The sequence below is a fragment of the Aegilops tauschii genome, chromosome 2 (genome assembly GCF_002575655.3).
Source record: "Aegilops tauschii subsp. strangulata cultivar AL8/78 chromosome 2, Aet v6.0, whole genome shotgun sequence".
NCBI classification, from domain to species: domain Eukaryota; kingdom Viridiplantae; phylum Streptophyta; class Magnoliopsida; order Poales; family Poaceae; genus Aegilops; species Aegilops tauschii.
The window spans coordinates 606,697,491-606,759,823 of NC_053036.3; the positions used below are offsets into that span (position 1 = coordinate 606,697,491).

At 44.6% G+C, this 62,333-nt stretch overlaps 1 protein-coding gene and 1 long non-coding RNA gene across 2 annotated transcripts; both read left to right on the forward strand.

Annotated features, from left to right (window-relative positions):
* The first annotated feature begins 54,907 nt into the window (after positions 1 to 54,907).
* On the forward strand, positions 54,908 to 57,896 carry LOC120973811 (delta-1-pyrroline-5-carboxylate synthase 2-like). Its single transcript, XM_045233666.2, has 5 exons — positions 54,908 to 55,340; positions 55,757 to 55,849; positions 55,944 to 56,047; positions 57,555 to 57,626; positions 57,717 to 57,896. Exons 2-5 carry the CDS (start codon positions 55,813 to 55,815, stop codon positions 57,894 to 57,896), a joined length of 393 nt encoding a protein of 130 aa, XP_045089601.1. The 5' UTR covers positions 54,908 to 55,340; positions 55,757 to 55,812.
* A 1,171-nt stretch (positions 57,897 to 59,067) lies between these two features.
* LOC120973812 (uncharacterized) lies at positions 59,068 to 60,693 on the forward strand. The gene is made up of 3 exons (XR_005769278.3): positions 59,068 to 59,177; positions 59,481 to 59,565; positions 60,218 to 60,693. It is a non-coding gene; the product is annotated as an uncharacterized lncRNA (long non-coding RNA).
* Positions 60,694 to 62,333: the final 1,640 nt, after the last annotated feature.

Here is a 62,333-nt window from a genome sequence, read left to right on the forward strand (position 1 = left end):
TCCGGATCCCTAAGCGGCTCGGCTCTATCGTCCGCCATATGTCACTCCTGCATGTAGTAAAAATTCTTTAAGTATAAAGGAATTAAAAAATAAGATTAAGGGGACATAGAGGAGGAGGAATTAAAAAATAAGATTATTGAGCACTAATTTGCATAGAAGTTCTTGTTTAGCACTGCCAAGTATTTTGTTTTTCCTTTTCTTTTTTCTTTTCTTTTTCCTTTTCCTATTTTGTTTTTCCTTTTCTTCTTCCTTCTCTTTTTCCTTTTCTTCTTCCTTTTCTTCTTCCTTTTCTTATTTTGTTTTTCCTTTTCTTCTTCCTTTTCTTATTTTGTTTTTCCTTTTCTTCTTCCTTTTCTTCTTCCTTTTCTTCTTCCTTTTCTTATTTTCTTTTTCCTTTTCTTTTTCCTTTTCTTATTTTCTTTTTCCTTTTCTTCTTCCTTTTCTTTTTCCTTTTCTTTTTCCTTTTCTTATTTTCTTTTTCCTTTTCTTCTTCCTTTTCTTTTTCCTTTTCTTCTTCTTCTTCCTTTTCTTTTTCCTTTTCTTCTTCCTTTTCTTCTTCCTTTTCTTCTTCCTTTTCTTTTTCCTTTTCTTATTTTGTTTTTCTTGGTTTTCATTGGTTTTCTTTGTTTCTTTCTCGATTTTCTTGATTTCATTCCTTTGCATTGGTTTCTTTTGTTTTGTTTTCTTTGTTTTTCTTTTTGGTTTTCATTGGGTTTCTTTGTTATTCCTTATCTTTTGTCGATTTTATTGGTTTCTTTTTGCTTCAACACGTGTTAACTTTTTCAACCTATTTCTTATACATCAGAAAGATTTTTATATATACATTTAACATTTTTTAAACACATGATTAAGTTTTTTTGAAAACTTATTTTTTTGGATGTATGCCTTTTTTTCATACACACTGTACGGCGGCGGGAGGCGGAGGACGGCAGGCGGCGGCGGGAGGCGGAGGACGGCAGGCAGGCGGCGGCGGCGGGCGGCGGGCAGGGCAGGGGCAGGGGCAGCGGGCGGCGGGCAGGGGCAGGGCCAGGGGCGGCGGGCGGCGGGCAGGGGCAGGGCAGGGCAGGGGCGGCGGCGGCGCGCAGGGGCAGGGCAGGGGCGGCGGCGGCGCGCAGGGCAGGGCAGGGGCGGCGGCGGAGCTCACTGGGGGCGGGGGCGGCGGCGCACAGGGCAGGGGAAGTGGGGGGCGGCGGAGCTCACTGGGGGCAGGGCGTCGGCGTCGATCGGCGTCGGGGCAGCAGACTGGCGGCGTCGGCGTCGATCGGCGTCGGGGCAGGGCTTCGGCGTCGAGAGGAGAACGGGAGGTGGCGGAAAATGCTAAGTGTTGTATATATAGACAGAGCATTAGTCCCGGTTGGGGACGCCAACCGCGACTAAAGGGTACCTTTAGTCGCGGTTGGTCTCCCCAACCGGGACTAAAGGTACTTTCGCGCCGCTTTCGTTCCCGCGCGGAAAGAGCCTTTAGTCGCGGTTCGTGTCACGAACCGCGACTAAAGGTCCTTTTTCATATACTTTTCAGAAAATACAAATAATATATCAAAAAATTCAGAAAAATAAAACTAATTCATTTTAAAATCTTAAAAATAGAAATAATATATCAAAAAATTCAGAAAAATAAAACTAATTCATTTTAAAATCTTAAAAATAGAAATAATATATCAAAAAATCCAGAAAAATAAAACTAATTCATTTTAAAATCTTAAAAATAGAAATAATATATCAAAAAATCCAGAAAAATAAACTAATTCATTTTAAAATCTTAAAAATAGAAATAATATATCAAAAAATTCAGAAAAATAAAACTAATTCATTTTAAAATCTTAAAAATAGAAATAGTATATCAAAAAATTCAATAAAATAAAACTAATTCATTTTAATATCTTAAAAATAGAAATAATATATCAAAAAATTCAATAAAATAAAACTAATTCATTTTAAAATCTTAAAAATACAAATAATATATCAAAAAATTCAATAAAATAAAACTAATTCATTTTGAAATCTTAAAAATACAAATAATATATCAAATACAAATCATCCGGATTCGCCATCGTACGTTTTAATTCACATGATCCATTCAACAAAGTTTGGTACAATAAATTATTACACATCAATTCTTCCCTTGTGTCCGTGCTTGCTTACGATTGTGCCGTATCCATGGAGCATCCTCATCATTTAACTTAATGCTTGGGTCAATGTTCACTTTGAAGGGCGGAATTTCACCAAACATATTATAATCTTCTGACATGTCTGTCTTGTCCTCCACTCCCACGATGTTTCTTTTCCCTGAAAGAACAATGTGGCGCTTTGGATCATCGCATGATGTACTGATCGTTTTCTTATCTTTCCGTTTCCTCGGTTTGCTACTCATGTCCTTCAAATAAAAAACCTGAGCGACATCTTTGGCAAGGACGAATGGTTCGTCAAGGTAACCAAGATTGTTGAAATCCACCATTGTCATTCCGTATTGCTCGTCCACCTTTACCCCACCTCCTGTTAGCTTGAACCATTTGCACCGGAACAAAGGGACCTTAAAGGAGGGTCCATAGTCAAGTTCCCATATCTCCTCTATGTAACCATAATATGTGACCTTTTGCCCATTCTCGGTTGCTGCATCAAAGCGGACACCACTATTTTGGTTGGTGCTCTTTTTATCTTGGGCGATGGTGTAAAATGTATTCCCATTTATCTCGTACCCTTGGAAAATCGTTATAGTCGAAGATGGTTTCTTGGCCAACATGTACAGCTGATCTCCAACATCATTGTCATTCATTAAATGTTTTCGCAACCAACTGCCGAAAGTCTCCATGTGGGCCTTTCTAATCCAGGATTCAGGCTTCCCCGGGTTGTCCGAGCGTAAAATATTCTTGTGTTGCTCGAAGAACGGAGCCACCAAGCTGGAATTTTGCAGAACTGTGTGGTGTGCTTCAGTCATAGAATGACCGTCCATACATATCGTTGATTTCCTTCCGATCGTGCCTTTTCCACTTAGTCTCCCCTCGTGCCGCGATTGAGGAATACCAATCGGCTTAAGGTCAGGAACATAGTCAATACAGAACTCAATTACCTCCTCATTTCCATAGCCCTTGACGATGCTTCCTTCTGGCCTAGCACGGTTACGAACATATTTCTTTAATACTCCCATGAACCTCCTCATTTCCATAGCCCTTGACGATGCTTCCTTCTGGCCTAGCACGGTTACGAACATATTTCTTTAATACTCCCATGAACCTCTCAAAGGGGAACATATTGTGTAGAAATACAGGACCGAGAATGGAAATCTCTTCGACTAGGTGGAGCAGGAGGTGCGTCATAATATCGAAGAAGGATGGTGGGAACACCAACTCGAAACTGACAAGGCATTGGACCACATCGTTCTGTAACCGTGGTAGATCTTCTGGATTGATTACCTTCTGAGAGATTGCATTGAGGAATGCACATAGCTTCACAATGGCTACTCGAACATTTTCCGGTAGGAGCCCCCTCAAAGCAATCGGAAGCAATTGCGTCATAATCACGTGGCAGTCGTGAGACTTCAGGTTTTGGAACTTTTTCTTCGCCATGTTTATTATTCCCTTTATATTCGACGAGAAGCCAGACGGGACCTTCATACTGCTCAGGCATTCAAAAAAATGACCTTCTCTTCTTTGGTAAGAGCGTAGCTGGCACGACCTTGAAACCATTCCGGATGCCGGTCATCTGGGTCTTTCAAAAGTTGCTGGTCCTGCCGTGCTTACTTTGTATCATTTGTCTTCCCATACACGCCCAAGAAGCTTAGCAGGTTCACGCAAATATTCTTCGTAACATGCATCACGTCGATTGCAGAGCGGACATCTAGGACTTTCCAATATTCTAGCTCCCAAAATATAGATTTCTTCTTCCACATGGGTGCGTGCCCGTCAACTCCCCGCGGAACTGATTGTCCACCAGGACCCTTTCCAAAGATGACTTTCAAATCCTTGACCATATCAAATATCTCAGCACCAGTACGTTCCGCAGGTTTCGGCCGGTGATCTGCCTTGCCGTTGAAATGCTTGCCTTTCTTTCTTACGTTATGATTTCGGGGAAGAAATCGACGATGACCCAGGTACACGTTCTTCTTACAATTAACCAAACGTACACTTTCAGTCTCATGTAAGCAGTGCGTGCATGCATTGTATCCCTTATTTGTCTGTCCCGAAAGGTTACTGAGAGCAGGCCAATCGTTGATGGTTACAAAAAGCAACGCTCGTAGGTCAAATTCCTCTCCTTTGTGCTCATCCCAGACACGTACACCAGGTCTGGCCCACAACTATAAAAGTTCATCAACTAATGGCCTTAGGTACACATCGATGTCGTTCCCGGGTTGCTTTGGACCTTGGATGAGCACTGGCATCATAATGAACTTCCGCTTCATGCACAACCAAGGAGGAAGGTTGTAGATGCATAGAGTCACGGGCCAGGTGCTATGGCTGGAGCTCTGCTCGCCAAAAGGATTCATGCCATCAGTACTTAGACCAAATCTTATGTTCCTTGCGTCAGCTGCAAAATCTTTGAACACTCTGTCGATCTTTCTCCATTGCGTTCCATCAGCGGTGTGTCTCAACTCCCCGTCGGACTTACGGTCCTCTTTGTGCCATCGCAACGACTTGGCATGCTTTTTGTTCCTGAACAGACGTTTCAACCGTGGTATTATAGGAGCATACCACATCACCTTGGTGGGAACCCTCTTCCTGGGTTTCTCGCCCTCAACATCGTCACCAGGGTCATCGCCTCTGATCTTATAACGCAATGCAGTGCATATAGGGCATTCATTCAAATTCTCGTATTCACCGCGGTAGAGGATGCGGTCGTTAATGCATGCATGTATCTTCAGAACCTCTAAACCTAGAGGGCAGACAACCTTCTTTGCTTCGTACTTATTGGCGGGCAACTCGTTATTCTTTGGAAACATATTCTTCAACATTTTCAGCAAATTTTCAAATGATGAGTCACCTGCACCTTCCAGTGCCTTCCATTTTAGCAAATCCAGTGTGCAGCCCAGCTTTTTCAGACTATTATCGCATCCTGGATACAACGACTTTTTGTGATCCTCTAACATGCGATCCAAATTCTCCCTATCCTTGTCAGTTTCGCAGCGTCTCCGTGCATCAGCAATGGTCCGACCAAGATCATCAGCGGGCTCATCATGTGCCTCTTCTTCACCTTCACCTTCACCTAACCCTTCCCCACCTTCAGCATCATCCTCCATGAAAGTATCACCGAAATGATCATGATAGTTGTCATTGATATCATCCCCTTCTTCATCTTCTTCCATTCTAACCCCTCTTTCTCCATGCTTGGTCCAACAATTATAGCTTCGCATGAAACCGTGCCGAAGCAGGTGCATGTGAACGTCTCTTGAGGAGGAGTAACCCTTCTGATTCTTACAGACAGCACATGGACAGATAATAAAACCTTGCTGCTTGTTCGCATTTGCCACTACGAGGAAATCTTTCAAACCCGTAGTGAACTCGCCGGCGAGTCGGGGACCGTACATCCATTGCCGATTCATCTGCATTATTATTATATAAAGTATATAATTAACCATCATGCATTTGTTAAACTAACTAGCTAGAAATAATACAAATTAAACAATGAACTACACACATGCATATTTTATCAATGACACATGAAAGGTTCAAGTTGCTAACCGCGATCGCGGAGGAAAAATAAATGAGAAAGCTCAAGTGTGGCTCGGACACTTCATATCATGTTTGTTTCAGGCTCTCGGGCATTTCATCGAACACCTTGTGTGCATAGGAGGAACCAAAAGCAAACCCACCACCCCCTTCTGAATATTGTGAAGTGAGCTGAGTGAAGTGAAGTGAGCTGAGTCCTATATATAGGGATGGGCCTTTAGTCCCGGTTGGCCTGGCCAACCGCGACTAAAGGCCTTCGGGGACCTTTAGTCCCGGTTGGCCTGGCCAACCGGGACTAAAGCCCCTCCCGTCCGCCAGCTGTCGACCGAGCGCGCTGGGCCCAGATAGTTGGTCGCGGGTATCCTCCCGAACCGCGACTAAAGACCCCTTTTGTCGCGGTTCGATTATTTTGGGGACTAATGGGGGCGTATGGAAGCCTCTTTTTCTACTAGTGTAATGGTCTACCAGCACCCGGGCCTGGCTCGTGCCACGTGGTGGCACTTTAGCGCCGGTTCGTGCCGAACTGGTAGTAAAGGGGGGGCCTTTAGTCTCCACTCTTTAGTGCCGGTTGCAGAACCGGCACTAAAGGCCCTTACGAACCGGCGCTAAAGCCCGGTTCTGCACTAGTGGAAACTCACAGTACAGCAAGTTAGTTCATAAAAAACCAGGCAGGGCCATACTACTATACATAATAGTAATACGCAATACATGTACGATACACATATCCAGAGCTATTTGTACTGAAGATACATGTAAGAGGGGTGTTGTACTCGCTTTGGTTTGCTCCGGTATCTCATATACAAACCCTATAGAGGTTTTCTTCAAAAGATTCATCTATTTTTCTCATGGCGTGAACCAGAGTAGATTTGGTAGTGACTCGTGACATTATATAGAGGTAGCAAGCGGAAGAAAATTAAGTTAGCCCTCGCTTATGCATACATTGGGTGCCAGCTCCTTCACTCACATCTACTTGTCCGGTCATGATTAATATGTTATCCAGCCTTGATCATACTAAATATGTGCGTTTGTGAATGAGCTACACACCGATGCGTGAAGCATGAGAGGCATAGGTCCCGTGTAATAGATCATGCGTACTGTGTTATCGTCAGCCGTCAGGTGTTATGCTACCAGCAACCACAACAGCAACAGCAACAAATATCTAAGTTTCCTGAATAAAAAAGTACCTGTTTTGCCCTTCGCATTGTGGCAAGTCGGCACGTCCTCATCATCACCAAGTTGTCGGGCCTTGTACTAATCCGCAACGACAACAAAATGGGGAGGTCCATCCCGCTCTTGCTCGCACCCGGGGAAGGCTGCACCCTCACGTACGGCCCCGCCCAGCCCAGCCACCGCCAAAAGCGGAGCCACACCAGCGCGGCAGCGACACGCCATCAGTCGGCATTTGCTTTCTTGCCTCCTCACCTCCTCAGCACCGCAACGCCAGCAGAGGTCGGGGCTCGCGCGGCTGCACAGTCCACGGCACACGGCGGCGGAGTGGAGTCGAGCTAGCTGGTGGCGATGGGGATCCACCTGCTGGCGTTCGCGGGGGCGAGGATCTTCGTGCAGGTGTTCCAGGTCTCGGCCCGCTGCTGTGGGCGCTCAACCTCTGGCTGCCGCTCGCGCGCCGCCTGCCCGAGGCATGCAGTCCCGGTGCCCCCGGTCCGGAGCCACCACGACGACGGGTCTACCGGCGGGCGGTGCTCGACGTCGCCTACTACTGAGATGCTGGAACCGTTCGAGGCTTGGAGGCATTCCACAGTAGGGTTGATTTCAGTTTGTTCTCTTGGTTTCTTTTTCTTGGGCTGGCTAAGCTGCTGTGGGTTGTTATTAACCATCGTTAAGTACAAGTGATTTGTTTATCCGCGCTTCTCACGGGGAACTTTGGTGACGATAAAATACAATGGAATGCTAGCTGCCACCGGCGATTTCCAGATATGATAAAGACTGACATTATAAGCTACTATTTTTTCCAGACCGGTCAAATGCTGGAAAAAAATATTGAAAGGAATTACCACAACTATTATTGTGTTGATTCCTCCCCCGTAAAGAAAGTACACCACGACAAGTTACCGGAATTCAGGCCAATAAGCTTCCTATGGTTCTGTAATATTGTGGTCAAGTGATCAAGGCCGATTTCATTCACGAAAATTAAAATAAAAATGTTAGGGCCAATTTTGTCGGTGAAATCATCTCACATAGCCGAAGTACATTTTCTCCTCGTTGTCTCATTACTGATAATACATTGATCGCCGTTGAATGCTTTCATTATCTAGAGCACTGTACAAGGAAACATTGTGTATATAAGTTACATTTATCCAATGCTAATGATAGTATGGATCTAGCATTTTCTTTGGAGAAAAGAATGTTAATGTTGGGCTTCGCCCGCAAGTAGTTGGATTACGCCATATGTAATAATGGTGATATGCGGTGAAATTTAATGGAGTTCTGCTCAAATCATCTTGTCAATCCACGGCCAAAGATATGGTGGTCGTGCTCTCCGTTTTATTTTCAATTTTATGGTTGACGGGCTTTCACCTATGGTAGTGCAGGCTGATCATATTCTTGGTGAGAAAAAATGTCATCGAGCTTCGGGTAAACCTCATGTCCTTTTTCAAATAATAGTTCTTGCGTCAAGGTTCAATAGTTGTTTGGATAAGAAGAACAAAAGGTGGAACATTCCAGTAGCCAAGTGCGCGGAGTATAGGACAAGAACAAGGAGAAGAACAAAGATAAAGACACCAAGGAGGATCTAAAGGAGAGGATTTATTCATATCTGGAAATGAACATGAAGCCACCAAGGGCGAAAGTGACTGACGAGATATGTGCTTTGGTGGAGGCTAATATTTGATAGTCCAAAGGCTGCACACGGATGCATTTCTAGTTGCAAGGGTTTTTATGATATTGGAGATATCGTCTTTGTTCAGAACGAGGCACATCTGATGGCGCGGGCCTAGGCGCCTCTGTCTTCGACTAAGATGATGTGCCTTTGGTAGCTGTTAGTGTGGTTTTGCCGGTTATTTCATAATTAACTAAGCTTATATGGTTTTGAATCCAATTTTCTCATTAACAATATTAGTTCTATTTTTTGTGGTGGTTAAAGAAACCCTACCCTGAGGTTACTAAAAGAAACATATGTGACACGTGACTTTTTTTAGGCCCCCTTGTATTTGGGTCCAAATTTGACTCTATATTTAACTAAAAACATATAAGGTACTCCCTCTATAAAGAAATATAAGAGCGTTTAGATTACTACTTTAGTTATCTAAACGCTCTTATATTTCTGTACAAAGGGAGTATATGCTACACAAAGTATATTACTGGATTTGTATTTGAAAGAGGTTTTCTATGATATAGTTTTCTTAATATATATAGTTTATATTTTATTGTTAAAATAATGATCAAATTTTTACTCAGAATAAAAGGGGCCCTAATAAACCCGAACGGAGGGAGTAAGAAAGAAGGCCTACACCGGGCGTTGAATTAATGACACCTGCTTGTAGCACTCTCTCTAATCATCCCTCTTGCCACTTGTTGCCTCGGAAATATATATTTTTTGCCTCGGAAATATGATCATTTGTATGCTAGTTTAACTATGTTTTTTTGGGGGTAGTCTAAATATGTTGCTGTTGGAAAAAAGTGTGGAGCTTTCTTTTTTGCGTGAAGGAAATAGTACCATATATATATATATATATATCCCCGATTCAGCCCTTGGGATAACGCAAGTCGAGACGTCATGTTGCTCATAAGTCATCACCATGTCTATCCAGGTTCTCCGTCACCCCGCGCGCAACTAGAATAAAAGGTCGTTCCAGGGGAAGGCCGCAACCTCCTCTCTCACCCGCCAGCCACCGGCAAAAGCATAACCACACAACACCATTCCGACTTCCGAACCAACCCAACACATTTATTGCTAGCTCGCCGTCGCCACAGCGCCGCGCAAACGCAGGGAGATAGTCAGCGTCTCAGGGCTCCCGGCGATGGGAATCCACCTCCTGGCGGTCGCCTTCGTGCAGGTGTTCCAGGCCTCGGCGCCACAGCTGTGGCCGCTCAACCTCTGGCTGCCCCGCCACCTCCCCCAGCTCTGCGCCGTCGTCTCCGGCGAGGTCGCCTCCCACGTCGCCTGGCTGCGCCGTGCCCACGCGAGGCGCCGCGACGACCACGAGGGGGAGGCCAGCCGCCAGGGGCTGCTCTACGCCGTGTACTGAGATATTCAGACCGGACGTTTAGATTATTTTTCGAGCGCTAGCTGCGGAATGTCGATGTAGGTTTTTTTGGATTTGAATATGTATGTAAGTTACTAGCATCGATTTGTGAATATGAGCAAATTCTGCTAGGACCGGCTGATTCTGTCGAGATTGATAGCTTTGTTTTGCTCCAGGGGTAGTCCCAGTTTTTTTATGAAGCTTTTCAAGGATGCTTCAAAAAAACTCTAGAAGCTAGAGTTGGGGGAAAATTGCCTACCACTGCCACTAGTAAGTGGATCCTTTCCACCAAATTTCCCATTCCTGAAGCTGGAATTAGATGGAAGCCAAACATATTCTCTTTGGTAGTGCGACAACTTCTTTATGAAACTGCTCCAAAATAAATTTGACGGAGTGAAACTGATTTTGATTAAGCGGAGCAGTTCCAAACAAGCCATACATTAACAGATATCTGAAATTACAACCGGGGTCCTAAAAAAATGGCAAAATGTATTGAGCAACTTATAGTTCATAGGTGAATTACAATGTCTTACCTGGCATGGTGAAGGCTGCTAAAAGATTCAAGGGTTTTGCTCTTGTTGACTGTGGCGCGGGTTCCTCCTACTGTTCAGCGCAATTTGTCCGCTGAATGAAATAACACAGTGTTCATTTTTTTTTTATAACAAGATGGCCTAACTTCTTAGCATTCGTAGCAGACTTCACCTTCTTCTCAACCGCTCGAACTTATGAGCGAACCATGTATTTCTAATTACATAAAATACAATTGCTCTACCGCACACACACTGTTGTTGTTGTTGTTGTTGTTGTTGTTGTTGTTGTTCCTTTCAATGGACCGGTGTAATTTCAATCAATGAGGGTAAGAAAAATGTGACAGCCGAGCTTGTTACATTTGTTAGTCCGGGCAGGCCAGTAGGCTACATGTTAACCAACATATCACGTTGCTTTGATCTGACAACTTCATGCTTGTCCTTATTTGGTTATTCAACATATCTCTGAACCTAAACTACATCATGGACAGACAGCCCGATGCGTAAAAGCCTAGCAAATCATATTACCCTACGGAACTACATCAACATACAAGTAAAGTGGAGTCCAGTAGCACGGAGACGCATCGTCCTCTACTTGTTGCCTGCACGCAATGCCAACTGATCCAACCTCAATGTCGGTAGTCTCAAATCATTTCGGCCAACCTTCCTCTGTCTTCCGAATTGCATCTTATGTGTCAAACAATGCGGTTATTTCTTTGCTTTGGTTTGCTCCAACGTCTCAAATACAATAGTAGAGTTCTTGAAGTTCAGTTCACTTCCTATGGCACCATGGCAAGAACCAAACCAGCTTTCTTCTTAGATTATATAGATGGGGCAAGTGTAAAACAAAAGAAGTTGAATTTATATTCATGTATACATTGTGTTAGCTCATTCACTCGCGTCTACTTGTCAGTTCATCCGACTGTTTTGAGTTACTACTGTGCAGTCTTGATCATACTAAATATATATGGGCATTGGTTAGTCGGCTACACACACACATGCTTGAAGCATGCGAACAGAATACCTCGGGGATAGGAAGATCGATGCATGAAAACCTGGCGGAATCCCATTCTTTCCAACACTGGGTACGGCTACATCCCCAGAAGCATACAAGTAGCATGGAGTTCACCTCATTCATGTATAAGTGGAGGGAGGGAGCAAGCATATAAAAAGAAGTTAACTGCTTCCATTCATCACTAGTAGAAAACAGGGCTTTGGTCACAGGGCAATATTCACATTAGTCCCGGTTTAATCACGAACCGGGACTAATGTGAGCATTGGTCCCGGTTCGTGCGGCTAAGGCATTAGTCCCGGTTCACCTGAGCCCTTTAGTCCCGGTTTGAGACACGAACCGGGACTAAAGGGTGCGATGCCCATTAGTACCGGTTCGTGGCACCAACCGGTACTAATGGGGTTTGAGGCATTAGTAACGGTTCATGGCACGAACCGGTACTAAAGGTCCCATTTTCGAACTCTACCCCCCCCCCCCTCGTGGATCGCCTTTTCAGTTTTGTATAAAGCAAAAGAAAATGATAAAAACTTCAAAAATTAAAATCCTTCCATATGTAGTTATGTTACTACATGTACTAGTTAGGAAAATTTAAAAACTTAAATTTGGACATGTTTTGCAAAAAGTGTAGGGAAAATGTAAAACGGCTATAACTTTTGCATACGATGTCAGAAAAAACGTATAATATATCAAAATGTTCAGCACGAAAATCCGCATCTGATTTTGACCGCCTACGGCCTGTTTGCAAATTTTTAGAATCCTCAAATTCTAAAAGGAAAAAAGTTATGCTCAAATTTCAGTTTTTTTTGAATTTTTGTTAAATCTGGTCAAACTATGGTCAAACTACTTATTCAAGAAGTATTAGTGTTACTAAATAATTATTCAAGAATATTAGTGTTACTAAATAATTATTTCAGTTTTTTTGAATTTTGGTCAAATTTGGTCAAACTGTGGTCAAACAATGGTCAAACTAATTATTCAAGAATATTAGTGTTACTAAATAATTATTTCAGTTTTTTTGAATTTTGGTCAAATCTGGTCAAACTGTGGTCAAGCTGTGGTCAAACTATGGTCAAACTACTTATTCAAGAAATATTAGTGTTAGTAAATAATTATTTCAGTTTTTTTTGAATTTTGGTCAAATCTGGTCAAACTGTGGTCAAACTAATTATTAGTGTTACTAAATAATTATTTCAGTTTTTTTGAATTTTGGTTAAATCTGATCAAACTGTGGTCAAACTATGGTCAAACTACTTATTCAAGAAATATTAGTGTTACTAAATAATTATTGTTTTTTAAAACAATAGTTTCAAACTCAAACAGTGAAATGTGTGACTTCATGCTCAAGCTAAATTCCTGAGGGTTAATAGGATTGACATCTTACTATTGTCAGGAAAACAAGAAGTGCAGACTTGGAAACGAGGGAGAATAGAACCCGGAAGTTAAGCGTGCTCAGGCTGGAGTAGTGAGAGGATGGGTGACCGTCCGAAAAGTTAGATGATTTGAAATGATGAGGGGTGATTAGAGATTAGAGGTTAAATTGAGCAGTGATGAGGGGTGGTGATTAGAGATTAGAGGTTAAAATAATTCAGAAATTTGAAAATAAAAAAATTCAAATTTTTTTTGAAAAAAAACCATAAAATTTCATTTAGTTCCGGTTGGTGTTACCAACCGGGACTAAAGGTGGAGCTCCAGGCTGCGGCCACGTGGACGGCCTTTAGTCCCGGTTCGTGTAAGAACCGAGACTAAGGGGGGGGGGGGGCTTTAGTAACGACCCTTTAGTCCCGGTTCTAAACCGGGATAAAAGACCCTTTTTCTACTATTGCATGTATACAATGTGCCAGCTCCTTCACGCTCAATCTACTTGTCGATTCATCCCACTGTCGTGATTAACTAGTATTCAGTCAATTGAAAGAAAGAAAAACTACTGCTCAGTCGAGATCATCTAAAGTATGTGCGTAGCTGAGTCAGCTACACCGCCATGCTTGAACATAAAGCATGACCGGCATTCATATGTTTTATGATGGTTCTAGTAATACTAATTTGGTATCGTAGATTTCGATACATTTTAATATAAATTTTGTGAGGCAAATTAGAAAAGTTTGGCTTCCAAAGAAAAATTCAGCGAGCCTTACAAGAAAAGAAACGGTGAGGGTTTGTTCTGATAAATTTCTGCCATGTTCATTCTTCATGATTATTTTGTCGACTGGATTTGTTTTAAGTCTTGAGTCGAGCGAGAGGTCCTAGTAGGACCCACTATTTTTGTCTTATCTCTTGTGTTTATGTTTCGAGTGCGCATGTCTCTTTAACAACGAAACTGAAATATTTCCTAGATCCTGCGTTCACTGTACCGTGAAGTACATCATTGGATCCTTGTAGCAAACAAATCAAAATATCTAGGTTCGATCGTGAATTCGTGATTTTAGAGTATAACAAATTGACCGGCTGTCCGAGTCTGCTCGCGAGGACGATTTAGTCATCCGTTGGCGCTCGCACCCGGGGAAGGCCACAACCTCCCGCCCGGCCGCCGGCGAAAACCAAAACCATATCTGCAGAACAGCAGCAACAAGCCGGTCACCCTTCCGAGCAACAGATTTGTCCGTTTCTTGCTTGCCGGTTGCAGTAGCACTGGCCGGTAAAGCAACGAGGCGTCTAGAGCCGGCACGGGGCCGGGTGGCCGGGGATCGATAGCGAGCCGTCACCTGCCATCATGGACGTCGACATGGAGCTGTGGTCCGTCGAGAGTCGAGACGTGTGTGTGCCAAGTAGATTTTTTTTTTAGTTGTGTGCCAAGTAGATTTTTTTTTTTAGTTGTGTGCCAAGTAGATGAGCCGGTTCTTTGTTCTTGCGATGCCCGGGCAACATGCTGGTTGAGAACGTAATCACCTCCAGTGCACCAGCAGCCTAATATTTGTATCTATATATATATTTCAAAATTTACTTTACTTTAATTCTAAAAGACGTTTACCTAGTTAATGAAATTTATAAGTGCGTTCGTGTAATTTTTCAAAATTGTTCATAGTATTCAAAAAAAATGTTGTGATATTTAAAATAATGTACAAATGTTTAAAAATATGTTCACCAACAGTAAAAAAAAGTGTTAGTGCAATCTGTAAATAAAATGTCATACCATTCAAATGTTTTACTCCTCCGATCCGTATTATTGCCGCTGATATTAAATCAGGGACAAGTAATATGGATTCGAGGGAGTATCAGATTTAAAAAGATATTTGGGACTTTAAAAAAATGTGTTTGATGACATTTAAAGAAATTTCCATGCAATGTAAAATTGTGTTGCCGCAATTTTAGAAACAAATTTAGAACATATAAAAAGTTTGTGACATTTAGAAGATCTTCTAACACTCATCCAATGTTTGCACTTCTTCTTTAAAACTGCTCATGACATTTTTGAAAAATGTTCAAACGTGTGTTTAGAAATTTCCACTATATTGAAAAAATATTCAATGTGCATTTTAAGAACGTTCAACATGCATTTATAAATATGTTGAATGTTGTGTACAATTTTTTTTGAAATGTGTATTTACGAAATAAAAAAAAATGAAAAATCCCGATGAAAATTGTTAGAGGAAACACACAAAAAACAAAAAGGGAAAAGCCACACATAAACTTCTATAACCAATCCTAGAAACTCCCAAAACTGAGGGATGCACTGAATGCGTCAGGGCTATTTTGACGCATTGGGTAGGAAACTGTGGTATATTAAATTCAAGCCTCCTACTATATTAAATTCAAGCCTCCACACTCTCACATTATTAAATCCATGTTTTGTCAAGAAGTTTGAAATAAGATTAACGTTGAATATTATTTTGAAAAAATAATCATTTTAACTTGATCAAACCATTTAGAAGTTTTGTACTGAACCCATATTTGTTTTGTAAGTTTGTGACTCTACCTCTCCCACCACATGCACGTCCCATATACACATGCTTTTACTCAAATAAATCAAGTTTCGAGTCAAGTTTCAATGTAAAAAAGAAATCTAAAAATATATTCAACATTGATCTTGTTTCAAAGATCTCCTCAAGACAAAGACGATAGTAAAAAACAGATATGAAATCGAACATTTGGTTCAAAATATATTATCACTTTTGTATTTGGGCTAAAGAAAAACACATGGATTTTTTATGAAAGAATGTGATATAGAGGGTAGGTTGATTTTTATAAATTATAGTGTTGCTTTTGAAAAATGTTGTAGCGCAACTTATGACCAAAATCTGGTTGTTTCCTTTTCATCCAATGACCCAAAAGCTATAGGTGTACCCAATGCACAGATTCAGCCGGTGCACTGGATACGTTCTCCATGCTCGTATGATTTGCATGTGAGCAGAAACTTGTCTTCTCCCCCAAAAAAGAGAATTTTGTTCTATAGAGAATATGATAAAGATGTTGGCTTGCATATCTCTCTCTCTCTCTCTCTCTCTCTCTCTCTCTCTCTCAATGCTTTGATTGGATTAAATCAGAAGGTGTGGTGTGTGACACGTAAATCATTAATTAATCTAATTAATTTTTATATGTGAACTACTTAGTTTACATCGTATCCATTTTTTACCACCTCATAGTTCACAGGTCCCAGGCAGATTGGTCATTCTACACATTTCCACCATCTCTCTCTCTCTCTCTCTCTCTCTCTCTCTCTCTCTCTCTCTCTCTCTCTCCCTCCCTCCCTCCCTCTACCAATTTTTTCATCTCACCATCAGCAATCTTTTCTTCCAAATTACTCATGTCTACCGAAACTTCCAGATGTTACCCATGGTGAAATCTTTTTTTTGTGGGTACCCCTAGTGAAATCTGGTGCACTGAAGTAGAGATCCAAAGGCCTACAATCTCCGGGTGTACCATCTTTCTACCGTTGGATAGAGTTCATCTGAAGGTTAATACTCGATATTGTTGAAGTATATTGCCCGCCTCTCTTCATCAGTTCGAACTTTTGGATAAATTCCCTGAAGCATGAATTCAATATGGTATCAGTGTTAGGAGGTCTTGAATTCAAGACTCTGCCAACGCAATATTAAAAATAAAGATTATGTGACCTACATAAATCCCACGTCTAAGGACTAAATAAGCCTAGACGCAGGGGGGTTGAAGTATATTGCCCGCCTCTCTCAATCAGTTTAGACTTTTGGATGAGTGGACTTAAGCACGAATTCAATATATATAATTCGTACAATATATATAAAAGTATGGGGACTGCTAAGGATCGGCCGGCGAATCTTTTAAAAAGATCCACCGCCTCGTGAGCCGTCCGATTCGATGAACCTTGTATTTCTGCAACAAGACTATTGTTGCAAAATCTCCACTTCTATAATTTTCTGTAACAAGACGCTTGTTGCAAAACCTTCTCTTCTCTAATTTCTTGCAACAAGACCCATGTTGCAAAACCCTTTCTTCCCTAATTTTCTGCAACAAGACCCTTGTTACAAAAATTGCAATAGCACCTATTGACGCGGCTAATTTTCTGCAATAAGACCCATGTTGCAAAAATTGCAACAACATCTCCAAGCGCGTTCCGCACTTGCACAGTCATTATTCCCCGCCGTTCCGCAACAACGCGGTTGTTGTAGAAACTTGTCTTAGGACATCGGCGAGGTTGATGGCGCTCCACGCCGGCATGGCGGATCTCGCCGGATCCGGTCGGCGAGGAAGCATTTGGCTGCGGAGATCCGGCATGGATGCCCTCGGCAACGACGACCTGGGCGGGAAATTCTTCTTCGCACACGATGGGAAACATATGCTTTGCCTCGGGCTTATCGTGCACGCGTGTTGCAAGAGGCGCAGCTACCGTCTCGTCCTCGACGCTCCGGCCACCGGTGCCCGTGTGTGAGCCGAGGCCATCCCGATGCTAGGTGACGCTGCTGCTAGAAGCTGACTTGGGGAGAGAGAGAGGGGGCTTGATTTTGGGAAGGAATATGTGTGCGGAGGAGAACGATGCTGGAAAAGATAAGGTTGGCAGGGAGATGAGGTTGGTTATTTTAATTGATCCAACGGCGCATCAAGCGGCGGATGCAGTGCCTCGATCAGTCGGTTGATGCTAATCTTTTCCCTAAAAGTATATAAAAATTGAATCTCGGTTCTATTAAAACTTTCTTACAACTGCAATGCACGGGAAGATTCTCAATTCCTTGTACTACTGTGTAGATTACTGGTTTTTTCAAAAGAATAATGTGTGTGTAATTGAGCGAATGAATTACAATGTATAGTAGGACGGGAAACTCACTGTACAGCAAGTTAGTTCATCAAAAACCAGGAAGGGCACATACTATACGTAATAGTAATACACAATACATGTACGGTACACGTATCCGGAGCTATTTGTACTGAAGATACATGTAAGAGGGGTGTTGTACTCGCTTTGGTTTGCTCCAATATCTCATATACAAACCCTATAGAGGTTTTCTTCAAAAGATTCATCCATTTTTCCCATGGTAAGAACCAGAGTGTGGACTTCGCAGTGACTCGTGACATTATATAGAGGGAGAGCAAGCCGAAGAAAATTAATCTAGAACTCGTTTATGCATACATTGGGTGCCTTTATGCATACATTGGGTGCCAACTCCTTCACTCACATCTACTTGTCCGGTCATGACTAACATGTTATCCAGCCTTGGTCATACTAAATATGTGCGTTGGTGAATCAGCTACACGCCGATGCATGAAGCATGAGTGGCATAGCTCCGGTGTAATAGATCATGCTTACTGTATTATCTTCAGGTGTTATACTACCAGCAACAGCAACAACAACAAATATCTCAGATTTTCTTTTTTACAAAATGCCCTTTTTGCCCTTTGCATGGTGGCAAGTCGGCACGTCCTCATCGCCATGTTATCCAATCTGACCAAGTTATCGGGCCTTGTACTAAGGACAACGCTAACGCCCACACGTGTGGTGGGAGCCAAACCCGCCCACACGCCCTATAACACATAGATTACGCCATGTCACCGCATGCATGTATGTGGGAATCTTTTTCAATTTTCAGTTTACAAAATGTTTTATCTCTTAAATGAAAAATCCGATTGAAGATCCGTTTCTGAAACGGGGATGGGCTCTTCCAATCCTTCTTCGGCACATTTCTCTTCTCACGTTGGGTTGTCTGAGTTGGTGGAGGTCCGTCGGGATCATCGTACTCCTCCTCATCGTCCTCTTCCTCTTCGTCCTCTTCCTCTTCTTCACCATGTTCTTCTGCTCCCTCTTCCTCGCCTTCCTCTTCATCTTCCTCTTCATCATCATCGTCCTCACCCTCCTCCTCTTCATCTTGAACCGCCATAGACGTTGAGGCGGCCTGGCTCAATGAAGCGAGGCTACACATCGGTGCTGCATGAGCAATCACATCAGCGGAGGAGGTGGCACACCCAAGCAGGCCCACAAGCTTGCGATATATTTTGAGGAACTTCTGCAATGAGAACGAAACAATAAGCACAATATGGATCAGCTTCATGATGAGCATAAGCAAATGAACTCCATGTTACCTTCACCGTTCCCCTCAACTTGGTCTCACTAGCTCGAGTCCCGGGGATAGAACTAAGCGCATCAGAGGCATCAAAAATGCTTTTGTTCAGCTCCGAAGACTGCAATGGAATAAAATGAGTCAGTAGGACAAGTTGATTTCATCCAAACGTCGGTTGAAAACAGATAAAAATAACTTACCACTATGTTCATGATGGGTCCGTACTCCCTAAATCCGCCCTGTAGCTCTCTGATGCTGTCATTGTAGGCTTCATTCTCGGAGTCGTCGTCGTACAGACTTTCGGCGTCTGCCGTCGTCCATAGTGGCCTTAGGCGCAGACGATGCTTGATGCCATCGTCGAACCACAGCAGGTGATCCGAGTACTCCTCCCAGTCAATCACTCTTCTCTCCACATCTTTGTGAGTTTTCCACTGGTTCCATTCATGCACGTATTTGCCATGTTGCTCTCCCCAATCGGTGATAGACTGATTCTTCTTCCTGCTCAGCCTGCAAAGCACAAGAAAGATTGTAAAACACCATTAGGAAAAATATGAAACATCAAAACGAAAGTTGGTAACGATGAGAACGGGCGGTGGTACTCACAAGTGCAGGTCGTAGCCACCGGTATCTTTGACGATGCCGGCTGGTGGTGTATGTTGCGCCTTACCAAATTGCGCGGCAACGCGCTGTGGCAAGTGGTACTCGACGGCATAGACACAAATCATGGGCACGATGCACCGCCAGAGAAGCCGGTCCTACTTGCACATCAAGTTCAGCTCGAACCCCCACTCTCGGTCGTCAGTATATGGCCGCCAGATAACCTAGCACCAAAAGTGGTAAGCTCAAGTGAAAGTGTTGTCGACCACTGATGTCTACTACGCAACCTTTTCCTTGTAGACGTTGTTGGGCCTCCAAGTGCAGAGGTTTGTAGGACAGTAGCAAATTTCCCTCAAGTGGATGACCTAAGGTTTATCAATCCGTGGGAGGCGTAGGATGAAGATGGTCTCTCTCAAGAAACCCTGCAACCAAATAACAAAGAGTCTCTTGTGTCCCCAACACACCCAATACAATGGTAAATTGTATAGGTGCACTAGTTCGGCGAAGAGATGGTGATACAAGTGCAATATGGATTGTAGATATAGGTTTTTGTAATCTGAAAACATAAAAACAGCAAGGTAACTAATGATAAAAGTGAGCACAAACGTTATTGCAATGCTAGGAAACAAGGCCTAGCTTTCATACTTTCACTAGTGCAAGTTCTCTCAATAATAATAACATAATTGGATCATATAACTATCCCTCAACATGCAACAAAGAGTCACTCCAAAGTCACTAATAGCGGAGAACAAACGAAGAGATTATTGTAGGGTACGAAACCACCTCAAAGTTATTCTTTCGGATCGATCTATTCAAGAGTTCGTACTAGAATAACACCTTAAGACACATATCAACCAAAACCCTAATGTCACCTAGATACTCCAATGTCACCTCAAGTATCCGTGGGTATGATTATACGATATGCATCACACAATCTCAGATTCATCTATTCAAACCAACACAAAGTACTTCCAAGAGTGCCCCAAAGTTTCTACCGGAGAGTCAAGACGAAAACGGGTGCCAACCCCTATGCATAAGTTCACGAGGTCACGAAACCCGCAAGTTGATCACCAAAACATACATCAAGTGAATCACGTGAATATCCCATTGTCACCACAGATAAGCACATGCAAGACATACATCAAGTGTTCTCAAATCCTTAGAGACTCAATCCGATAAGATAACTTCAAAGGGAAAACTCAATCCATTACAAGAGAGTAGAGGGGGAGAAACATCATCAGATCCAACTATAATAGCAAAGCTCGCGATACATCAAGATCGTGCCATATCAAGAATACGAGAGAGAGAGAGAGAGAGAGATCAAACACATAGCTACTGGTATATACCCTCAGCCCCGAGGGTGAACTACTCCCTCCTCGTCATGAAGAGCGCCGGGATGATGAAGATGCCACCGGTGATGGATCCCCCCTCCGGCAGGGTGCCGGAACAGGGTCCCGATTGTTTTTTGGTGGCTACAGAGGCTTGCGGCGGCGGAACTCCCGATCTATTCTGTTCCCCGATGTTTTTAGGGTATATGGACATATATAGGCGAAAGAAGTCGTTCAGGGGAGCCACGAGGGGCCCACGAGGGTGGGGGGCGCACCCAGGGGGCAGGCGCGCCTCCCTGCCTCGTGGCCACCTCGAAGCTTCCCTGGCGTCTACTCCAAGTCTCCTGGATTGCTTCCGTTCCAAAAATAACTCTCCCGAAGGTTTCATTCCGTTTGGACTCCGTTTGATATTCCTTTTCTTCGAAACACTGAAATAGGCAAGAAAACAGCAATTTGGGCTGGGCCTCCGGTTAATAGGTTAGTCTCAAAAATAGTATAAAAGTGTATAATAAAGCCATAAACATCCAAAATAGATAATATAATAGCATGGAACAATCAAAAATTATAGATACGTTGGAGACGTATCAGCATCCCCAAGCTTAATTCCTGCTCGTCCTCGAGTAGGTAAATGATAAAAACAGAATTTTTGATGTGGAATGCTACCTAACATAATTATCAATATAACTTACTTTATTGTGGCTAGAATATTCAGATCCATAAGATTCAAAACAAAAGTTTAATATTGACATGAAAACAATAATACTTCAAGCATACTAACAAAGCAATCGTGTCTTCTCAAAATAACATGGCCAAAGAAAGTTATCCCTACAAAATCATATAGTCTGGCTATGCTCTATCTTCACCACACAAAGTATTTAAATCATGCACAACCCCGATGACAAGCCAATCAATTGTTTCATACTTTTGATGTTCTCAATTTTTTTCAATTTTCACGCAATACATGAGCGTGAGCCATGGATATAGCACTATAGGTGGAATAGAATGGTGGTTGTGGAGAAGACAAAAAGGAGAAGATAGTCTCACATCAACTAGGCGTATCAACGGGCTATGGAGATGCCCATCAATAGATATCAATGTGAGTGAGTAGGGATTGCCATGCAACGGATGCACTAGAGTTATAAGTGTATGAAAGCTCAACAAGATAAACTAAGTGGGTGTGCATCCAACTTGCTTGCTCACGAAGACCTAGGGCAATTTCAGGAAGCCCATCATTGGAATATACAAGCCAAGTTCTATAATGAAAGATTCCCACTAGTATATGAAAGTGGCATCATAGGAGACTCTCTATCATGAAGATCATGGTGCTACTTTGAAACACAAGTGTGGTAAAAGGATAGTAGCATTGCCTCTTCTCTCTTTTTCTCTCAATTGTTTTTGTTTTTTTGGGCCTTCTCTTTTTTTATGGCCTCTTTTTTCTTTTTTTTTATTTGGGCTTCTTTTGCCTATTTTATTTATTTATTTTCATCTAGAGTATCATCCCGACTTATGGGGGAATCATAGTCTCCATCATCCTTTCCTCACTGGGACAATGCTCTAATAATGATGATCATCACACTTTTATTTACTTACAACTCAAGAATTACAACTCAATACTTAGAACAAAATATGACTCTATGTGAATGCCTCCCGCAGTGTACCGGGATGTGCAATGAATCAAGAGTGACATGTATGAAAGAATTATGAATGGTGGCTTTGCCACAAATACAATGTCAACTACATGATCATGCAAAGCAATATGACAATGATGGAGCGTGTCATAATAAACGGAATGGTGAAAAGTTGCATGGCAATATATCTCGGAATGGCTATGGAAATGCCATAATAGGTAGGTATGGTGGCTGTTTTGAGGAAGGTATATGGTGGGTGTATGATACCGGCGAAAGGTGCGCGGTATTAGAGAGGCCAGCAATGGTGGAAGGGTGAGAGTGCGTATAATCCATGGACTCAACATTAGTCATAAAGAACTCATATACTTGTTGCAAAAATCTACAAGTTATCAAAGCAAAGTATTACACGCATGCTCCTAGGGGGATACATTGGTCGGAAAAGACCATCGCTCGTCCCCGACCGCCACTCATAAGGAAGACAATCAATAAATAAATCATGCTCCGACTTCATCACATAACAGTTCACCATACGTGCATGCCACGGGAATCACAAACTTTAACACAAGTATTTCTCAAATTCACAACTACTCCACTAGCATGACTCTACTATCAACATCCTCATATCTCAAAACAATCATAAGGAATCAAACTTCACATAGTATTCAATGCACTTTATATGAGAGTTTTTATTATACCCATCTTGGATGCCCATCATATTAGGACTAAATTCATAATCAAAGCAAATTACCATGCTGTTCTAAAGACTCTCGAAATAGTATAAGTGAAGCGTGAGAGTTCAATAATTTCTTCAAAATAAAACTACCATCATGCTCTAAAAGATATAAGTGAAGCACTAGAGCAAATGACAAACTACTCCAAAAGATATAAGTGAAGATCAGTGAGTAGTCGAATAATTATGTAACTATGTGAAGATTCTCTAACATTTAAGAATTTCAGATCTTGGTATTATATTCAAACATCAAGCAAAACAAAATAAAATAAAATGACGCTCCAAGCAAAACACATATCATGTGGTGAATAAAAATATAGCTCCAAGTAAAGTTATCGATGAACGAAGACGAAAGAGGGGATGCCATCCGGGACATCCCCAAGCTTAGGCTCTTGGTTGTCCTTGAATATTACCTTGGGGTGCCTTGGTCATCCCCAAGCTTAGGCTCTTGCCACTCCTTATTCCATAGTCCATCGAATCTTTACCCAAAACTTGAAAACTTCACAACACAAAACTTAACAGAAAACTCGTAAGCTCCGTTAGTATAAGAAAACAAATCACCACTTAGGTACTGTTGTGAACTCATTCTAAATTCATATTGGTGTAATATCTACTGTATTACAACTTCTCTATGGTTCATACCCTCCGATACTACTCATAGATTCATCAAAATAAGCAAACAACACATAAAAAACAGAATCTGTCAAAAACAGAACAGTCTGTAGTAATCTGTATCAAACGTATACTTCTGGAACTCCAAAAATTCTAAAAAAAATTGGTGGACCTGAGGAATTTATCTATTAATCATCTGCAAAAAGAATAAACTTAAAAGCACTCTCCAGTAAAACACGGCAGCTAATCTCGTGAGCGCTAAAGTTTCTGTTTTTAACAGCAAGATCATAAAGACTTCACCCAAGTCTTCCCAAAGGTTCTACTTGGCACAAACACTAATTAAAACATAAAACCACATCTAAACAGAAGATAGATGGATTATTTATTCCTAAACAGGAGCAAAAGGCAAAGAACAAAAATTGGGTTGTCTCCCAACAAGCGCTAACATTTAACGCCCCTAGCTAGGCATGATGATTTCAATGATGCTCACATAAAAGATAAGAATTGAAACATAAAGAGAGCATCATAAAGAATATGACTAGCACATTTAAGTCTAATCCACTACATATGCATAGGGATTTTGTGAGCAAACAACTTATGGGAACAATAATCATCTAGCATAGGAAGGCAAAACAAGCATAACTTCAAAACTTTAAGCACATAGAGAGGAAACTTGATATTATTGCAATTCCTACAAGCAAATGTTCCTCCCTCATAATAATTTTCAGTAGCATCATGAATGAATTCAACAATATAACCAGCATCTAAAGCATTCTTTTCATGATCTACAAGCATATAAATTTTATTACTCTCCACATAAGCAAGATTCTTCTCTTTCGGGATAGTGGGAGTATCGTAAGAGACTCGAATACTATAAATTGTTTCCACATTAAAAGAGTAATGTTCAGAGAAAGGGTACTCATAATCATGACAAGTTTTATAAATATAATCATCACTACTCTTTATAGCATAAGTTTCGTCACAATAATCATCATAAGTAGCAACTTTGTTCTCATCATAATCAATTGAAACCTCTTCCGAAATAGTGGATACATCACTAAATAAAGTCATGACCTCTCCAAATCCACTTTCATAAATATTATAAGATTCAACATCCTCCAAAATAATGGGATCATTACTTCCTAAAGTTGACACTCTTCCAAACCCACTTTCAACAATATAATCATCATAAGTAGGAGGCATGCTATCATCATAACAATTTGCATATCAAAACTTGGGAGGCTAAAAATATCATCTTCATTAAACATAGCATCCCCAAGCTTGGGACAAACATTAATTGCAGCAAATATATTCTCAAACATGTCATTCTCATCAAACATAGCATCCCCAAGCTTGGGCCTTTTCATATCATAAGCATAATCACTCTCATCATTAATAGTATGGATAGCACCAATAGTATATCAATTATCATCATCACAATGAGTAATAGGAGCAACATCATTTGGGAGGGATACCTTTCTATCTTTGCTTCTCCGTCTTTTCTTTTTCTTCTTCATGTCATGTGTGGGTTTAACCCTCTTTTTTGAGCTCCTTATTGATGAGATTGGTTGAATAAAAGGCTCTAGATCAATATAAGGATTGGGAGGATATTGGGAGGTCTCTTCCCTTTCATTAGTATTCTCTTCATCTTCTATTTGCTCTCTTTTGTTTATGTAATTGGCAATATAAGGATTTTCAATGCAATTCACCGCACAATACATATAAATTTCCTCTAGATCAATATCAAGGAATTTCTCAAGGTTAAATTTTGGAATACCCTCAGTTGCACGTTTCATTTGTTCATAACCCAAAAGCAAACTAAGTTCATTATGATGTGCAAGGGAAATCAAATCATCACAATTTTTGGACACGATTCGATCATGAAACAATATGCATCGGAGATTTAAATGACCATGTTCATTGCAAAGTTCACAAGCACGGTGAAGATATTTTAAATTTTCAGCACTAACATCTAGCCTTTTTGTAACCATTTAGTTTCTAAATACTTATGCCTCTTGCAAAATCTATCTTCCCTGTTTGGTATGTACTTGCAAACTCTATGCACTCCACAAAAATCGACATGCTTATAAGAGATATTTTCATCATGACTAGTGCAATCATCATTAGTACTATGGATATTCAGAGAGTTCATACTAACAATATTGCAATAATGCTCATCATTCAAAGATTTAGTGCAAAACATTTTATAGATTTCTTCTCATAGCACTTGAGCACAATTTTCCTTTCCATCATTGTCACGAAAGATATTAAAAAGATGAAGCGTATGAGACAAACTCAATTCCTTTTTTTAGTTTTCTTTTATAAACTAAACTAGTGATAAAAAAAGAAACAAAAAGATTCGATTGCAAGATCTAAAGATATACCTTCAAGCACTCACCTCCCCGGCAACGGCGCCAGAAAAGAGCTTGATGTCTACTACACAACCTTCTCCTTGTAGATGTTGTTGGGCCTCCAAGTGCAGAGGTTTGTAGGACAATAGCAAATTTCCCTCAAGTGGATGACCTAAGGTTTATCAATCCGTGGGAGGCGTAGGATGAAGATGGTCTCTCTCAAGCAACCCTGCAACCAAATAACAAAGAGTCTCTTGTGTCCCCAACACACCCAATACAATGGTAAATTGTATAGGTGCACTAGTTCGGCGAAGAGATGGTGATACAAGTGAAATATGGATTGTAGATATGGGTTTTTGTAATCTGAAAATATAGAAACAGCAAGGTAACTAATGATAAAAGTGAGCACAAACGTTATTGCAATGCTAGGAAACAATGCCTAGGGTTCATATTTTCACTAGTGCAAGTTCTCTCAACAATAATAACATAATTGGATCATATAACTATCCCTCAACATGCAACAAAGAGTCACTCCAAAGTCACTAATAGCGGAGAACAAACGAAGAGATTATTGTAGGGTACGAAACCACCTCAAAGTTATTCTTTCGGATCGATCTATTCAAGAGTTCGTACTAGAATAACACCTTAAGACACATATCAACCAAAACCCTAATGTCACCTAGATACTCCAATGTCACCTCAAGTATCCGTGGGTATGATTATACGATATGCATCACACAATCTCAGATTCATCTATTCAAACCAACACAAAGTACTTCCAAGAGTGCCCCAAAGTTTCTACCGGAGAGTCAAGACGAAAACGGGTGCCAACCCCTATGCATAAGTTCACGAGGTCACGAAACCCGCAAGTTGATCACCAAAACATACATCAAGTGAATCACGTGAATATCCCATTGTCACCACAGATAAGCACATGCAAGACATACATCAAGTGTTCTCAAATCCTTAGAGACTCAATCCGTTAAGATAACTTCAAAGGAAAAACTCAATCCATTACAAGAGAGTAGAGGGGGAGAAACATCATAAGATCCAACTATAATAGCAAAGCTCGCGATACATCAAGATCGTGCCATATCAAGAACACGAGAGAGAGATCAAACACATAGCTACTGGTACATACCCTCAGCCCCGAGGGTGAACTACTCCCTCCTCATCATGGAGAGCGCCGGGATGATGAAGATGGCCACCGGTGATGGATCCCCCATCCGGCAGGGTGCCGGAATAGGGTCCCGATTGGTTTTTGGTGGCTATAGAGGCTTGCGGCGGCGGAACTCCCGATCTATTCTGTTCCCCGATGTTTTTAGGGTATATGGACATATATAGGCGAAAGAAGTCGGTCAGGGGAGCCACGAGGGGCCCACGAGGGTGGGGGGCGCGCCCAGGGGGGCAGGCGCGCCTCCCTGCCTCGTGGCCACCTCGAAGCTTCCCTAACGTCTACTCCAAGTCTCCTGGATTGCTTCCGTTCCAAAAATAACTCTCCCGAAGGTTTCATTCCGTTTGGACTTCGTTTGATATTCCTTTTCTTCGAAACACTGAAATAGGCAAGAAAACAGCAATTTGGGCTGGGCCTCCGGTTAATAGGTTAGTCCCAAAAATAATATAAAAGTGTATAATAAAGCCCATAAACATCCAAAACAGATAATATAATAGCATGGAACAATCAAAAATTATAGATACGTTGGAGATGTATCAACCACATTCGAAATCTTGGTCTTATACCTGGAGAGGCGTCAGAGCATCAAGCTCGTTGATGAAGATGTTGTACAAGGCCTTGGATTCACCCGAGATTGTACCGACCACGTCACAAGCATATGCAGCGGTCGGGCATCGAGCATCGTCACCATCTTCGCCATAGTCAGTCCATGGACGCGCTCTAAGCTTCTCCGGACGACCCACCGGGATTCGCTCCCACATCCAAATGGAGAGGCCCCACACACATCCACACATACCGGACGTAGCTTCCATCCTCCGGGTTGCATCGTCAAGCTACAAAACAAGTGTAGATGATAAGATGGCAAAATCCAAAGCAGCGCACGTCCATGATATTTGAAACAATGATGTGATATTCAGTTACCGAACGGTATAGGTAGGCGAGGCCGGCGGCCCCCCAGCTGTACCCCGCATCCCAGTCCACCAGGAAGTCGAGATACATCCAGAGGGCAGTGTCCCCAGAGCAGTCTGGAAACACTACCTCTGTGAGAAGATACCACAGGTATGCCCTGGCGTACTGCTCCACCACCCGGGGTTCAGCCCCTTCCGGGCAATTGCCCTGGTACTTCAGGAGCCAGGGCAGCGGGACGCCGGAAGTCCAGTTCTTCTTATCTGGGGGGCAGTCGCCGATGAGGGCGACAACCCTGTCATGCCAGTTCTTCCTCTCCACTCGTCCTGTCAGAGCATGACCCTCGAGCGGTAGGCCCGTAATCATCCCCCAATCCTCGAGTGTAACCGTCATCTCCCCACATGGAAGATGGAAGCTGTGCATCTCTGGCCGCCACCGATCGATCAAAGCCGTGAGAGCTGAGTGAACGAGCGTCGGCGGCTTGCGCTTGAACTGCAGGACGAAACCCAGCAGTCGGGCTCTCCTGTAGAACGACGCGTACTGCTCGTCGTACTCCATCTTCACGGTCGTCCCGTGACCCCTCATCCGCAGTGGCGGGAGCACCTGTCGAAATGAAGACCCAAACAATTAGTAATTTTTTTTTCACCGATTCGAAATATTTGTTTAAAGAAAGTTACTTACCACTCCGTTCTCAATAAAACGGGCACGATGGCCCTTGTCGAACGTAGGGTCAAGCATAGTATACTTGATGCCAATGTCATCCGCAAGAGGTGGCCTCCTAAAAAAATTGCATAAACATAAGCATAAGCATAACAAAGGCTCATCAAGGTTCAAATGCATTATATCACATATTTCTCCAAGAACATCCAACATGCGTCATCTCATATTTTCTTAAAAAACAAAAAACATGAACTAGGGTTCATCTTGAGGGGTTCACCATTTTTACCCCGACAAAATCCAGTATTTGCATCATCTAACATACACTACATGCAACAAATATCTCCAATATTCATCATATAATAAATTTTTTGATAACAAAAAAATATGAACTAGGTTCATCTTGAGGATTCATACCCTACATATAACAAATATCTCCAATATTCATCATACACTACATCCAATACTTGCATCATAGCATAGGAACATGCATCATCTATCACAACAAATGCCTCCAACATGCATCATATCAAAAAAAACATTCAAATCAAATATGAACTAGGGTTCATCTTAACACAACCATACCAACTAGAATAGAGTTCATATCTAACACAATATAACATCTAGAATCAACCTAAATCAATCCTAGGGTTAAAAAAATATTCAATCTAGTTCAAAAAAGGAGTGGTTTGAATCGAATAATGCGACGAATCGAAAGGTGTTTGATTAAAACCAATTGGAGGGATTGAAAGAGCTTACTTTTCTCTCTTCGGGGCCATCTCGATCCGCAAAATCTGTGAAGAAACGAAGAAGATCGGAGGGGGGAGTGGAGGGGATGAGAGAGGGCGAGTTGGAGAACTGCTCTGTTCTTCGTGGTGGGGGGGGGGGGGGTGTGTGTGTGGGAGGGCTGGGTGGGGGCGGCCGGCCCGCGGTTTATATATGTCCGCACCCTACCTCCAAAGACCTCGGCGGTAGGTTCAGACATCCTACCGCCAGGAGGAGCGGCGGTAGGGTGTGACGGAGGGGCACGGAGGCCATTATCGCTGCTGACGTTGATAAGTTTGCTATTGCCGCGGAAGCTGGTGGTAGGCTATAGGATCCTACCGCCGGGCCTCGTGGCGGTAGCAGAAAGCGTCAAATCACGAAAAAAAATCATATAGGGTCAGATCTCGATTTTATATTAGGATCAAAACACGAAATTTTGCTACTAATTGGCAACGACAACTGAGAGGAGGGAGGTCGTTTCGCGCTCGTATCCCCCGGAAGGCCCATGTATGCCCCGCCCAGCCAAGCCACCGGCAAAAGCGGAGCCACACCAGCGCGGCAGCGGCACACCACCAGTCCCCATTTGTTTTCTTGCCACAGCACCGCAACAGTGCAGGCCGGCCGGGGCTCCCACTGCACCACAGCACACGGCGGCGGAGGGGAGTTGAGGAGAGGCGATGGGGATCCACCTGTTGGCGTTCGCCGGGGCGAGGATCATCGTGCAGGTGTTCCAGGTCTCGGCGCCGCTGCTGTGGCCGCTCAAGCCTCTGGCTACCGCTCGTGCGCCGCTTGCCCGAGGCCTGCGCCGTCGCCCGCGCCGCACTTGCCATCCCGGCACCCCCGTCTGGAGCCGCCACGACGACGGGGTCTACCGCCGGCGGTGCTCGACGTCGCCTACTACTGAGACGCTGGAACCGTTCGAGACTTGGAGGCAGTAGCAGTGTTAATAATTTTCTCAAGTAGAGCAGAGGTGGTCAGTGGCGGAGCCAGGAATTAAGGATCAGGGGGCCAAATAACTGAAACTTTTGATAACAGGGATCAAACAATACTAATACATGTATTTTTTATAAATTATACACTGTTCATCTGCTAATTAGCAGCATTAGTGTCTTAGGGGGGCCAGGGCCCTGCCCCCCGTCGCCGCCACTGAAGGTAGTGGTTAATTTCAGTTTGTTCTTTTGGTTTCTTTTTCTTGGACTAGATAAATTAGCTGCATGCTTGTGTCTTCCTAGCAATGCCTGGTCTGAGTGTGGGCTGTAATTAACCAGGATTCACAAGTAGTACGAGTGATTTGTTCATCCACGCTTCTTTTTTGGCGACGATGAATACAGTGGAATGCTAGCTGCCACCGGCGATTTCCAGATTAGTCCATTGAAAGCTCTAGACTACGATGCTTCCCGGCGCATTTTTATCCACACAGTTGGGATATGATGAAGACTGAAATTATAAAGGCGGTAAGACTTTTTTTAGACCGATAAACTTCATCTCCCGTGTCTACGATAGTTCTTGGGTGAAGGCACAACAGCCGTTTGGATAATAAGAACAAAAAGTACAATATTCCAATGGTCAAGTGTGCGGAGCATAGGACAAGGACAGGGACAAGAACAGGACCAAAGAGAAAGGCACCGAGAAGTATATACATGAGATGATGCGGTCATATCTGAAAATGTACAATAAGTCACTCACGCCGAAAGTGGTTGAGGGGATATGCGTCTTTGGTGGAGGTTAATATTCGATCACATTTCCTGAAAGTTGTGCACCGATACATCTCTAGATGCAAGAGTTTTCATGATGTTGAAGATATCGTCTTTGTTCAGAACAAGGCGTATCCCATGGATTTGGGCCTAGGCGCCCTTGTCCTTGACTCAGACGTGCCTTGATAACTATCTTTGTGGTTTTTGCCAGTTATTTCCCGATTAACCAAGCTTATAGGATTTTGGATTCGGTTTACCTTGTTAATAGTATTAACTCTATTTTTTCTATGGTGGTGAAGCAACCCCTACCCTACGCTGAGGTGTTAGTAACAAAAAACAGTGACCGCAACCCCTTCCTGTGAATTAGGGTGAGCTTAAAGTTGGAAATGATGACCATTGGGCATGTATGACCTGGTCCCCCCCCCCCCCCCCCCCCCCCCTCCTCCCTTCCTATTGCCACTTGTTGCCTCACGAAATATGATGAGTGTGTACTCGTCTAAATATGTTGGTGTTTTCATGGTTAATTTTCTCGAGTAAAGTAGAGTAATGGATTAATGGTTAATTTCAGCAAAAATGCTAGACGTACAAACAAATACGTAATTTCAGTTTTTCTTTGGTTTCTTTTTCTTGGGCTAGCTAAGCTGCTGCATGCTTGTGGCTTCCGAGCAATGCCTGGTCTGAGTGTGGGTTGTAATTAACCATGATTTATAAGTAATACAAGTGATTTGATTTGTTAATCCATGCTTCTCATGGGGAATTTTGATGATGATGAAATACAATGGAATGCTAGCTGTGCCAGCTGCCACCGTCGTTTTCCAAATTGGTCCACTGAAAGTGCTGGACTATGATGCTTTCCGTCGCATTTTTATCCACATAATTGGAATATGGTGAAGACCGACATTAAAGTGCATCCTAGGTGGTGTAGGCTGATCATATTTTCCCGGTGAAAAAATGTTGTTGAGCTTCGGGTCAATCTCATCTTCTGTTCGTGACGGATGTTATTGTGTTAAGGCGCAACGGCTATTTGGATAAGATGAACAAAAGGTGAAATGTTTCAATGGTCAAGTGTGCGGAGCACACGACAAGAAGGAAGAGAAAGACACCGAGCATGATATGAAGTAGAGAATGCATTCATATTTGGAAATGTACAAGAAGTCACCCAGGCCAAAAAGTGATTGAGGACATTGTTAGGATGATCTCCACCGTGTGGGCCCAACGGCCCACCGGGCCCTTAAATCCGCGCCCTGATCGGGGGCGCTCATGACGGGCCCCTATCACCTGCACTACATAAAGAGGTGAGGGCCGGCGGCTCGCACCACGAGGTTCGTCACGACGCCATACCCCACCTACATCCCCTACCGATTTAGGGTTAGTGCAGTGTTGACGGGAAGCACCGCCATCACTACTCTCTGCCATCACCGGCACCATGGCCGGCACCGGGAGCTCCTCCAGCCACAAGGAGAAGGTAGGACTACCGGATTGATCTAGCCTAGTGATCCAAGAGTCTATCAATGGTATCAGACTGGCTAGGATCTAGATTGATTTCGGTACAAAGGAACAACAGAGAAAGAAAAAAGAAATTCCCTCCCCCCAAGAACCCTAGACAGGGCAAAGAATGAATCCTCAACGGAAAAAGTAGCGCCGCCGCAAGGCCGCGCTGTTCCTCTCGATTCCGACGTGCATCGGCAAGCCGAGGCGTCCGGAAGAAGAACCACCGGAGCTAGCAATTGCTCGCCGGAAAAGGAAGGAAAAAGACGCACAAAAAAAAAGGTTAGCACCGCGGCCAAATCCCTCGACGGCGGCGCGCTCACCGCTAGGGAGGACGCGCGACCGACGAGGAGGATAGCCACAACGCGATCTGGCCGCGCTCCTCTTCCTCTCGCTGAAAAGAAAAAGGGGTAGCCTCCCTGTCTTCCTCTCTCTCATGGAAACGGAGTGGGGAGGGGGAAGGGGCTGCTGGCTCGCCGCTCCGCCCTGGCTCGCGGCACCGGCGTGTCTCGCGCAGCCGTAATCGAGCAAGCGGGCGAGAGAGGAGCGAGCGGGCAAGAGCGGGCGCGAAGGGTAGCAGAGGGCTTCGCCGCGCCTCTCTCTCGCTCTCTCTGTCACAGGAAAGAGGAAAGAGGAGGGGAGGGAAAAGGTAGCCGCGGCGCGGCGCAGCGCGGTGGCTGTCGACGCCGTTGCCGGCGACCTACGCGACCGGACCGGCGGACAGAGAGACGAGCGGCGCGTGCGAGGGGGGGGAGGGACGAGCCCCGATGGCTCTGGAGCCTCGTTTTGATCGGGCTAGATGCGCGCTGGACCGTCGGATTGAATCCGACGGCCAAGACGCAAACCCTAGCTCAGCACGGGCCGGACTGGGCTGAAAGTGGAGGAACAACTGAGCAGGCTGCAGCTGCAGAAGGGACTGAGGTCGGCTCGCGCGGAGCGATGAGCAGGCCGTGGGCCGGGGTTTTCCCTCGCGCGTCAGGCCGAGGTTGTAGCTGCGCTGCAGATTTCCCTTTTTGTTTTAATAGTCCTTTGTCCAGTTTTCTGGGCAAATTTTTTATACAGTTTTTCTATTCAAATTATTTAGAGAAATTTTTTGTTTAGAAAATAGAAAAGCAAAAGTAATGCCTCTAAAAAAAAGTTCATGAATTTTTTATTCATGTTTTCCGCTGCAAATAAAAATAAAAGTGTGCTTTTTAAAGTGAATAGAACTAAAGTAAAAGATTAAATTGTTGCTTTTCTAATGCAATTTTGAACAAACCGGTTAAAATTGCTTAGAGAGTAAAAGAGTACAGAATTGTTTCTGAATAGAATATTGTAAAGTTTCCGCTGCAAAGAAAAAGTTTTATCCTCCGATTATATTGGAACCAACGGGAAAATTTAATTGGAAGAACTGTTCTTAGCAATGTTTTTCCCCTGTGGGTGAAATAAGATGCAGATAGTTTCCGCTATGACAAAAGAAAGATATCTTTTTAAGTTAAAATATGGTATTGTTATTTTCTGACCAACGTTGATGATAACAGTACTATAATTCTATGTGTCTTATATTCAAAGCTTAAATCTCTAATAAAATTTGTATTAAAGTGATTAATTTTCAGAGAACAGATAAAGATCAAGAAATGCTCTTGAACTGGAGAAATGTATATTTCTTGTCCCGTTGCAATAAAGTTGATGATGATTATTATTTCTTAGCAAAGCTGTTTAATAGACATACTATCATCACATTGTTTATGAGTTATATGTATTATTTCCATTTCCGCCCAACGGTGATATGGAATTAATGTAGAAGGATGATGTTTTATTCTAATTCTGCCCAACGGTGATTTAGAATATAAAAGAAAGTTTTAAAAGTTTAATGTGCATAATTTTTAACCAGATCAACATAGGGTTATTTTTTATGCTCATTATTGTTGATTATTGGCTATTTTTTCTCAGGCTAAAAGTTTTTCATGCTTTCATTCGTGAAAGCGAATGGTTGGGTACTTGTAACCCAAAAGATGACCAAGAAAGGTCATAACGTGAGGGAGTATGTTCTCTCTAAAGAATCGGTTCAAAAGAAATTAGATAGATCATTGAGAAGTCTTGGTTGACGAATGTCTTTCATGTACTCTCTATGAGGAAGATTTTTCAGTCAACATGATTTGAAATGAAACAAGCAACATGCATGTTTAATTTAACCAACGTCGGATCAAGCATGTGTGTCAAAGAACATTCAAATTTATTTCTGAATTTGATGATTGAATATGCAGTCAAAAGAGCCACTTTTGGCATTTATGTCCCTTACAGGGAATTACCTGCATAGCAGGAAAAGATGATTATGATAAAAACCGCATGGCGGGAAAAGTCTGGGAAAATACCTGCATAACTGGGTAAAGTTGACATAGTATTATGTCAAAAATCCTGTATGGCGGGAGAAATTTAGGCAAAGGACTTATCCTGTATGACAGGAGAAAGATCTGATGACTCATGTGCGTTTAATGTGTCCCACTCTGGGAGAAAAGTATGGAGTAGCTATTATGCTTTCCTAGTATCGACCGTACACCTTATGTGTAATGGTCATTAAGCACTCAATAAATCCAAAAAAATAAAAATTACAGACGAACCTAAAGATAAGAATGATATGCAAGTGTGACTTGCAAAAGTACCAATGATAAATAACTCTGTTGAGTTTCTAAAATGGAACGAGGAAAAAGTACTCCCATACCAGTTAACGGATAACTTCATTTCGTATGAAGCAATCAGATAAATGAAGTAGATTATCGAAGTTTCTTCAATTCACAAGAGTTATGAATGGTTTTTCGAAATTGTAGAAGAAAAGTTCTTGCCACATTTCGAGGGGGAGAAAGAAATATGAGATATCCATTAATGAAGAATGTGATCATCTGGGGGAGTATGACGGTCATAATAATACCCCTAAAGAAAATAAATAGTTGTATTCCTAGATCTTTTACAGTTTCTAAAATAGACTAAGGAATACCAAGACGGTGCTTAAAGTGCCATAAAGAAGAAAGTTTTTAACAGAATAAACTCAAATAATAAAGTTCAAAGATACGCCATTTTTAATGAAGAGGGAGTAATCTGGGGGAGCATGTTGTATGACCTATACAACACACGTTGTTAACTCTATAAAGGAGGAATGAGTAAACATGGATCTTGTGATAAAGATCCCTGTAAAACCTATTGCCTCTTGGAAATGAAAGACTATACAATTAATTTGCCTCTTGGCAATGATAGAGCAACAACAGCCTCATATGAAAGAAGTGCCAGTACCTGAGACACAGATGGTCTCAAGGAATGAGAAAATTAGATACTTCTGATTACTATAAACTCTATGTTAGTGAAATTCAAATGAAGGTTGATCCCACCTCATTTAAAGCACTCAATCGAGCTTTGAGAAGTGTCTGTTTTGTCTAAATGATAAGAGACTATATGAGATGAAATAAAATTGGTGAATCCCGACGATGTTTGGGACTCATAAGTAATTTCCAATGGAGCCACAACAGTAGGCTGTAAAGGGTCTACAAGGTCAATGTGACTCCAAAGGAAATATGTAAAGGTGTAAAGCGCAACTTAAATCAAAAGATTTTGTGCAAAGAGAATGAATAGATTACAATGAGTGTTAGTTGCACATCATGATCGACAACATGATCTGAGTTACATCAGATGAAAGTAAAGAACACAAGGGATACTGCTTCAAGAAGTCTTTTATGGACTAGAGCAAGTCTCTAGATAGTGGCATTTAAAGTTAGAAGAATCAGATGTTATTTTGGGTTAAAGAAAATGAGAGGACAATTGTATTCATGCAAAGTTATTGAATGGTAAATTCATTTTCTAATCCTGTTCATGTGGATGACGTCCTACTTGCTAGTGGTCATGTCGATCTACTGCAGGAGAAGAAAAGAAGTTGTTCTCGAAGTTCAAAAGAATGTTCTCGGTAGAGTGTCTCTCGTTATAATTATCGAGATTCACCAAGAAAAGAATAAAAGGGGTATTAGGAATGTCGCATGGACATGCTAAGAAAGGTCTCTAAAGTATGCATGCGAGAAAACCTACGCCTATTCTTATGGTCAAGGATAATGGAATCGGAAACTGTGGTGTTCCAAAAGTTGATGAGAAAAGATTGAAAACGGATATGGTGCCATATGCTTCAGCTGTTGGAAGCTCAATATATTATCCTGACACAGTCCACGTATCCGGGTTGTTTTGGCAATGTCCAGTCCATATATAGACCACCGGAATGGATTCAAAGATATCGGCCTGAAAGAAATAAGTGCTCTCAAAAGATTGTGAGTACAAAGACAGGACTTGTGAAATGTATAGCGGAATCCACAATTATTGCTAACTTTCACACTTGGAGTTTTTGTGTGGAAAAGCTCCAAAGAATGAAACAATTATCATCAATGTGATGCAAAGATATGTTATAGCTTGATATGAGGCCGAGGGACAGCAAAATTGTTAAGAAGACCTGTACCCGGAGTTGATAATGGTTGACAACAGCGATAACCATTTTAAGTTTTCCTCTCCTATGACAACGAGTCAAGTGCTGATGCCAAACACACTGACACAGAGTTATGCATTGTAAAGGAGAAAGTCCGAAATTATGTAGAAATGCTTGAAGCATAAAAGCAACAGACAAGTGTTTGCAGATCTGCTTATTAAAGGCTTACCGTCCAATGTGTTCGGAGAACACACAGTCGACATTGGTTTTATTTTATAGTCTAAGATTTCCGGACAATAAAGGGCCCAAGGTTAAAGAATTTGTTTCAAAACAGAGAGGTACGTTGTGGCTGTCTGATTCTATCGGCAATTAAGCTGTGACGATGAAACATGTTCTATGTATTGATCTGTTATGAAACAAGTAAAGTAAAAGTATGAGGTCAAAAGTAAAAGTTAAGATCAAGGGAGAGAATGTTAGGATGATCTCCACCGTGTGGGCCCAACGGCCGACCGGGCCCTTAGATCCGCGCCCTGATCAGGGGCGCTCAGCCCACTTGGTTGACGGACCCTTGTCACCTGCACTATATAAAGAGCTGGGGGTCGGCGGCTCGCACCACGAGGTTCGTCGCGACGCCATATCCCACCTACATCCCCTACCGATTTAGGGTTAGTGCAGTGCTGACGGGAAGCACCGCCACCACTACTCTCTGCCATCACCGGCACCATGGCCGGCACCGGGAGCCCCTCCAGCCACAAAGAGAAGGTAGGACTACCGGATTGATCTAGTGATCGAAGAGTCTATCAGAGATATGTGCCTGGGGCCCTGGACAGAGGCCAATATTTGATCGCATTTCTCGAAAGGCTGTGCACCGGTGCATCTCCGGTTGCAAGAGTTTACATGATGTTGAAGTTATCGTCTTTGCTCAAAACGAGGCACATCCGATGGTTTTGGGCCTAGGCGCCCTTGTCTCTTACTTAGACGGCGTGCCTTCATAGCTATCCATGTGTTTTTTTTTTTTGCCATTTTCCCCCTAATTAACCAAGCTTATAGGATCTTGGACTTGGTTTTCCTTGTTAACAAGATTAACCCAGTTTTTTTAAGGCGGTGAAGCAATCCCTACGCTGAGGTGTTAGTAAAAGAAACAATGGTGATGACACGTGTTCTTTGCAGCATTCACTCTAAGAAAATTGTATACTAGTCTGAACAATGGTGATGACATGTAATAGTAAAATCCTTCCCTCTTGCCACAAAAGAGAAGTCTTATGCGACCCGGTCATATGCACCTAACCTGAAGGCCCACATCCACATGCAGACACCTGGCAAATCAAATCTTAGCGCAGCAATCATCGTTTTCCTTTGCCAAATCCCAATTTATGTAGCCCAGGTTCGATGTTCAATCTTTTAAGTAATAAAGCGCCCCTTTCCGGAAAAAAAAAGGTTCGATGTTCAATATATCCTGCTTCAGTTGCCTCTGTGACCAACATCCACTGTTGTCGCACTATTGCCAGTGCAATTCCCTAGCTCGGCTCGCTCCATCCCCGCCAACAACTACCACGGTCATTGGCGGCCCAGCTCACGGTCCCGCTCTATATAGTCGCCACACCTGCCCACACGCATGCTCCTTGAAGCCGGGGGTACTCCCTCCCTTGCTCGTGGTGCTCCATCCTCACTGGAAACAACCACTTCTGTTGGCAGATGAGCCCGTGGAACCGCCCGAGATGCTTGTCCCCGTCGGCGAGTAGAAGTACAAGTTGTGGGAAGGGGAGGTTCCAGTTGAGAGAGGTTGCCATGTATGTTCCTTGCTCTGGTGCCTTTCGCTGCCGCCGTTGGGCCGCATCATATTCTGTACCGTAGATGTCGAGATGGGAAAAGATGGCTATGGTTTTTTCTGGACAGCTGAAATCAGCGTGAGCTGAAAGTTGGAAACGATGACCACTTTGAGATTCGGTTGGCCTGGTGTCGCTCACGGAGGAGGGTCTTCCGTTTGGGCACGTACAACCTGGTTGTATAAGATTTCCCCCCTATTGCCACCTGTTGCCTCGGAAATATGATCATTGTATACTCACATCTAAATATGTTGCTGCTTCCAAAAAAAAGAGAAACTGTTGCTGTTGGAAACAGCATGGAACTTTCTTTTTAGCGTGAAGGAAATAGTATGTTGCCGACTACTCTAGTCGATTGGCCGACTCACCTCCAATTAGGCCAGGCCGACCCAACAGCTGTAGCAGGAGCCGTCACATCTTTCCGCGACTCAACCCTTGGGATAACGGACGTCATGTTGCTCGTCACCATGAATATCCGGCTTCCCCGTCTCAGCGCGCGCCAACGACATTAAAAGGTCGTTCCCGGGGAAGGCCGCAACCTCCCCGGCAAAAGCATAACCACACCAGCGCAGCAGCCACACACCACCATTCCGACTTCCGAACCAACCAAACACATTTGTTGCTAGCTCGCCGTCGCCGCAGCACCGCGGAAACGCAGGGAGTCGGGCAGCGCCCCAGGGCTCTCAGCGATGGGGATCCACCTCCTGGCGTTCGCCTTCGTGCAGGTGTTCCAGGCCTCGGCGCCGCTGCTGTGGCCGCTCAACCTCTGGCTGCCCCGCCACCTCCCCCAGCTCTGCGCCGTCGTCTCCGGCGAGGTCGCCGCCCACGTCGCCCGGCTGCGCCGCGCGTACGCGAGGCGCCGTGACGACGACGACCGCCAGGGGCTGCTCTACACCGCGTACTGACATGGTCGGACCGGACAGTTTCTTCATTTTCGACCTTTAGTTGATTCTTGGATTGCTAGCTGCGGAATATGTGTGTATGTCGGTTGGTTGTAGCATCGATCTGTAAATACACGAGTATTTTCTGCTAGGACCGGCTGATTCTTTCGGGATTGCTCGCTCTGTTTTGCCTCGGCATCTCAAATACAAGTGTACAGTTGTTCTTCAGGAGATTTGTTTGTTTTCCATGGCAAGAACCGGCCAGAAGTGAATTATGGAGGGAGGGAGCAAGCCCACAAAAAGGAAGTTAACTTCCATTCATTAACGTATACAATGTGCCAACTCCTTCACGCTCATCTACTTTGTCGGTTCACCCGACTGTCGTGATTAACTAGTGTTCAGTCAATTCGAGAAGAGAAGGTAGTGTTCAGTCGAGATCATACTAAGTACTGTGCGTTGCCGAGTCAGCTGCACCAGCACCACCATGCTTGATCTTGAAGCATGAGAGGCATTAATTATTCGAGCCGGTCACGCACACTACATTAACAGATATCTGAAATTACAACCGAGGTCCTAAGAAAATGGCAAAATGTACTGAGCAACTGTGTCTTATCTCACATGGTGAAGGCGGCTAAAAGTTTAAGCATTTTGCTCTTGTTGACTGTCCCGCGGGTCTCCTCCTAGGCTCCTACTATTCAGCGCAATTGGTCCGCTGAATGAAACGAAGACAGTCTTCATTTTTCTACACCAAGATGACGTGACCTCTTAGCATTCGTAACGGATTTCCTTCTTCTCAACCGCTCGAACTTTTGGGCGAACCCTGCGTGTCTAATAACAGAAATAAAATTGTTCTCTACAGCACATGCCGTTTTTTTTCTCTCTCAATCGGCCAGAGTAATTTCTACCAAGGAGGGTAAAAGGATGTTACATTACATGCAGATGCTTGTTACATTCGTTAGTCACTGCAGCCTGACCTATGACATATATCACGCTGCTTGATCTAAAAACCTCTTAAGTTCCTGTCCTTATTCCACATATATCTGAACGGAAACTACATCATGGAAAGTCCCATTGTCTTCCAGAACTAAATCAGTATACAAGTAAGATGCGGCCCAGCGGTTTGGAGCCGCATCGTCCTCTACTTCTCGCTTATACGCAATGCCGATGGCTCGAGCGTCCTCGTTGGCAATCTCCAAAGCTCGCAGAGGACGTTCTTGTGGCACGTTGTTTTCAGTTGCAGCAATTGGGGTCTCTGTCTCGTCTGTTGGAACCTATGGGTTAAACAACGTACAGTTTTCTTCCCTTTGGTTTGCTCCAACGTCTCAAATACTACAACAGTACAGTTTTGTCTTGGGAGTTCAGTTCACTTGCTATGGCAGGAAACAAAACAACTTTCTTCTTAGATTATATAGACGGAGCAAGTGTAGGACAGAAGAAATTGAACTTCAATTCATGTGTACAGTGTGTTAGCTCCTTCACTCGCTTCTACTTGTCTGTTCATCATACTGTCGTGAGTAACTAGTGTGCGGTCTCGATCATACTAGATATGTGCATTGTTTAATCACCCACAGACACATGCTTGAAGCATGCCAACAGTATGACCTCAAGGATAGGAAGATCGATGCGTGAAAACCTGGCGAAATCCCATTGTCTAACAGTGGATACTACTACATTTACCAGAAGCATACAGGCCGGTAACGTGGAGTACAGCTCCTTCATGTATACGTGGAGGGAGGGAGCAAGAATACAATATATGAGTAGAAGTTAACTTCCATATTTCCATTCATGTATACAATGTGCCAGCTCCTGCACCATTTTCTACTTATTATGGGTTCATCCTACTTTAGTGATTAAATACTGTTCACTACAGATCGTCATACTGAATATGTGCATTCCTCAGTCAGCTACACCACCATGTCGGATGGATGAGAGGCATTCATCAGCGGGGAAGACCACAGACGTCATACTCACAGCAACACATACCTGCAGTTACACCGGGAGTCCTTACAAAATATGGACAAATTAAGGCGTCTCGATCATACTAAATATGTGCATTGGTTGTCCAGCTGCACCTCAATGACTGAAGCATGTCAAATATCAATTTTCGTAGTAGATCATGTTTAATGTGTTATCGACAAATTTTACACTCCGAGTAACGAAATAAAAGATGTTCTCAAATTTTACCATTTCCACACTTCGGATACGCCTCAATAGAAAAGAACTCCTTTGTGTTAGGCCGCATAGTTGAAAAGATCGATATAGTTGACTAGAGGGGAGGGGGGGGGGGGTGTTGAATAGGCAACTAACATTTTTTAGTTTTTCTTTACCAATTTAAACTTTGCATCAAAGTAGGTTGTCTAGATATGCAACTAAGTGAGCAACCTATATGATGCAATGACAAAAAGCACACAAGCAAGCAAGGGATTTAACACAAGTAAGCTTGCGAAAGTAAAGAGACGAAATAACCAAGAGTGTTGCCGGTGAAGACGAGGATGTGTTACCGAAGTTCCTTCCTTTTGAGGGGAAGTACGTCTCCGTTGGAGCGGTGTGGAGGCACAATGCTCCCCAAGAAGCCACTAGGGCCACCGTATTCTCCTCACGCCCTCACACAATGCGAGATGCCGTGATTCCACTATTGGTGCCCTTGAAGGCGGCGACCGGACCTTTACAAACAAGGTTGGGGCAATCTTCACAACTTAATTGGAGGCTCCCAACGACACCACAAAGCTCCACCACAATGGACTATGGCTCCGCGGTGACCTCAACCGTCTAGGGTGCTCAAACACCCAAGAGTAACAAGATCTGCTAGGGATAAGTGGGGGGAATCAAATTTCTCTTGGTGAAGTGTAGATCGGGGCCTTCTCAACCAATCCCGAGCAAATCAACAAGTTTGATTGGCTAGGTAGAGAGATCGGGCGAAAATGGAGCTTGGAGCAACAATGGAGCTTTTGGGGGAAGAGGTAAGTCAACTTTGAGGAAGAAGACCTCCTTATATAGTGGGGGGAACAATCCAACCGTTACCCCCCAAAACAGCCCCGCAGAGGGCGGTACTACCGCAGGAGGCAGCGGCACTACCGCTAAGAACAGCGGTACTACCGCTTCCTCGGCCGGTACTACCGTGGAGTTTGGAGGGCAGGAGAGAGACGGACCCGAGCGGTACTGCCGCGGTGGTAGGGCGGTACTACCGCTCATGAGCAGCACTGCCGCTCTACTGCCGCTGCAAAGTACCGCACAATCCGACACGAAAAATGACCCCTCGAGTCGACGCGGTAGGGGCCTGGTACCGCAGCAGTACTACTGCAGAGGACCCACCGGCGATACTACCGCTGCGGAGCGGTACTGCCGCCTGTGACCCCTAAGCGGTACTACCGCTGGGTACCGCGATACTACCGCTGGGTACCGCAGTACTACCGCTGGGACCAGACACAGCCCAAAGAAAGGGGAAAGAGATCTCCAATGAAGCGGAAAGGCTCAGAGGGTGTAAAGAGGATGTGTACGTGTTGATTCCACCCTAGCCTTACCAAAGCGGACCCCCTCTTGATAGTGTGGTGACTCCTACGAAATTAGTCCACCAAAAGAAGCGAAAGAGCTACACCGTCTTGAATGACACTCCGAGGGGAAAGAAATCGTCTCGTGCCAAAGGATGAATCTCTGAAATGCTCAAAGCACACGATTAGTCCGCAAACATGTTGTCATCAATCACCAAAATTACATCTAGAGAGATATGCCTTAACAATCTCCCCCTTTTTGGTGGATTAATTGATGACAACCAGGGATTTGCACGAGGATATATCATGAAAGTAAAGATACTTAGAACTACAAAATATAGACGGGCTCCCCCTGAATGTGTGCACCTAGTTAGTAGTGCCTTTGGAATGTAGGACACACACATTAGGATCAACACTCCCCCAATATTTTATAGTCCAACAACCTAAGCATAGGAAACATGAGAGCAGGTAGTATAACAGGATAGACAAGCAACTCATAAGATACCAGAGTACTAGAAAGACATAGATAAATATAAGGTAGCATATGTCTTACACCATATGTCTGGAACTTACGTCTCACTGGCACACAACCAAACAAAGCAAATGGCGAGAAAACACAACGACACTACAAAGAAAACAACGAAACGACGACACCATAAAGCACAAATCCCTAAGCTCTCTCCCCCTTTGGCATCGAGACACCAAAAGGGCAAAGAGCGACGCTACGGCTCCAGGTGAAATCAAACTGAGGAGCTCTCTCATCACATCCTGGCAGGGTCATCTGCACTGCCATCCTCAGTCGGAAACTACTCGGTGTCGGAATCGGTCCACGGACAGTGCTGCTGAATCCACTCCTCTTCCTCAGTGATCTGGCCCTCAGACCCACTGAAAACGGTCGCACCCAGCTGACGCATGAGCTCCTTGTGACGCCCCCTGGACTTCTTCTCAGCCACATGAGTCATGTACTGACCACGAGACTCCATGCAGAAGAGCTTCTTCATCTTGCGCTTGATGTTCTTTGCCCAAGAGGGCTCTGTCCTAGAAGGCTCATAATCCTCATCGTCATCATCGGCCTCAGCCCCGTCCTCGGTCTCCATGTCAGCAGCAGTAGATGGAACCCCGGATTTAGGGGCTGGGGTGCCCCAACTGTCCTTCTTCCTCAGACGCTTGATCTCATGAGAAACCAATTCTCCAGTTTCCAGCATCACTTGGGGATAGACACGTGCCCAGGCCTTCTCAATGAGCAGCATGATGAATGGACCATAGATCGGGCACTTGCGCTTAGAAATGGCAGTGAGAAGTTCAGACCACATAACATGAGAAATATCCGGGGACTCGCCAGTGTTTGCTTCCTTCTCATGCTGGCAGAAGAGAAGCATATCCATGAGATAGGAGTGGACCATATCCAGATTCCCTATGCGAGGAAAGAGGGTCTCTCGAAAGACACGATGAAGGATGTCCAGGTAGGTAGACAGCTCATAGGTTTCCTTCTTAGTCACAGGGTGAACCTTCATAGTGCAGTAGGGCCAGAGGGCTTGCTTGTGAGTGGAGTTGACATCGCGGTGAGGGCGAAAGCCGACAGGAGTCTCAAGCCCGTGATCTTCCACCTCAAGTAACTCCATGAAGGCCTTCCACTTGACAGACAGTAACTTGCCATTTGTCATCCAGGTCAGAGTCCTTTCTTCATCAGTGCCAAGATGGACAGTAGCGTAGAATTGAGCCACCAAATCTACATCAAAGTCCTTGTTGAACTGCATGATTCTGAGAATGTTGAGCTGAGCACACATCTGAAGAGCTTCACCAAAGTACTCAGGATCCTTTTCCATGGCATCCGTGTCGATGGAGCGAACATCAACATAAAGATTCTTCTTGGCCTTGATCACATCAAAGTAGATGGCAAACTGAAAGCGGTTCCAGAACGGGCGGTTGACCAAATTGGGTTCTTGGTCTTCCGCATAGGGGTTGCGGCGACGCCTTTCCCAGAACTCCTTGGCAGACAACTCAGTCACAGTCTTGCCCCTTGGCTTCGGCCTGTTGGCAGGTTTCTTCTGGAGTTGAGGCGGAGGTGCCGCACTTGAGGACGCACCTACTGACTCAGAGGTGCGGTAGCGCTTTGATGTTGCACGACCGGGGTTGGCACGGCGGACTTGCTGCTCAAGACGTTCATCACCTGGAACCAAACACACGAACAGAAGAGCCAACATGAAAGAAAGAGCATAAGCCTCCAAACGAAACAACATGGATCAAACAGTGGTAGCAAAATGATGGAATCAGGCAAGCAGCGGTAGTACCGCTGGCCATAGGCGGCAGTACCGCACGAGCGGTAGTACTGCTCCAGTGGGAGCGGTAGTACCGCTCAAGGCTGGGAAGCGGCGGTTCCTACTGCCGAGGTCAGATCCGGCACTACCGGACTGCCAAATTCAAAAATACTCCTACCAAAACTTAATCCACACAGTCTAGACGCCTTCTCCAAACTACTCAAGCCGGGATTTAGCCAAAAATCGCGAGATGCAACCACTATTGCCCCAAAAACGCTAGATCTGAGAACTAGACAAAAAGAGAGAAGGAACGAGGGCAATACCAGCATCCATGGCAAGAGGACGAGGTGGGGATCGACTCCACCAAAGGGAATGGAGAGGGATGGCCCGGAGACGGCGGCCCGCCGGAGCCCTCCCGCGGCGAGGCAACGCTGGAGAGAGGAAGAGGGACGAGGGGGCGGTGCGAATGGGTATGGGAGAGGAGAAACCTCCCCCTGCCCCGACATAACCCCCTGGTCCCGCCCCCCAACGGTAGTACCGCTCGGGTGGGCGGTAGTACCGCGCACCACCAGCGGTAGTACCGCCCAGCAAGACCCAAAGACTAGACACCAAATGGCTAGCTCAAAAAGAAGGGAAAAACAAAAAGGCAAGAAGAGGAGACTAAGACAAGGCCGAGAGAAAGAAAGGCAAGAGACAACGAGGACCAACCACAAGACACAGCCTCTCCAAGGAGAGGGCGGTGGCCGGAGCCACCTATGTTTGAGTCAATTGGTATGGCACCGCGAAGAATTATCCTTGGGCCCATGACCAAAACTCCTCTTTGAAGCACAAGTACCATAAAAAATGGCTAATGTGAAAGAGTTGATCAATTTATGCATAATAAGGGGAGGGAGAGTTCATTAAGAGAACAACACTCCCCCTATGTCCATGCCTACACCTAAACAAGATACCAAGTTGAGTATGATGGGGAGTGCAAGTGTTCAAGCAACATTGCTCGAATCAATGATATTTAGCTCATGCCTTAACTCGCGAAATCTTGCTTCATCCAACGGCTTCGTGAAAATATCTGCAAGGTTATCATGAGTGTTGACATAGTTGAGCTTGATCTCCCCTCGCCTAATATGATCCCGGATGAAGTGATACCGAATCTCAATATGCTTCGTCTTGAAGTGTTGCACCGGGTTGAGAGAAATCTTGATGGCACTTTCATTGTCACACCAAAGAGGCACTTTGTCACAAATGACACCGTAATCCTTTGAAGTTTGCCTCATCCATAAGAGTTGTGCACAACAACTGTCGGCCGCCACATACTCCACTTCGGTGGACGAGAGAGACACACAACTTTGCTTTTTAGAAGACCAACTTACCAAAGAGCAACCAAGGAATTGGCACCCTCCGGAAGTGGACTTCCTATCCACTTTGTCTCCCGCCCAATCGGAGTCCGAATACCCTACAAGCTTGAAGTTTGCTCCTCTTGGGTACCATAAGCCAAAGTTTGGGGTATGAGCCAAATATCGAAAGATTCGCTTGACCGCCACAAAGTGGCTTTCCTTAGGTGCGGCTTGAAAACATGCACAAATTCCCACACTCAACATGATATCCGGTCTAGATGCACAAAGGTAAAGTAAGGAACCAATCATGGAGCGATATACCTTTTGATCCACCGCTTTACCATTGGGATCGATGTCAATTTGGCACTTGATGGGCATTGGAGTGGACGCCGGCTTGACATCACTTAGCTTGAATCTCTTGAGCATGTCTTGAGTGTATTTGGCTTGGTTGATGAAGGTTCCTTCTCTTCTTTGCTTTACTTTGAAACCGAGAAAGAACTTCAACTCTCCCATGGAAGACATCTTGAACTTTGAGGTCATGAGTGTGGCAAATTCCTCATTGAAAGCTTTGTTAGGGGAACCAAAGATAATGTCATCAACATATAGTTGGCACACAAACAACTCCCCTTTGACCTTCTTAGTAAAAAGAGTGGGGTCGATTAGCCCAACTTCAAACCCATGATCTTGTAACAACTCGGTAAGGTGGTCATACCACGCACGTGGGGCTTGTTTAAGGCCATAGAGTGCCCTATTGAGTTGATACACATGATCGGGAAAGTAGGGATCCTCGAACCCGGGGGGTTGCTTGACATAAACCAACTCATTAATAGGACCATTAAGAAAAGCACACTTCACATCCATTTGTTGCAACTTAAAGTTGTGATGAGAAGCATAAGCAATCAACAAACAAATAGATTCAAGGCGAGCAACGGGAGCAAAGGTTTCACCGTAGTCGATACCCTCGACTTGGGAGTAGCCTTGTGCCACCAATCGTGCCTTGTTGCGGATGATGGTCCCATGAGCATCTTGCTTGTTCTTGAATATCCACTTGGTTCCAATGACATTGTGGTTCCCCGTTGGCCTTGGCACTAATCTCCACACCTTGTTGTACTCGAAGTTGTTGAGTTCTTCATGCATGGCATTAAGCCAATCTGGATCTTCAAGTGCTTCATATACCTTTTGGGGTTCCACACAAGAGACAAACGCGTGATGTTCACAATAGTTTGCCAATTGTCTACGAGTGCTTACCCCCTTTTGAATGCTTCCAAGCACATTCTTCATGAGATGACCCTTTGTGGAGAGCTTGGAAGCAATCTTGGCGGCACGACGCTCCAATTCCTCCTCGGTGGTGAGTTGAGGAGCGGTCACTTAATCATCTTGAGCGCCGTCTTGAGCTTGTTCTTGATCTTGAACTTGCTCGGAGGAGAGAACTTGACCTTGGGCATCACTTGGTGTGTCACCACCGTCTTGAGCATGATCTTGCCCTTGGTCTTGTTCATGAGGTTGAGGGCCTTCACTTTGTTCTTCGGAAGCGTGTGGGCCTTGGGTTGGTGATGGCTCCACTTGAGTGGAGCATTGTCCTTCTCCTCCGGCCACAAGGGGTTCCTCAATGGGTAGGATAAAACCAACACCCATTCTTCTTATGGCTTGAGGAGGAATTTCATCACCTACATCACAAGTGCCACTTTGCTCCACTTGGGAGCCGTTATTCTCATCAAACTCCATGTTACACGTCTCCTCAATAAGTCCCGTGGATTTATTGAGGACACGGTAAGCATGAGAGTTTGTAACATAACCAACAAATATGCCCTCATAAGCTCTAGCCTCAAATTTAGACAACCGAACACCTTTCTTGAGAATGAAACACTTACACCCGAACACCCGAAAGTACTTGAGGTTGGGCTTGTTACCGGTGAGTATCTCATATGGAGTCTTGTTCAAGCCCTTGCGGAGGTAGAGCCGATTGGATGCATGACACGCGGTGTTGATGGCTTCGTCCCAAAAGTTGTATGGAGACTTGAACTCTGCCATCATGGTCCTTGCGGCATCCATCAACGTCCGGTTCTTCCTCTCCGCAACACCGTTTTGTTGAGGGGTGTAAGGTGCAGAATATTGATGCTTGATCCCCTCATCACTAAGAAACTCATCCAAGGTGTAGTTCTTGAACTCGGTGCCGTTGTCACTTCTTATTGTCAAGATCTCTGCATTGTGTTGACGTTGGGCTTCATTTGCAAAGTCAATGATGGTTTGTTGGGTCTCACTCTTCCTCTTGAAGAAATACACCCAAGTGTATCTTGAATAGTCATCCACAATCACCAAGCAATACTTTCTACCCCCAAGACTATCAAAGGATGGAGGCCCAAAGAGATCCAAATGAAGGAGCTCCAAAGGCCTCTTCGAGTAAATGAGAGTCGTGGGAGGGTGAGCCTTCTCATGAAGCTTTCCTTCGATACAAGCACTGCAAGCACGATCTTTAGCAAAACTAACGTTCGTTAGTCCACGGACATGGTCCCCCTTGAGAAGACTTTGCAAATATCTCATATTGACATGGGCTAAACGGCGATACCAAAGCCATCCCACGTCAACTTTAGCCATTAGGCATGTCGCGGTCTTAGTGGGTCGCTCCGAAAAGTTAATCACATAGAGACCGCTCTCGACATGCCCAACAAGGGCTATTTTAAGAGTCTTGCTCCACAAGAGGGCCGCGATATCAATATCAAAGAAGGTGGCAAAACCCATGATTGCAGTTGACGAACGGAAAGTAAATTGTATGCAAGGGACTCAACAAGCATGATTTTCTCGATCGTGAGATCATGAGAAATGAAAACTTTGCCGAGTCCCAATACCTTAGAAGACGAGGCATCACCCCACTCGACATTGGTGGGCATAGATGGAATCTTGTGCACGTCCACCACCAAGTCCTTGCTTCCGGTCATATGATTTGTAGCTCCACTATCGAGCAACCATGATCCCCTGCCGGAAGCAAACACCTACAAGAGATCAATGCTTGGTTTTAGGTACCCATTTTGTAATGGGTCCTTTGATGTTAGTAACAAGGGTCTTAGGAACCCAAATAGACCATTCAATATACTCATGAGGAGAACCAACAAATTTGGCATAAACATGCCCATCACTAGCACGTCATAGCACATAAGAAGGATTAAAGTCGTCGGCTTTGTTGGAAGGGGTGGCATTGCCCTTCTTGAGACCGCCACCTTCGCATTGTTCTTCTTCTCCTTGGAAGCACCCTCTCCCTCCTTCACAAAAGTTTGCTTGAGAGGAGGAGGTCATTTGGTCTTATCATTCTTCTTCTTGTTCTTGGGCTTGGGTGCGAACCCAATCCCCTCCTTGGCCACAACTTCCTTTTGATTGCTCAAAAGGTCGTTGAGGTTCTTCTCACCTTGTATGCATGACACAAGGCCTTTCTCAAGTTGCTCCTTCAACTTAGCATTCTCCTCAACAAGATGCACATGCTCACAACAAGGGTTAGTAGCATTTTCATTATCAATTAACACCATATGAGGAAAGGTGGCTTTCTCCTTAGTTAGCTTCACTTGGAGTTGATCATGAGACTCCTTGAGGCTAGCATGAACACCCTTCAAGACTTTGTGAGCCTTGTCGAGAATGTCAAACTCCTCTTTGAGTCTAGCAATATCAACCCCAAGCTTTGCCTTCTCGGAGTTTAGCACACGAGACACAACAAGAGCGCATGATCAAGATCTTTCTTTAACTTAGCATGATCATCGTTGTATGACTCCTCAAGAGCCAAACGAAGACCACGCTCTTCATCAAGAGCATTGGAAAGATCCGAAATCTCATCGGCATAGTCACGACTATGCCCCTCCATCTTAGAGATGGTATCTTCGTGAGCCTCGATCATGTCATTGGCTTCACCAAGTTGTTCCAAGAGAGCAACGAAGTGCTTCTTGGATTTACCCTTGAGTTTACCCATAAAGGTCTCAAACTCATTTTCCTCCACATTTGTCCCCTCATGTTCATCAATGCTATCCATCGAAGAAGGATGATTAATGATGGTAGTTTTGATGTTGGGGGTTACCTTGTTGGTGGCTTTAGCCATGAGGCACTTGGCGGTGATGTTCTCATTGGGTGAGTCGAAGAGAGACATCCGTGGAGTCATCGCAATGGCAACGGAGGCCATGGCAACCGACTCACCATCTTCATCATCGTCATCATCCTCATTGTACTCTTCTTGTACCAGCAATGCCTTGGGAGGAGTCTTCTTGGTGAAGTTTCTCTCGTTGGGGAACGACTTGGCCTTGTCCTTTCGGATGAGCTTGCCACCATTGTCTTCCCTCTTCTCGTAAGGGCACTCCGCAACAAAGTGGCTCACATTGCCACAATTGAAGCAAGTCCTCACTTGTTGCTTGCCCTTTGCGCCACTTGAAATGTTCTTGTTGAAGTTTGGCCTTGTGTTCTTCTTGCTCCAGAATTGCCTTGAAGCAAGAGCCATGTGTTCATGATAGGCATACTTCGTATCTTCGAGGTTGCTCTCCTCTTCTTCCTCTTCATCCTCTTCCTCCATACTAACCTTGGCCTTTAGAGCAAGGTTGGGCTTCTTTACTCTTTGAGAGCGAAGAACCGCATTGTCGGCGGTCTTGTCCAAGATGCTCATAGCAACGAACTCATCCAACACTTCACTTGAGGACAAGGTGTGGAAGTCCGGCCTTTGACGAATGACGGAGGACATGGCTTTGTGGTAGGGCATCATTGCCTTGAGGAATTTGCGCTTGATCCAATTGTCATCCGTGTCCTTACTTCCATGATCTCGGAGAGAGACCGCGAGTTTGGTTACCCTCCGAAAAAGCTCACGAGGTTCTTCATCTTCTTTCATTGCAAACTCATCGGCTTCATCTTCCACCACTTCATAGTTGGAGCGTTGAATGCTTGCGCTTCCCCGATAGAGGGAAACAACTTGGAGCCAAGCATCTTTGGCCACGGTGTAGGGCCGGAGATGAGGAAGATCTTCGGGTGGGATTGCTTCTTGGATGATGAAGAGAGCATTCTCATTGAATTGATGATCCACGACTTCTCTAGGAGTGAAGTTACTTCGGTCATGCGGATAGAAACCTTCTTCAATGATTCTCCAAAGGTTAGTGTTCACATGATTTAAATGACGCTTAAAACGATAGACCGAAAAATCAAAATCTACATTCTTCTCAATCTTAGGGGCCGGGCCGGCATGATTCAAATGAGTGGAAGGGAGCGGTCCACCATAGACAAGTGGAGGTTCCACATGGGCAAAGATGCCGGTGCCATTTTTACCACTAGAAGAAGGAGCTTTCTCGCTAGTAGCTTCCCCCTTGTCGGAGGTAGCATCCGTCACCTTGTTGGCGGGATCACCCACTTTCAACGATGCGGTGGAAAGTTTAAGCCCTTCTAAGAATTTATTAAACATGCTTTCGACCTCGGTAGTCATGGAGGTTTTCAATGTGTCCAACGCCACATTGAATTCCTCACGAGAGACCGCGGTTCCCCCATCTCCCGTAGACGAGACCGGGTTCACACCGGAGTGCTCCTCCACACCGTCTACGACGTCAACCATACTCTTCGGACGGTAAAGTCCTTAATAAAGAGACGAGGCTCTGATACCAATTGAAAGGATCGATATAGTTGACTAGAGGGGGGTGAATAGGCAACTAACAATTTTTAGCTTTTCTTTACCAATTTAAACTTTGCATCAAAGTAGGTTGTCTAGATATGCAACTAAGTGAGCAACCTATATGATGCAATGACAACAAGCACACAAGCAAGCAAGGGATTTAACACAAGTAAGCTTGCGAAAGTAAAGGGACGAAATAACCAAGAGTGTTGCCGGTGAAGACGAGGATGTGTTACCGAAGTTCCTTCCTTTTGAGGGGAAGTACGTCTCCGTTGGAGCGGTGTGGAGGCACAATGCTCCCCAAGAAGCCACTAGGGTCACCGTATTCTCCTCACGCCCTCACACAATGCGAGATGCCGTGATTCCACTATTGGTGCCCTTGAAGGCGGCGACCGGACCTTTACAAACAAGGTTGGGGCAATCTCCACAACTTAATTGGAGGCTCCCAACGACACCACAAAGCTTCACCACAATGGACTATGGCTCCGCGGTGACCTCAACCATCTAGGGTGCTCAAACACCCAAGAGTAACAAGATCCGCTAGGGATAAGTGGGGGGAATCAAATTTCTCTTGGTGGAAGTGTAGATTGGGGCCTTCTCAACCAATCCCGAGCAAATCAACAAGTTTGATTGGCTAGGGAGAGAGATCGGGCGAAAATGGAGCTTGGAGCAACAATGGAGCTTTTGGGGGAAGAGGTAAGTCAACTTTGGGAAAGAAGACCTCCTTACATAGTGGGGGGAACAATCCAACCGTTACCCCCCAAAACAACCCCGTAGAGGGCGGTACTACCGCAGGAGGCAGCGGCACTACCACTGAGAACAGCGGTACTACCACTCCCCCGGCCGGTACTGCCGTGGAGTTTGGAGGGCAGGAGAGAGACGGACCCGAGCGGTACTGCCGCGGTGGTAGGGCGGTACTACCGCTCATGAGCGGCACTGCCGCTCTACTGCCGCTGCAAAGTACCGCACAATCCAACACGAAAAATGACCCCTCGAGTCGACGTGGTAGGGCCTGGTACCGCAGCGGTACTACTGCTGAGGACCCACCGGTGGTACTATCGCTGTGGAGCAGTACTACCGCCTGTGACCCCTAAGCAGTACTACCGCTGGGTACCGCGGTACTACCGCTGGGACCAGACACAGCCCAAAGAAAGGGGAAAGAGATCTCCAATGAAGCGGAAAGGCTCAGAGGGTGTAAAGAGGATGTGTACGTGTTGATTCCACCCTATCCTTACCAAAGCGGACCCCCTCTTGATAGTACGGTGACTCCTACAAAACTAGTCCACCAAAAGAAGCGAAAGAGCTACACCGTCTTGAATGACACTCCGAGGGGAAAGAAATCGTCTCGTGCCAAATGATGAATCTCTGAAATGCTCAAAGCACACGATTAGTCCGCAAACATGTTGTCATCAATCACCAAAACTACATCTAGAGAGATATGCCTTAACAATAGTAATACTCTTGCAGAAAGGGAAATGAAAAAGAAAGGCACACCAAGCTTTAGGTTCTTGACTCACCTTTACCGACACACATAGAGATGATTAGGGCTGCGAAGATTGAAAGCGAGGGCCTGGTCGCCCAATGGTACGGACCGCTGGCACGCCCGTTTTTGGTCACCGTGGCCCACCAAAAAACTCTCTCCCGTCTCTCCAACGCTTTCCGTCCAACACCAGCGCCGCTTGGCGCGCCGTATTCATACCGGCCCGGATCATGCAGTGGCCGACATTGATACCGAGCGACATGACCGGACATGAGGGGGGCGCTAATGGGCATCGTACTACTTATAATGAATGTGGTTTGGTTTTGAGAAATAAGTCTATTACTAATGAGATTTTTTTTACCGTTCCATTCACCACGCCTGGTATGCTGCCGCAACTCCCTGGCATTTTTTTATTGTTTCTTTTGTACGGTATGGATGGGTGTGCAGTTCCTAAGTACTACTAATTTAACTTATAAACCTTGAAGAACCGCTAGGCAGGATGAAGCCAGCCACGTCGCCTTTAAATACTCGTGCCACCGCCTGTAAATTCCTTGTCCCGCCAAGGGCATTTTAGTCACTTCACCTTTGGGTATAAATCCCAGCAGCTCCCGTGCAATGTAGAACCCTAGCCGCCTCCCCATATGCCGCCCTGCCCGACCCACTCACCCGCCGCTCCGCCCGTCCCGCTCGCCCCCTTCCCAGCCGCTCGCCCCGCCCGTCCCGCTCGCCTCCCCCTCCTCGTCGCCCCCTCCTTCTCCTCCCATCGCCGCCCTCCTCCTCCGCCCCTCCCCCACCCCCTCCCCCCTCCCCAGCATCTCGTCCGCCCCGTGTGCGGGGGCGAGCTGTTGCACCCACTCCCCTCCTCCAACTCCCCCACCCCTCCTCCAATGGAGAGAGGCGTCGTGCCTATTGCCAGGACAGGACATGGGGGTGGAGGCGAGGGAGAGAGCGGGTGTTGCTGAAGAAGCTGGGGAGGCAAGACGAGGGCGGCGTGGCGTTCCGTGGCCGCGGTGGCCGGAGGGGCGGCTCCACGTCGCGGTGTATGAGGTGCCTAGAGGAGGATGCCGCGGCAGGTTAAACTCCTCTCCCGTTGTAGAGCAGTCCGCAGTGTCGTCACCGTCGTCCTTGCCTTCGAGCCATCCGTGACGCCGTCGCCGTCGCCTAGAGGACACCGGTAGGAAGCAGCAGCTCGCCGTTTCCTTGGTCCCCGCCGACGCCAAGCGAGAAGAGAAGGTGAGATCGAATTCGTCTGATCTTTCTTTTTCCCTGTCCCTCCCATGGATTTTCCCGGATCTTGGTGAGCTCCTCAACCACCAGATTTTGCGTGTTCTGTAAATCCAATCCTTCCGCCTGCAGGGGGTGCTTTGGGGTTTCTGTAGGGACGAGGAGAGGATTTGTGATGCGCATCGCCGCCCCTCACTCTTTCTCTCGACTCAATCTCATTTTTTTCTTCTAAACAGTCAAATTACCAGTTAGTTTAGCTGTACTGAGCGACAAAGAAAAATGTGCAGGCTTCTCTTTGTATCCCATGCACGTGTGCTGTAGTTGTAGCAAGAAAATTCTTCGGATATCCCTGGCAATCTGTCAGTTTAGCTTCAGGCATTCCTTTGTATCATTCAGACTTATAGTAATTTTCTTACTTTCTGTAGGCACATGTGCTGTAGGTGTAGCAAATTGGACAAGCTACACCGCTAATGCCGGGTGTATGGAGCTCAGGAAGGCTATCTGCAACAAGCTTCAGGGTACGTGCACACGGATGCATTTCTTATTTTCAGAATATCCATATTGAATAAGTAGTCTAATTGACTTCCTTGTTGCTCGGTTGTCGATATGCAGAGGATAATGGTCTAACCTATAGCCCAGATCATGTGCTAGCGACCAATGGGGCTAAGCAATGCACTACACACGCTGTTCTTGATGTTCTCTCATGTGGTGATGAGGTAAAGTTATCATCTTTGTATATCACAATTTTTTAGGATAAACACTTTTCATTCTAGATTAGATAATACCATGAAAATAGCAGCACCAAGTGTTTATCCTGTAGTCCTTTTTGTTGTTCCATGTTCTTAAAATTTAGCAAACTGCTTCATTTTCTTTTAAACTGCAATTTTTGTTTGGGTCTTCCATGCTTTGTCATTAACTCATGATGTGGATGATGCAGCGCCATGGATTAGTCCCCGCTGTAGGAGAGAGAGAGAGAAGATGAGAGGGAGAGAGAGAAGGAAGGAGAGGAGGGAGAAAGAGAGAGGAAAGAGTAGCTGGAGGTGCGTCGACCGGCGTCGGCATGTGTTGGCAAGGTTGGGCGGGACCGGGTGGTTGGCTGCGGCTCCGTGGTTTCAGATGGGGCACCGTGGGGAGCCAGGGAGGCGGCTTGGCCCAGCCATGGCATTGGTGCTGCGGAGCGCCGCCTCGCGCTACTTCGTCGTCGACACTGTGGGCTTCGCCACTGCCTACGCGATGCTGCCCCAGGGGGACCAGCAGCAGCCCCCCTCGCTGTAGGGGCCCAGCCAGCAGGTCGGGGCCAAGCTGGGGCCCTGCGCCGAGTGCAGCGCCACCGGCACCAAGAAGTGCTCCGGGTGCAAGCGCATGCATATTGGTGCGCCCCCATCCCCCGCTCTCGTCCCCCTCCCTATTTCTTGGTATGACATGGTTGTGTGCGTCATGATCTTGCATTGCCGCCGAGTCCCTGCGGAATCGTGGCGCCCCCTTTCTGTAATTCGTTGCTTGATGCGTGCAATTGTGCCGGGATCCTCCACCGTTCTTGGCCCTACCCCCGGTGTCCATGAATGTTGATTGTGATTTCTGTCGTTTCTTGGATGCTTTGGGAAATTGGGTCTTACCTTACCCTTGTTGTCCATTATTGCAAAATTGTGATTTTGCTCTTGCTTCTTGGATGCTTGGGTAATTCGGTGTTTAGGTTCAGTGATTTTAGTTGTTCTTGAGGATCCAAGACATACATAGTAGATGGGAACCTCTGTTCTTGTGAGGTTATTGAGTGGTGATCATGCGGTTTGGTGTTCTCGTGAGAAAAGTGCCTTCTTGCGGGCCCCTTGCATCTTATTTGTGCGATGTGCTGCCTCGTCTTCTGCTATGCGTTTGCTCGGTGTGTTTGTTCCTAGGTGAGACTCTCTCTTTTTCCCATGCTCTTGACCTGCTCGATAAAATGCTTGTGTGGCTGCAAGCTATTTTCTGCCTTGGGTTAGATTCCTTTTGGTTTTTTGACAAACATGTGAATTACTCCTGAGTGAAAAAATGTAGGAGAAGAGGAGAGGAGGAATTACTTCGTATGTTTACGCAGCATGAAATTTCTAAAGTTAGTTTACAACTTGTTAGTCAATTTTGGTTGTCTTGCAAAGTAAAAAAAATCAAGTAAATAATTTTCTTATTCGCTAAGTAAATTGGTATTCTGTTCGTTGGGTCCATCTAATCACTTTCTCGTGCATCCAGGTCGGCACTGCTGTTGTCACCGGGCAGAATGGCCGACTGGCCATGGGCAGGCTCGGAGCCCTCTGCGAGCAGGTAAGTGAATTTTCTGACCAATGAGCTTTCTAAACCTGTAAAAAATCATTCTGACAGTTGCTGACCGTTAAATATGTGGAACTGTTTCAGGTGAAGAAGCTTAATTTCCAGGGGTATGAGGTGATTCTGTTCGCCTCCGGCGCCGTTGGCATCGGGAGGCAGAGGCTCAAGTACCGAAAGCTCATCAACAGCCATGTTGTAGCGAGTTTTTTCTCACAGCAGTTTACTGACGGTCATTGCCTCTGGTTATCGTCACTGCTTGTGTGCTGATAATTCTCCTTGCTTGAAGTTTTGCCGATCTGCAGAACCCACAGTTGGACCTGGATGGGAAGGCCTGCGTGCCGTCGGCCAGAGTGGCCTCGTGGCTATCTACGATACACTGTTTAGCCAAGTGGGTTTGCTAACTGTTGTTCTTTCTTTTGTTGTTGTTGTTGTTGTTGAGGTTAACGGGTTCTGACATCAAACTTACCTTACCGCAGCTTGATGTGACATTGTCTCAGCTTCTTGTTATAGATCGTGATTTCCGGGATCCAAGTTTTGGGCTCCAGCTTCATGAGACTGAATTTTGTTCAAGGTAAAACCAGCCAAGCCGGAGATTGCTACAATCCTAATTTCTTTTGCAATATATAGTTGAGAGGACTCGCCCCTGCTACTGTCACTATGGTTGCTATTGCCGATTATAAAAATTACATTCTTCTATGCTTTAGTGAAGTTGGGAGAAAAGTGTTGTGGAAAGGCAGAAGCTTTTGTAGTTGTGTTGTTCTTAATAATGGCATTGAAGGCCCAAAAACATAGATTTGGACAGGTTTTATCTATGTAAAAAACACAAAAGAAGAGCTGCATGATATTTGTTTCTCCTGGAGTTTCTTCTTATCAAATAATTCAAATCTAATTTACACTTCATAAAATATTACATGTCAGACTCTGAAACTTGTTGAAAACAATGTTTGTTTGGTTGTAGAAAAACAAAGCAGTTTTCTGAACCCTGCTACTATCACTATGGTTGCTATTTTCATTTTTGTTGCAGAACAGTTCTCTCATGGTGTTTCTATTAGCTGCGAGGAACGTTGGGCTAGCTTTTGTCTTGAGTCTCTTAGGTGTTATTGAGAGGTTGTACTTGCCAGTGAGCTAAATGGCCCGTTGGAACAATGTGACTGCTTGTTTGACCTTTTAAAATGGTTTGGTGGTGCAGATAAGTTTGGTCACAGCCCATTGGATTTAGATTTTAGGAGCCGTGTGAAACAATTTCTTAGGTAGGTTTTCTTTTTCTTAGGCAGGGCATATAGGTAGCATGGGAAACAATTTCTCGAGTAGGTTTATTTGTTTGTTATTATATTTGGGTACTTATTTTCTGATTTTTTAGGTTCTCTGTATAGCATGTTGCTGGTATGATTTTGGAAGCAACACTGATTTTTTTCTGTCGACTTTGTGGACAGGCTAACAGTGAAAAATTTATTTGCAAAATATGGCGATCCCTATAGTGGTATTTCTGAAGCTTCGCTATGCTTGCTTTCCCACCAACAAGCAGTAATCCAATCACTGGTGCACCAGGTACTATATCATGTGAGAAAATCGAACTGCTCATTAATAAGACAGGATTTTCGCTCACATTTATCATGCTTCGCCACTCACAAATAAATACTTAGGCAATTGCTCTGTTTTATATTGCGAGCCTTAATTTGCGGTGGTAGTAGCATTGTTTGCGTTTATTTGAAAACCAGCACTGAATCACCATTATGCCTTACATTTACAGTGGCTCTTTTTATATTGTATTTGCTGTTAATATGGTATCTTCTAAACTATGTTACAGAATCTTCAGTTGTGTTTATACTACATTCTTTTATAAATTTACAGCGGCCATCCACCAGGACGATGCTGACAGCCAAAGAAAGCTCCTTCCCCACCGCTGACAGCCGAAACCGCTCTTGTGCTCATCAAGGTCCCTTTCACCTCTCTAACCTCTGTGTTAACTCCGTCTGGTTCTAGGCCAATTAAGATTTTTTTTTTGTTTTGTTTTTGCTTCCACTCTGTTTGATTTAAGCGTGGTGGTCAGATCCTCTTCAGATGTCCAGTTGAGACACCTACCCATTTCTTCTCTCTTTTTTCTCTTGAGAGGAGAGGAGAGGATGCTAACTAGCGAAGTACTATACTACTACATTTCAAACCATAATAAGGTCCTTCGGTAAAAACAAAACAAGATTTGCAGCGTCGTAGTAGCAAAATTCCAGCATCCGCTAGCCACACAAAAAAGTATGAGAGGAATTCAAGGATTAGTTTATTATTAACCTATGTAGTGTATGCACTGGTAGTTGATGGAGTTTCAAGCAACAAGCATGGAGCACCTTCCTCTTTCTATCATGTCACTTACCTGATAATTTGGTAATTCTCTCTGTAATGTCATTCATATACCTGATAAAGCCAATTTCTTTGGGGCTCTCTGTCATTCATATGTTGAGTGATGCAATCTGAATTATTATGTAGAGGTTACTCCAGTTCTCACTATTCTTCTATTTGTCTCTGTTTAGTGTTTTACTTTTTTATCAACGGCATAATAGATAACCATATCTACATTTGTCTCTATTTTCTGTCAGGTTAGTCAATGTATAGGACTGCGCTTTTGTGTGTCCTTTCCTTCAAGCTGTCATTCAGGAGAAGAGAGGAGCGAGGCCTCGATCCAGACTCAGGAGGAGGAGGAGACGAGGAGCAACACCTATTTTTATTGTCCGTCAAGCCCCATTATACTTTGCGGTTCCAGCCACCTGATCACTAACCTGAATGAGTAAGTAGACCATTATATATGATGGTCTTGCTTCCTTTTGTGATCATGTATCTATGTTAGATCTGGTGAGAAAAGGCGGCTTCCAAGCGGCAGTGTTGGCCACGTTTGGTTTTCATAAGCTAATAATCTATCCCTTCCTATCTACTTCCTTTGTGTACCACATTGTAACTAATCATCTATGTACCAATAGTAAAGACTTGGGTGTCTGAATATTCTCACAATAGTTGTCTCCCTCTCGCCCTTTGCGTCATTGGCGCAACGAGTCATCTAGTCTTACTAACACATCATCAGCCATCCAGGCACAAACCAAACGCCACGTACTCAGGCATGCCTAGCCAGGCAAAAATCCCATCATTCTGAGGCTACTCGCAGGCAATGCTTTTCTCCAGGCATGAACCCAGGGCTCCATCCAAACTACCCCTACATCCAACAACTAGCTTTGGCTAGCCAGCCTTGATATGTCACTCCATGCGTAGGCCAAGAGCACCAGCCAGCTGCGCATCAGACCGGGAGAGACTTGTATGAGATCTCACATTTAAATGAGATTGTGAGATCAACCTCAAAAATTTATATTTAGACATTTAAAAAAAATATGAAATTATTTGACAACATCCATGTGGGGTATGATAAAACACCGGAAAAAATCAGCTCAAAACTGGATGTACATTTAGAGTTTCAGAAAATACAAATTTGAATGTGAATAGTGGCAGCTTTGGGTGAATAGTACTTTAACACTATTCACATCAAATTTTATCTTTTTGTCTCTATTAATGCAAGTCGAATTAGGAGCTGAAACTTTTTGAGGTTGTACATCAAACATTGATGTGTGTGGACAAAAAAGTTGAAAATGTTTGGACATGTATATATTTTTAAAAAAAATCGATCTCATTGATCTCACCTAATGTGAGATCTCACACGAGCCTTCTCCCCAAATCTATTTGATGTACCGTAAAAGAACTCTTGCTAATAGGAGAAAACCTATTAGTCATGGCCTTCGTGAAATTTTTGATAGCACAATTACTCAAGCGCCCGGAACACGTGACTGAACTCCATGCATTGCTCGTGAACGCTATAAAGGCCTCTCCAACGCTGCGCTGAAACCTCTATCCTATCCTATTTCAAAAGCGTACAACACATCAGTGAGCTAGCGCCATCCAGTGCAACACCATGGCGAAGTTAGCTCGTTTCTCCTCCTTCACCTCCTCGTCGCCAGCATGCTGCCCGTCCTACCAGTGCGGCGAGGCGGAGAACATCCAGCATCCTTTCTGGAGAAAGGATCGACACGGGCGACCCTTGGCACTGCGGTTATCCGAGCCTCCACCTCGAATGCTGCAGCCACCAGACTGGGGCGGGGAGTGAGTGCGGGGGCTGCGAGAGCGGCGGGGGTTTGAGCGGCCACAGGCGGGAGGCGGGAAAGAAATCTTGGAGGTTCACATGCGTGGCGAATGCCAGTGCTGCTGCATGGGTTGTCGTACCCACTAAAGCAGAGCATCCTCGCCTTCCTGACAACAAGGATGTGCAGGCTCACCGTCCTCGCTCTATCTGATTAAAACCATGTAGTATTTGTTTTGGTTTGCTCCAACATCTCAAATACAACACTAGAGCTTTTTTCCAGGAGTTCAATCTGATTCCTATGGCAAGAACCAAAACGACTTCCTTCTCGGATTATATAGAGGGTAAGCGTGAAACGGAAGTTGTTAGACTTCCATTCATGTGTTCAATGTGTGTCAGCCCATTCACACACTTCTACTATTGGTTCATCCCACTGTCATTGGCTAACTGACGTTCAGTCTTGATCATGCTAAATATGTCCATTGTTTATCCAGCTGCACCCCCATGATTGAAGCATGTCAAATATCAATTTGTGTAGTAGATCATGTTTATTGCGTTATCAACAACTTTTGCACTCCGAGTAACAAAATAAAAGA

Bases quoted from the DNA above. Each gene is read 5' to 3' on its own strand.
- LOC120973811 (XM_045233666.2), top strand. From the start codon at position 55,813: ATGGAGCTCAGGAAGGCTATCTGCAACAAGCTTCAGG. The intron at 55,850-55,943 runs GTACGTGCACAC...GTCGATATGCAG, and splicing joins TATCTGCAACAAGCTTCAGG to AGGATAATGGTCTAACCTAT. The intron at 57,627-57,716 runs GTAAGTGAATTT...GAACTGTTTCAG, and splicing joins TCGGAGCCCTCTGCGAGCAG to GTGAAGAAGCTTAATTTCCA.